Raw genomic sequence first — 72,089 nt, forward strand, 5'->3', positions numbered from 1 at the left:
CTGCCCACACTATGCGTTGGCTAACTATTTGACCCACAATTGCAAACACATTTCACTGACATTGCTTGAACACCGGCAGTAGCATTACTTGGAGTTATCTTAGGGATGTTACATTCCAATAACTTGTCACCCGGGGCAGGCCCCAACAGTAAAATAAAGCCCAAATCAAATAGTTCATCCTTAGCAGCCAAGATTATATTATGCACCAACCTTGAGTGTACTTTCAGGCAAATCGTAGTTAAAACTTTGTCATTCATGAATTCAATTTGCTCGATATCCGCTGATCCTATGTCCTCAAGTTTTTTGACATCAGAAAAAATTTCGAGCACACCATGCCTATTCAACAAATATTGCGGATGAGGAGCGGGCCTGCAACCCAAAATAACCGTGTTTGCATGAACATCTTGTTTACCATTCGCCACTGGTTTTTTAGAAAGTTGCTTATGGCAATGTTGAGTTGTTTCAACTAGGGCTGTAATTTTCACTTGTTGTTTTGGGAGCAAGGCCTTTAGTAATTTAGCAATCTCATTCCCCCTCCCCTCAAAAGGGTCTGTACTCGCTGGAACTGATGCGACAGATCCAGGGACCACAGACGGAAGGCAATCACGGCGATCCTCATTTGCCATGACTACAAGAGGGCTTTGTTTCAACGCTGATTTAGGCAAGCATTTCACCACATTCGGGCCTTTCTCAATCAATTGTGGGGCTCCCAAGATTGACCCTTTATCACTAAACGACACCACTTTAGATGTTGTGTTGGGAGCACCTATCAAGTGAAGCTGGACAAATCTCACCATGTACGCATCCACCTCTTTTCTAATTTCCTCTCGCCTTTTTTTTTTCTTCCAAAGGCAAAGAGATGACCTTAGGAGCCATCGTTCATGGCCTCGATAAGATTATCCAAGGGAGCATATTGCTTCATAACAGAATTTTTTAATAGCCCCAGCTTCATCTTTTTTAACTGATTTAACTCCACATATTTTTTCTTCACATTAGCAGCCGAGGCTGCAGAGGAGCTTTTAGTTGGGGTTGTTAGAGCCTTAATGAACTGTTTAGTCGCCCCAGTGGACATATTTTTCTTACCTTTTAGATTTAGATTTAGCAAAAATGGTATAAATTTGTCTTTCCATTAACTTAGGTGAATGTGGAGAAATTACACCCTCATCATTGCCCGAGGCCAGAGGATCAAGAATAACATTCGGGAAGAATGGAAGTGCGGGGACCTCTTCTATCAAGGGACATGACCAGTCAGGAAGCCTAAAAGGAATCCCAGCTATAGGGAGGAAGCTCTATCCATGAGATGTCCTCTGCTTGTAGACACTGCAATTGTCTGGAGACCCACACTCTCCTTGTTCTCCACAGCTCTGGGTTTGGCTTGCCAAGCAATGATATTAGACATTTGCAGGCTCTGAGCCGAGATTTTATCATTAAGTGATTCAAATAGCTTCATTAAAGTGTTCATGGTGGTATTCATTGCATCAAAGGCCAAGTGCACCATTCTAGTATCCCTAGAGGCAGGCGACCCATCTTCTCTCTGCGTAATATGCCTCGGGGTCGGATTGAAAAAAGACGAAGATTTATTAGATCTTGGCGGACTGACATCCGGAAACATATTAGGCGAAAAGGATAATTTTTCTGAGATGGTTTGTGCTGAATAATCAGTATTCATTGAAACTAAATCGATCACTGCTACATCCGCAGGTGTTATCCTAAAGCTCCTACTAGCAGCAGAATCCACCATGATAGCCGAAGCCCCTCTTACCACCATGCTATCTGTAAGGGAGCAGATGGAGCCTGGTTTTTGATTTATTGGCTCCTTCCCCTCTTCCCCAAAATGCGCTGGCCCGAGTTTCACAGTACCTGCAGTTGGGGGCGGGTTATCAATCACTCTTTCAATGTTTACAGGAAAAATATCGAATATCAGCGGTGCCCAGCCCCTTTATGGCTTGAGGAGCACCATTAAAACCTGCATCCTGACCACCATTTGGGGGCGAGCAATTTTTAGATTCAAAAAAGCTTTTGTAGGACGTTGTACGTTTCTTTTCTATCATTACACAGGACTCGGGATCTGTGGGTTGTGAAGGCATTCCCGTGCGTAATGTATAGTAAGGAGGTTTCATTGGAAAACAAAAAGGGGAAACTCACTCAACACTAGAGAATTCCCGTTACAGACAGCCCACGCCCACTCGGGCCAATCACCGGAGGCGCACCGCGCGACACCGCACAACGCCAGGGCGAAGCGGCAAAGCGGTGCTTCACCTGTGCTTCCTCCTGGTGCACGCGTGTTGGTGCACGCGGCTGCCTTGTTTTGTAGCGTCACAGCAAGGGGGCGTGGCTTCACAATTAAAGTAGCTGAAAGAAGTGAATATGAAGTATATATGAGTATGGAATGAGTACTATATACATAGTATTATGTCCAAAAGTCAAGCAAGAGTTTAAATGTCCATAAAAGTCAGCAAGTCCAATGATTTCCAACGAGCAGGGGGTCCGGCACAAGCGGTGCTTCACCGGTGCTTCCTCCTGGTGTGCGCACGCTGGTGCACGCGGCTGCCTTGTTTTGTAGCATCACAGCAAGGGGTCGTGGCTTCATAATTAAAGTAGCAGCAGCAAGAGAGAGAGTCAGCAAGTCCAATGATTTCCAACGAGCAGGGGGTCCGGCACAAGCGGTGCTTCACCGGTGCTTCCTTCTGGTGCGTGCCAGGCATGGATATTTCATACTGCAACATACACAAAACTCCTACTGCAGGAGCTAAAGGAAACACAGAAAGTAAAAGGACCCATTGTCTGGACAAGCCAGATGATTAAGCCATTTGAGGAGCTTAAAAAAGTGATCAGCAAGGCCCCAGTTCTAGCCACACCAGATTATAAAAAACTATTATTTTGTTATTACACTCCAATGGCCAGATGATGACATAAGCCACTGTCGTATTAAAGTAGTCTCCTAGACTCAGTCATGTAGGGACATTTCCCATGTGAGCAGGCACTGGCAGACACTCTGTTCACAATCCAAAAATCATCCAATATAACCATTACATCACCGTTGTGGAGCATAGAGTTTTTGCCATCTTTAAAAAGTCAAAATCCACGGGGGCGGTGTTACGCGCGCTACAAGATGGCAGCAGCCTGAGAGTCCTCCTGCATAGGCTCCTATATATGGTGTAAATCCTGCGGTCCTGACGTTTGCTGGGCTGAAGTAAAGACACTGCTGGGGGTCGGATCGCTTGCAGAGTGGGGATTTATTGTCGCCTGCCATCGCGGACCTGTGGATGCTGTGCAGTGGACGGTTTGCATCATAGGCACCGCGGCTGTTTGCTGAGAGGGCTTCCCCTGCCCCGCCGCGGTTTGCCTGCCTTCCTGGCCCTTCTTCCAAGGCAATGGTTTGTTTTTCGGCTTGCCTCTCGTCGCATCCTTGGATCCTGGGCTGACTTTTGCTGGACGATTGGAGCTTGGGCCCCGCTAGTGGCGCTGGGGACCGTGAGTCCTGACCATGCCTGGAGGAGTGGCCACCTCTTCGGTGGAGCGGCGCGGGCGGTCCCGCCTTTGCCGTACACCATCATTCGCCCGGGTGGAGCCGCGTCCGCATTCTGTTTGGCCCCTGGCACGGCTGAGACCCTGTGTAGCTCCCCTTCCCCACCCGACCCTGCTGGTTTAGCATCCTGGTGTGTGGTGAGTCGGGTGGTGGTCTGGGGCATTTCTATTTTTGGATGGGGGTGGACAGACCGGGATTGCTGCACCTGGGTGATCCTGCTGTGGTCTCTGTGGGTCTCCCCCCCCTTCCTCCTCCTATGATTGTCACTTGGTGGCTTTGAGCTGGAGGGGCATAGCGTGTGGGGCTCTGCATGTCACTGTCCTACAGACTTTCTGGTTTGATCTTGTAAGTTGAAGCTCTGAGCGGCCTGCTTTGGTTACCTACAGCCTCGCTCCTCCTCTCCCCCCTCCCCCTTTTCTCCCATTGACAACAGGTGGATTGTGCATTGGATCACCGGACTGCAACGAGTGGGACATATTATTGTGTTTTTCCTTGTGGGCCAGCACCCCTCATGTTTGGTCCTGGAGACTCCATGGATGTGATTGGCGGTGTGAGCGTTGAGTGAGGGTGGCTCACCTGACTCCAATTAATCTTTATCTGGAATCTGCTGGTTCTGGTGCAGTCTCTTTGGTGGCCTTATAGTGGGCTATTTGATTGGTGGCTGCCTACTCCACTGCTCTTCCCGTCTAGCCTGGTGAGTGCTCTCTCAAGGGGGGTGTGTTAGAATGCCACGCTTGGTTGCACATTATTGCCCTCCTCCTGGGCGCTGTGTGGGGCATTTCTTCATCCTGTGGGCCAGCCTGTCCATGGCTCGGATCTACCCTTGGTGCCCGAAATGGGCAACCAGAAGAAGCAGGCAAGGATGGACCAGTATGCCAGGTCGGACTCTTCGCAACAGGAGCCCGAAGTGGGCTCTTCTCAATTGGACCTTATGGCCCTTAACCAGACTTTGTTAGCGCTTAAAGGCAGCACAGACAGTCTAGGTGCAAAAATTGATGCACTAACTTGCAAACGGTGAAAAGAGTAGTGGTTAAGAACGACGATTTGGAGTGCAGATCCAGAAGGAACAATATTAGGATCACAGGGGTCGCCGAGTCCACCCCCATCGATAACATGGAGGAATTTGTGGAGAAACTGCTCCGTGAGGTCCTTGACAACCCTCCTGTTACAAGCATGTTCATGGTGGAGCGGGCCCACTGCTCCCTGGCGGCGGAACATCCCCCGGGGGCACCGGAGAGAGCCATCATAGCCTGTATATTCAACTATCGGGACCGGGATATCTTGCTTCGTGTTGCCAGGGAGAAAAAGTCCCTCCGGTGGGTTTCTGCTACAATTAGACTTTTTCCGGATTTCAGTCAACAAGTGCAGGATATGAGGAAGCCCTTCTTGGCGGTGAAAAATACTTTGCATAAGAAGGATATCCGCTATTCTATGATGTATCCCGCAAAGCTAAGAGTCGTCTATCAGGGGAAGACATTATTCTTTATAACTCCGGAATCGGCGGAGCGATTTGCCTCGGAACTCCCGGATGCGAGGTCCTCCCCTCAACAGTCATCCTAATCTGTTGCCGGCTGGAGACGTCCTTTAAGTGCTTATGCCCCACTTACGGGGCCCCTGGTGAACCTTGGGGCCTTTCTGTGCAGTTCTTGGTTCCTGTTATACACAGAGTTATATCCGATGTGGTTGTTCCATATGGTAAAAGAGCCTCTGCTTTTCGGAGGCACAGTGGCCGCCGGCGCCCCCATGCCCAGCAGCACCTAAGTTTTGTGAGGTTGTATGTTAATTTGTAGGGGGTTGGGGAGTGGGGCTTGCTGGCTGGTAGGTTGGGGTTTCTGGTGTGGGTGGGGGGTGGAGAGGGTTTCTGTTAGGTTTTTCTATTGTTGGGGGCTGTGTTCTTTGGCTCCCAGTTCAAGGGGGATGGGGTTGGGCTTTCCCTTCTGAGCCATGTATGCCCTTTTTTGCGTCAAGTTTTCCAAAAATCTCTGCAGTCCTTTATTGGGGGTTCTCCTCTTGTCACAGGCTTGTCCAATTGCTTTTTGATTTGCACATACAGTGACCACCTTACTGGGTCCTCGCACACTGGCCAATTCTGAGATAGTTCTACTTACATGGAATATTCAGGGTTTCACCAATGCTAAACAGACTTGTCTCATTTCTAACTTTGTCTGGAATCATCATGTTAATGTCCTTTGCATACAGGAGACTCATATAGGTAGGGATCACAAACCCCCGGCCTTGTCTGGGTGCGGTGTACATAGATATGGTTCCTCCTACTCGTCTCATTCCCGGGGGGTGGCAATATACATTCACCGAACCTTGGAATTCAAACTGCACAAACAGGTATCGGATGACGAGGGTTCATTTATTATTGTGGCTGGTGACATCGCCGCCTGGCCTGTAATATTTGATAGTATGCATGGCCCTAATTATGACCTTCCCGAGTTTTTCCTGTCTTGCGAGGAACACCTCCAGACATTCCCGCGGTACGATGTGGTTTGGGTGGGAGATTTTAACCTAGCACTTTCGGCCACGCTAGACAGATCGACACCAGCTCCTAGACCACTTACCCGGGCTGCTCAAACATGGAATTCCATAGCCTCAGACTACTCTCTTGTCGATATTTGGCGTTGGCATCATCCAAACGCCCGAGAATATACATTTTATTTGGGTGTACATGGGAGTTCCTCTAGAATTGACTATATTTTTCTGTCCTCAGAGCGATTGCCCGTGTGGAACAGGAAATTGAAAATATGGAGCTTCTTCTGGGGGTGTCCGACTCTCCCACGCATCATGCTGACCTGTCGGCCAAGAAACGAGAAATTCGTTCATTAATGGACGGCGACAAGAGGTTCCTGGGAGACCCAGTGTTGGCTGTGAGATATGTGGAGGGTGATCGTCCAAGTAGGACCCTTGCCTGGGCCATAAGGAAGTAGAATCGTCTGGAACATATACTGGAAGTGGAGTCCCCCACAGGGGAGTCTGTCAGAGACGTGGTGGGGATAAACGGGGTATTTCACCAGTTCCACGGGGAGCTGTATTCCGCTCTTGTGGGGCTGGTCACAATGTCATTGCTCAATATCTTGATAGGGTGGCCCTGGGCTGGCTTGACTCAGAGGTCGGGGCACTTCTTAATGTTCCCCCTACTGTGGAGGAACTCTGTGGTATAATTCAGTCACTCCCGAATGGCAAGCCCCCCGGTACGGACGGGATCACGGCTGAGTTGTATAAGTTTTCCCTGATTTACTAATCCCACATTTATGTAACATGTTCAAGGAGGGAGCCTCCTCTGGGGTATTGCCGGAATCCACTAGGACGGCCTTGATCACGATACTGCTTAAGCCCAACAAGGACTCTAGGAAGTGCTCATCTTATCGCCTCTTGTCTTTGATAAACGCGGTAATAAAATCTTAGCGAAGCTACTTGCGGACCGGCTCCTTCCTCACATGCCTGCTCTGATTCTCCCAGACCAAGCAGGATTTATTCCTGGCCGGTCGACACAAAATTATTTGCGTAGGCTGTTTACATTAATTCATAACGTAAACCCGGACGTCCCTATCACCGCGGTGGCCTTGGACGCGGAGATGGCATTTGATTCGGTGGAGTGGCCTTTTCTGTTCGAAGTCCTCCAGCGTACCGGCGTGGGTAACGCGTTTCTTCATTGGACCAAGCTTCTGTACTCGGCCCCTCGCGCTCTGGTATACACGAACGGAGTTCAGTCCTCTCCTATTTACCCTACTCAGGGAACTAGGCAGGGCTGTCCCTTCTCCCCTCTCTAGTTCTCCCTGGCTATCGAGCCGGTGGCCTGTGCCCTGAGGGAGTTCCACTCTCACCGGGGTGTGACTATCTGTTCTCATGTTTCTATTGTCTCCCTCTATGTGGATAACATGCTGTTATACTTAAAATACCCTCGGCTTAATTTACCACCAGTGATGGAGGAGATATCTGCATTCGGGGCTATCTCTGGCCTACAAATAAACTGGTCTAAATCCGAAGTTCTTCCAATTACGCCTAGGGTCTCCGCACAGGATGTCGGTGTATCCTTTGCATGGTGTCCGTGGGGAATCCTTTACCTAGGCATAAAAGTGTCCACTTCTCCTACTAGCTTATTCGAGAACTACATCACGGCCCTGCAACTATTGGAACACAAGGTAGACTTCCTTTGTCTCAAACGGCCCGCATCTCTTTGTTTAAAATGGTTATCTTGCCGAACGTTCCAATATGGCCCCCTACTTCCTTCTGGAAATGTGTAAGCGTTCTGATGTCCAAACTGATCTTGGCAGGGAAACGTCCTTGCATATCTTTATCCACATTGTGCTGCCGTACACCCGGGGGGGGGGCTTGAGGTCCCTAATCTCTTTCTTTATTATCTTATCGCTCAGCTCCAATACTCGACTTGGTGGTGGTCCCCCTCGGATGATTGTCCTCACTCCCATCTCGAGAGGGCCATCACGCAGACTAACGACTTACGGGGCCTTCTTTGGGCTGTCTGGGAGCGCCATGTAAAGGCAGAGGTCCAACCCCTGGAGAATACGTTGAGGGCCTGGGATCAACTGGTGAAGTGGGCGGTTTGGGTCTGTGGTATTCTCCGCTGTTGGCCATATATAAGGTCCGTGGGATCCCCCTCATATTCGAACATATATTAATTCAGCATTTCAGACCTTGGGTATCTCCACGTTGGGGAATGTTGCACCACATGGTAAATTCATAACTTGGGAGGAACTTAAGTCCAGGGGCGTCTGGTCTCCGCTCACTATGCTGTTCTACTTTCGCCTTCACGAGGTGTTGAGGTCGAGATGGCCGGATTTACCCTTGGCGCTGGTTGTCTCCCCAATTTTGGAATATGTTACAAACTCGGCGTCCTCTAGAATGGCGGTTTCATCTTTGTATGGTATGGCTAGATTGTTGGTGTCCCCCTCTTCGTCCCAATATAGGACTAAATGGGAACGCTACTTAACACGATCTCTGACGGAGACACAATGGGGCATTGTACTGGGTCAGTCCAAATGAATCTCCATTAAATGCAGATTTCACCTGATTCATTATAAGTTTCTATATCAGCTGTATCACTCCCCTTTGTCTTTGCACAAAATATTCCCACTCAGGTCTTCAAACTGTAAAAGATGTCAGCAGTCCATGGCTGACTTCTTCCATGTGGCTTGGCTTTGTCCTCTTATTCAACCCTTTTGGAGGGCCGTTGCGGACGCTATGGGAAAGATGATTGAAGATCTGATCCCATTCACTCCTGAAACTTGGCTGCTGGCTTTGGTGGATCTTCGATCTAACAGTGATAAGCGATTGGTGAGCATGGCCTCCATGGTCGCCAGGTCTTTGGTGGCCCGTGCCTGGGGAGCAGCTGTGGCTCCTACTCTACACCATTGGGTGAACTCCATGTCATTATGTGAACGTAGAGAGTCACAGTACAATCAGTCACTCCCGCCTGGTGGCAGACCCAGGGACTATTGGGGTGCCTTTAGGAGCTACCTAATGGATGGACAGTGCGGCGGGTGGGTTTCACCATCCCAAGGTGCTCCGGAAACTAATCTGACAATGCTTTGAAGGTGCCTGGCCATTGAATTGGGATGCTCCCCTCGCCCTAGTGTGGACTGGCCTAGAGGTTACCGCCTCTATTGTAACAATGAACTATGGGTTCTCTTTTTGTTGGAACTTTTGCTGTGACCTGGACATGCTGACGCGTTATTATGGTATATATGTGGGGCTCGGATGGGGGAGGAGGGTGGGTAGGGGGGGTGGGTTATGTCCTGGATACTGGGACGTTCTTGTGTTGTTTGATATGTAATTTACATTTAATAAAAACAGTTTTAAAAAAAAAAAGTCAAAATCCACTCTCACCACCCAACAAGCATCAGGGTATGAAGCTTTTCTGACAAACTCCTCCATTCCATTGTCAGGTGCCACACTGTTAATCCTGCAACATTTATTGCAGAACCACCATAACGAAATGACAGAGTACATGTTTGTGCCACATACGAAGACACCACTGATGACACTACCCGTGTTAAGGGAGATGCAATTGAAGAAGGTTCGTCAATGATTGATCAGAACACAGGAATAAGGCACACGATTGCAGCAGTAGTCAGCCACGAATAAGGAGAGTACCATGTGTTAACAAAAGTGTCACTTCCCTCACACTGCTCTGTACAGGCAGCAGAAATGGTAGCACAGATAACAGGATCAGAACTATGGCAAGGGTGTTTCACTAATACGTAATCAGATTCAGTCTAAATCGCAACCACAGTACACTCAGGCCTGTCAGATGGCACAGAGAGGGTTTAAGAAAATCAGACGGTACACCCGTGCGGCATGCTGCACGACTCTACAGGCTAAAAGATGCACTAGCGCTCCCCACAGCAGTGTGTGGGAATGACAGGTCGTTTGGGCCCCCCTCGTACATTCTGCACGATATGCACCACTTGCTCACGCATTAGCGGGGGACGCCTCCATTGCCCTTATGCTAACATGAGCATAATTGGGGCTATTGCGGGATACACTTGGCTTCCATTTTGTGTGCCCTCGACTCCATCTTTGGACTAGGCCTCACTCCGAAAATACGAAAAGGCTTCTCTCCCCTCTGTAGCACCGCACACAGAGCGCTCATGGCCCCCACCTTTTTCTCCACAGTCTGAAAGCCTCACAAATCCCTTTCTTACGGATGTGTCGGGGATAATTGAAACAAATAATAAAATGTATCATCTCACTCTTCCTCTGTGATCACTGTCCTGTGTGTGACCCAGCTCGAACCATGCCTTGTAGCTCATCCATTTCCACAAACCTGCTCGTACTCCCTTGCCCCCGCTGTTGGAAAATGACTGCCAATGTAACCCTGTGCCCTCCTAAGGTATTCTCCTGATGTACCAGAAGTGTGACCCTGCGGTGCAGCCCACCCCAGAGTGCCCCCACTAAATCCAAACCTCTGTCACAGTATATTGTCCCCTAAAACTAACATATGTCATTATACTCCCCACTCGCCTTGATGCGCTAAGACCCGCCCAGTCGCCCAGGTTATCACAGAGAACAAGCCCCCTAAGCCCTGTACCCCATAAAAGTCCCAATGAAAGATAATGTAATCACGTGTATGCTATTTATAGGTTTTCAAGACTTACTCAATGGTATACTAATGATTGTTGTTTATGATATGTCTAGTTGTAGTTTCTCATGCCAGCTTAGTTAGTGTCAACTGTACCTCGCCTTGACCTAACCCTCACCCCTCTCGGACAAAGGCAGCTGGACCTCGTGATGCTCACCCTCCCGCCAACCGGGCAGCCTATCCAGAGAAAGCAGCACCTAAAGCAACATATGTAACACTTGTTTATAGGCACATTATAAATGCCATATCATATCATATCATAACATCGCTCCCTAACCGATCCTGTACTAATGTAATACCCTATGTTAATGATGTCATCGATGATGCTGTTTTGCTTTATATTTCCATGTAACTGTATTGTTTGCCTGAGCGCTCTCGAGGCAGCAGAGTTCTCTGGTTGCCAACTTTATATAAAAACTCATTAATCTTGCAACCAGTTCTCCTAGTCTCATTCCCTACTGGGATGTGTTATATTTTATAAATTTGCATTGGTAAGTCGGGGAGTGAGCCTTTACATTTGGTGACCCTGACGTGATCCAGAAGGGTGTGCCGAGAGAGGCCCCCGTGCCATGCAGCGAGATCCGGGACACCCCCAGCAAAACCATTGCCTCCGCGGTTGACCAGTGTGCGCACAAACAGAACGGTTCCAAGGGTCCCCGCCATCTTTGCAAATACCCGACTGCTCGCCGAGGCGGGTCCCGGCTTGGTTGGGGTTCGGCCCCGATTGTGGATAGACCGTGAACGGAGGCTCGCGGACCACCCCGAACATGTGAGTACTGGTTGTGAGATTTAGAAATAAGGTGCAAAATTGCAAAATAGTTGGTGTAAAGATAATGATGAGAGAATAGGGGAAAATGAGATTTGGGGCGTTAGGGACTGTGTGAGTGAAACTGTTAGGCTTTTCTTATCTATCCTTTATATGGCCATTAGGTTGGTGTGGCCAAAGAGATAAAAAGGAATACGGGATTCTAGCTTTGAAGGGGGTAGAAGGCAGCGCTGTGTAGCATTGTCTCGACCAGTGCAGGGTATAAGTGGAGATAAAAGAAAAGAAAACATAGGAGTCTCCTGTATTTAGTAGGCTCGGAGTAGTCATTTAGATTATTCTTTTTCCGTGTGAGCAGAATTCTTAAAGGAGGTAGTGTAAAGGGGCTCAGAGGTGGGGAGTGAATGAGAAAATAAGAATAAGAAACAAGAGACTAGAATAAATCTAAAGGGGTGATTTGCATTAGAAGGTAGTACATGTTACATGTTCAATGTATTGAAGTTTATTATGTTCATCTGTCAATGAAGTATTTGTGTGTTTATGTTAATATATAAAATAAGCATTGAGGAAGAGTGTTTTAGAGTTCCTGAAATAAGGTGTAAGTAAAAAAAGGTTATTGACATTTAACTTGGTGCGGGTCAAAAGGTATTGAAGAGAGTACTCGAAAAGGAGTTTTGTTGTTTACATTCTGTCAAATACCCGGTATAAGAGTTAAAAAAAAAAAAAAGAATTGGGTTATGACATCATGGGTGGGAATACACCATTAGCAGATAATTGTCAACACCTCCCTTTGTACAGAGAAAAAGTACAGAAGTACCATGAACAATGGCTCACAGAAATAAAAGGAGAGGGCTTGTCCCAAATATGGCCAGTAGGAAGGTCCTTTGAGAAAACAGTGTTAGATATTGTAGCAACCCATTTGTTAGCAAAATATCAAGGTAAGCAATTGCAAAACAGACGTGAGCTACTAGATTTATGGAGAATGTTTGAAGAAACAGCCCCGAGCAGTGATGCAAATAAGGAAGTGTCCTCGGAAGGGCCTACAGCCCCGACGGGGGGAGAAGGAGTAACCGCAGAAGAGTGTACAGTAAAAACAGGGGGAAATGACCTCACTAGGATTTACCCATTATTAACAAGGCCCACAGCAGGATAAAGTGATCCCGGGTATGTGCCTACGCCGAGTGCCCCGATAACCCCAGCTGCCACGGCACCGCCACCTTATGGCCCAAGAGGGCTATACGTGCCTACTAACGCCCCTCCGGTGGACATAGCACGGCTTACCTGGGATTTAGAAAGACAACTTGCTAATACTCAAATGGAAATAACACGGCTAAGAGCACTGTGTGATAGGGGACAAATGTTGCCTAGGGGAGGAGAGGTACCACCTTGTGTAGCCAGTGACCTGATGCCTCCACCCAGCATAGCAGTGGGGTCTACACCATCTCTGCTGACACAGGGGAATGTGCCTAAGGGACCAGAACATGAGTGGCAATCAGGAGAGTTTTTCTTCCATTTAAATGACAAGCCAATAAGAATAATGTGAGCAGAAGCCGCAGACGACCAACAAGGAGAGGGACAAGGGGAGAGAGAATCAGATGGGGAGATAGATGAACTATGGAGTGATATGGATGAGTATGAAGAGGGGGTATCAGCAGCAGGATACTCGCTTCCCTTACGGGAGGACCCAGAGGATGGGGAGGGCTCCCGAGATGGGAAGGGAGACTGAGACAAAGAGTGGGAAACATGTCTTTAAGTAAAGCAAAGAAGGTAACGGTAAGTAAAAAAGGAAGTAAGGGCAAACTACAGATGCCTCTGATACACAAGGGAGCGGGGAGGCCCCACTACATACCATGGGCACAGATGGATAAAAACAACTTGTTGAAACTACTCCCTCCACTTTCGGGTGGGGCGGGGAAATGGGTACACACATTTGAAAAGCACACAGCAGGGGTGCCTTTGGTGATAGGGGATGTAAAATGTTTATTAGTGTCCGCAGTTGTAGTCCAAGCATATGGGGTGTGGATGAAGGCCGGTTTCCCAGGAGTAACACTAAACTGTGACCGCCATGATGGGTCATTGTTCAACAATGTGAGGGCGTAGGTGTGGGACGCATTGCAGAAAACATTCCCGGACACCCCAGACTTACATTTAGTAATGCAATGCACTATGAGAGAGGAGGATGAGGCTGCGCAATTCATCCTTCGTGTGCAGCAATTGTGGAGATCAGAAACGGGTACGGCGTGGGACCAATCCACCTCCCTTTTTTTTTTTTTATTAAGTGGGGACTCCCGAAAGAGCTGAAAAATTGGAGCCTCATGGAAGGCGGTTCCCGCTCTCAGGAAAAAAATGTGGAAATGCAGGGATTGTCTGGGACTATTTTAAAAGTTCCTTACACAAAATATCTAGACATAACAGTGGGGGGAAAGACAGTCCGAGCACCCCTACTATATCTTGAAGTCTCGCCAATAAATTTGTTAGGACGGGAACTCCTGAGCAAATTGAATATGACCATCTCCTTCACAGAACAAGGGATAGTGTGCTCCACTCTAGGGGTATGCCCAGTAAGAGCTATGTTGATGATAAGTACTATGACAAACGAAATTGCAGTAAGGGGAGTGCCCATATATATAGACATGTTCATTTATTGAATACAAGTACTTGCTAGAGTGGTGCCCGAGATAACACGCAAAGAATGGAGAGTGCCATCCTATTTTGTTTTCCGCCCCATTGTAAACTCAGATATTGTGCCAGGTACAATAATAACTATTGATTTGGAAGGGGTACAGGTTTCAAGCAAAGGTATTGCAGTAATAGGACTGGACACACATGGATGCAAATGGAGAACAGTGCTGCTCATAGACCCAAATATAGCTTTGCGTGATTTGACTGATGAGGAATTGTTCACTGACAGTGATACTGATGGGGAAATTATAATGGAAATACGTATACCTTGTGACATAATGATCCAGCACAGAGAAATACACAACCCTTTCATGGCTAGCGTTAGTGCACCACCCACTATATTAGATGATGATATGGGAAAAGTACTGCCAGGACTATGGACAACAGGCCCACATGATGTAGGGTTTCTGCAAGTGGTCACGCCAATAAAAAATTTATTGAAACCCGGTGCAATCCCACCTAGAGTGAAACAATACCCATTATCAACAGAAGCAGAGGAAGGAATAAAATAAACTATAAATGCATTATTACCACAAGGTATAATAGTGCCATCAAATTCACCCTGAAATACAGTGATTTACCCAATCAAAAACGCAAGGGATGGGGGTTAGAGGATGATACAGCACATCCGCCCACTTAATGACATCATACAGAAGGAATTTCCTCTAGTGCCTAACCCAGCGTCCATTGTGTGCAGCATCCCAAAGGAGGCCACATGTTTCACAGTCGTAGATTTGAAAAATGCCTTCTTCTCAGTAACACTCGACCCCAGTTGCCAGTATCTCACAGCATTTATATTGGGGGGCATTAGAAATGAACATTGTAGATTACCATAAGGGTACTCTGAGAGCCCCAGCATCTTCAATGGGATTTTGCATGAAGACCTTGGTAATTTGGATGTAGAGAGCATGATAGTCCAGTACGTGGATGATCTATTCATCTGCAGTAAAAGTGAAGAACAGTGCAGAGCTGATTCGATTTCATTGCTAAATTTACTGGCCGTGAAAGGATACAAGGTGGACACAGGTAAACTGCAATGCTGCCTAGCAGAAGTGCTATACTTAGGGCAGTTGATTTCAAAATATGGTAAAAGAATTATACCAGACAGAGCAGCAGCAATACCTCACACAATAATACCCAAGACAGTGAAGGACATGCAGAAATTTCTTGGCATATGTAATTATTGCCGTGCATGGATTCTAGATTATGCGGCCTACACACGCCCCTTGTTGCAAGGACTAAAGGAGGCACAAAAGACTAGCGCCCTAATAAAATGGACCCAGGAAATGAAGACACAATATTTTAAATTAAAAGATCTCATCACACACGCCCCAGTTTTAGCGAACAGCAATTATGACCGGTAGTTCTACCTCTTTTCACACAGCAATGGAATATTGATGACAGCAGTTCTAACACAGAAAACTTCACTAGGCCACAAGCCATTGGCCTACTACAGTGGCACATTACATTCAGTGAGGCAGGGCCACTTTGCGTGCGAACAAGCTCTCGCAGCAGCGGTCTTCGCTATAGAGTAAAGTGCCACAACTGTAATGGATGCTCAGTGACACTGTATGCAGAACATGCACTCTTTGCCATTCTGGAGAGATCAAAATCAACACTCACCCCACAAAGAGCAGCAGCTTACGAGGTCATAATATCTAGCCCAAACAACCATGTAGTTAGATGTAAAAGTGTGAACCCTGCTACATTCATTACAGAGCCATGTACTGTAGAAGATATGCAAGAACATGATTATGCCACATATGAGGGGGAGGGAGATGATATCCCAAAAGCAAGCGAAAACGCCCTTGAAGAGGAGGAAATATACTTAGTGGATGGGTCAGCATCAATTGACAGTGAGACAGGAGAAAAGCATGTAGGTGCAGCAGTAGTAAGAATAGAAGGTGATTACGAAGTTATGGTGCAGAAACGCCTCCCATCACATTACTCAGCACAAGCAGCGGAATTGATTGCACTAATTGAAGCATTACATACAGCCAAAGGATGTGCAGTAACAATATATTCAGACTCAGCATACGTGACAATGACGGTACATTCAGGGTTGTCACGATGGCGAAGAAGAGGGTTTAGGGGGGCAGATGGCTCGCCGGTACAGCATGCAGCACTATTGAATGATTTTACTGAGGCACGAGCAGAACCATCAGTGGTAGCGTTGGTAAAGTGCCAGGCACACACCAACAACACGGACACGATCTCACTTGTGAACGCGGCAGTGAACGCTGCCGCAAAAGAAGCAGCATACTTTGATGTCCCCCAACCACTAGAATGCATCGTAAAAACACTCAGTTCACAAGTTCAGGAAGAAGGATACAACTGCACACCCATTCTTCAAGTGATAGAATTACAAAGAAGAACACAAATTATGGGGAAGAAGAGGATGCAAACAACCCCCCCAGAGACTTAATATGGCAACAGGAAATGACAGGAAAAGTAGTGATGCCAGTAGAATTGTTACAAATAGCATTTCAACAACTACATTACCCGACACATGTAACAACGCAACACATTGCAGCAGACATTCAGGAGGAGTGGTTTGTCCCCAATTTACAGGAGCACTTATCAAAATCAACAATAGAATGTACAACATGCCAAACATACAATTCAGGTATGACACTGAGGACATTACGAAGAACACTGCCACGCCCTGTGGGCCTTTCAGGGAGCTCCATATTGACTATGCAGATATGGAAGAAAGAGGTAACGGGGCAAGGTATCTCATTGTAATAGTTTGTCTCTTCTCACGGTGGGTGGAAGCTGGACCATGCCCCCACCCTGACGCAAAGTGCGCAGCAAAGTTTTTGATTCAAGAGGTTTTCTCTAGGTGGGGTATATGCGATGTGATCAGGTCAGATAACAGCACCCATTTTGTAAATGACCTCTTCAAGGAGGTGACAATGTTGTTAAGGGTAAGCTTACGGGATGGTGGAAAAAAATCAATGGCCTGCTTAAAAGTACACTGTCCAAGCTATGCAACACACTTAAAAAGAACTGGGTGTATTGCTTTCCCCCCGCACTGTTCCAACTCAGAATGCAACCAAGCAAGGATCATCATTTGAGCCTACACGAAATAGTGACGGAACGGCGTACACACATGTCACTATCCCCAGTAAGGAGAGCATCAGATGCTCATAGAGTTGGCACAGTGCTAGGGGATGAATTTAAGGAGTACCTTACCCAGTTGACACGTGCAGTGTGAAGTATAGCAAAGCAAATAGCACCCCCATTCACACAGGATAATGAAACAGACACAACAACGCCAGCACAAGACAGCCCCACAGGACAGTTAAGGCCAGGAGAAAATGTGTATGTGCGCAGTTTTGTGCAGAGATGGAACTCCCCATGATTTCACGGCCCTTATGAGGTAATATATTGCACACACACTGCAGTAAAAGTGAAGGGGTTGAAGTACTGGGTGCATCTCTCAGATGTGAGAAGGGCACACAATAGTACAACACCCCAGAGTGAACAACAGCAGAGCCAAGACATTGCAACTGGCTAAAATAGAGTAAAGAAACATGAAATACAAAATGAAAGGATTGAAAAGAGCATGAAAAAAAGAAAATATGCTAAAATGAACAATGTATATAAAAATATGGTAAAGAAGTGTACAGTATACATCTCTCGCTCTCTCTCTCTTTCTGTCGCTTGCTATTCCTTCATGTTTTTCTCTCAGCTTACCTTTTCTGAGCATCTTTCTGCACTCTAATACAAGTTAAATAAATACAAGTAGAAAAATGAATGTCAGAAAAATTAGGTGATTACTTACTAAAAAGTTTTTTGATTGGATAAAATAAGATAAAGATTGTGAGTAGAAATTTGTAAATAATAATGTGCCATTTTTATGGGAAAGAAAATATGTACATAAATATATAGGTTTTTTTTGGTGTACTTAACCCTTTTATATCACCCCTTCAGGTGGAAATATGACGGAGAGGAGGGCCCTCACTAACAACGACTCCAATTTAGATAGTGATAGGGTAGATAGTAAAGTGAATAGATACTGTAATTACGAGTGTGGTCCATATTTTACCACAATAGTGTTTTCTGTAATGCTATTTTTTGCCTTGGTATGTACTGGAGTGTGTCTTTCATCATTGGGGATGTGAAAGAGGGGGGGAGTGGGGTAAACCTAATACGAGAAGCATCACGCCTTATATGGACTGGAGGTAAGGCAATTTGGTCACATAATGCCTCCCTAAATGATAATCTTACAACATTATATAAAAACCGAACTGTCAAAACCCCTGTCCTTACATACGCTGCTATGGGTTTTGATAATGAAGATGAAATTAATGGATACGATGGTGATTATACCCTGTTCAGTACACCTGATCTGACATATACAAATGCACTTACAACCACAGAACCTACCTCATATGGCACTGATATGCACTTTAGCCCCAAAGCTTCAACCACATAAGATCCTTTGGTACCACAGCCTTGGCAAAATGATAATGAACAAAGTGATGCAACATGGGCAGACATTTTGCCTATGAAGAGGCCGATTCATGGAATTAATGTGCAGTGAAATTTTCAGCGCAAGCGTGCAAAAGCGTGCGAATCGCAGTGCAAGTGCGAAAATCGCAGCGAAACCCGCGCACAGTGATTCATGGAAGTCCATGCGCGTGTAAATCCCTGGATGTGCGCTAAAATTCTACGTGGCGCACGCTGACGCACACGTCTCCAAACAGCATTCTCTAAGCGCACAGCAAAAGCACACATAGCGCAACGCACACAACAAAAGTAGGCGGAACAGGGGGCGTAACACGCTGTATGGGGAACAACGTGTGAAAATGTGGGAGTCACGGGGGAAGTACAGGAGGCAAATGCGCAGAATGCCCACACGCACGTCTACAACACGTATTCATGGAATCGAACGGGGCTAATGCGTGCACCAAAAAAGACACGCTAATCCGGAAACACGTACGCCAGCAGGAAGCAGGCGTACGTGGACCTGCGCAGCATAAAAGTGCACGCAAACAACAAACAAGCTCAGACGCCAAGATGAATATACCATTCCTAGCAGCAGTGGTTGTGGGATACCGCAGGAGGAGGAGGAGGATAGTCAGGCCCAGAATTTTTACACCCAGAACCAGCCTTTTTGGGATGCCTGATAACCAGGTGTATGGGAGGTACAGGTTTCCACCTCACATAATACTCGACCTGGTGAGTGAGTGGGAGGATGACTTCACATCACCCATCCTGTGCTCCCAAGCACTCAGCCCCCTGGAGAAGGTCCTCAATGTACTGCACTTCTTGGCCACTGGATCATTTCAGCGGACAAGTGCTATAGTGGGGGGGTGTGTATTGCTCGCCCAGAGTGCACGGACAGTCATTAATCACCAGTGCAATTACGGAGCCAATACTTTAAACGCAGGTAGACGCAATAACTTGCAACCACACACACTCTTAGAAAATAATGAGCACTTATACGGCTATTTATTCAAAGCTTGGAAGCAACAAGTGATGACATAGAAATAAATTACAGAAGAAATAGAGAGTTCAAAAGAAAATACATCACAGTGGGCGTAACTGGATCCCTCATCTCGCCAGAAGTGGCTGGAAGACCCCAATGACAGCCAGGCCGAGAGCACAACAGTCCACAGGTATGCCGGACGAAAGCGTCCTCCCTCCGGCTGAGGTCTCACCTGACCGCTAAGGGGTTCTGCATATATGCACTCCTCAAAAAGGGGTGGCAATTTCTCGAACCTTCTGGCAACGCACTTGCGCATTGATGAGCAGCCGTTGGTTGCCAGCTGGGTCAACCGACAGTAACCTCAAGGAGCAAAGCGCTTCCCTCCTCTAAAAACAAGCACCACGGAAAACAGCCCCGTAACTCATAACAAGACATAACAAAACTAGCTTTCCCAGCAGAAATGTCCTTGACTGCATACCAGGTTTGTAAAGCATGTTTTCTTCAGCATCGTGAATCTAGCTCTCAGCAAAATGAGTACAGCTTTTCACTGCGGTATGAAGTAAATATCCATCATGGCTCTGAGTGCTCCCAGAATACACTGCGCACCAGTGCAATGTTTTAGCTTAAGCATAACAGGGTGTCACAGGCCACGCAGTCACGCTGCCTACACCAGGTGTTGGCCACCATGACTGCACGCCCATCAGTCTGCAGGCACATATACCTGCCGAGAACACTTGCAAAAAGGCAGGCTGCCGTCCAGGATTTCTATGGGGTGGCACAATTCCCCAAAGTGCTAGGTGCCATTGATTGCACCCATGTGGCTCTACGTCCCCCAAGGCATCTGAGCACATCTATAGAAACCGCAAGCACTGGCATTCCATCAACGTGCAGGTAGTATGTGATGCCAAGGGAATCATCACCTCAGTATATGCCAACTATCCAGGGTCCACCCACGACAGTTTCATTTACAGAATGTCAACAATAAAACCAGGACCTAGAAGCTGGGCGGCATGGCGATACATGGCTGCTTGATGAGTATAAATGCCACTGCACATGCATGCATGTCAGATACTGAGTAATGTCACAACCCCACTAATGATACCCATTACCACCTCGCCAGGGGACAGTGCCTACCCTCTGAGCACCCACATGATGACGCTAATTCGGAACCCCACCACGCCACCCGAGGTAAGATACAACACAGCCCATATTGCAACCCGGGGCATAGTGGAGCGCACATTCGGAGTGCTCAAGTCACGCTTTCGCTAACTTGAATGCTCTGGTGGGCAGCTGTTATATGCTCTCCCAGTAGTGTGCAGGATCATAGTGGCAGCATGTGTCCTGCACAACGTTGCAACACGCCGGGGCCTGCTGGTGGACATGGTGGCGGCCCCACATCCCCAACCACATGCACGCCCGCTGCGCATGGGAGGGGAAGGGCACGTGGTGAGTCAGCCCGTTCACAGCTGGTGGCTAATTACTTCACATAAAATCACACCCCTGTGGAGTGCACACAGCCCTGGTACACACTAGCTGACAATCGATGATGACATAAGGGACACTCAACTGTCACAACCATACCAGCCTGAGATTGGTCACCTGGAAGTGTTATATTGTGTGTATCCCTACCTACCCAAACACCACCAATGCTGTGTCATCAAAAGACATACATCTATGCTGCTAAATTCATTACCCCTTGCTAAATACAACATGAGAACAGCGCCATGTCACCCAACTCCTGCCCAGCTCCACCACGAAACACACCATGGCATGTCATGCAATGTGAAAGCAAACAAAGCAAAGCACAAGACCTGCCACAAGTGTCACAAAGTACACTGTCCCTAATGGAAACTGCCCACACACAATATGCTCCCAGTAATCTATAACTAACAGCACACATTACCAAATACTTACCACCAACACAATGCTGCAACACACCATGGAAAAATGCAAAAACATGACAGTACTAAGTTCAAGTAGTGGTAGTCTTACAACCTGAATACGCCAGCACATCGACCCCTTACAACTGTAGAGTGTTGCTGCCACGCAAATGTCTCAGTGTACTGCATACAACATGAACTGCATCTGCAAAGTAGACGGCCTTGTGAAGACATGAGGAAGGTTCCTGCAGATTAGAAGGAAGACATGGATGCACAAGCACATATCAATACACCATGCAGTGTACAATACAACAACAATATCCACTAGGGATGTCTACACAGTATTGACTACAGACTGCCCACACAGCTCATGGGAGCCCAACGGCACTGTGTAATTCACTGTCACTTGGTCACACACTTTGCAAGCCCATGGAAACGGGAAGCAGGAGGGGTGTGTGTCTCACGAACCCAAGCATCTAACCCAAACTCAGGACAAGCCTGCATGTGCCCAGCCGGAATACAGTGGATGCCCACGGGAGCCACACAAGGCAACACACTGTAAAAAAAAAAAATCAAAAATCAAAAATGCCCATGTGGGGGCCAGGGAGGTGGGGGAGGCCACCCAGGAGGTTCAAGGACAGGGTGCACACCAACACCCACCTGCAAAAAAAAAAACTCCTTGGGCTCATGGCCTGCACGGCTATGCCATTGTGGGAGAACTGCTGTCGCTCTGCTCATCCTCTGCTGTTGCATCAGGAGGCGGTGGCACTATGGGAGGCAGCCCACGCAAAGCCCTGGTATGGTCCTCCATGGCAGCAAGCATACAGGTCTGGAAGGTCTGATTCTGGAGGATTAAAGTGCAGACATCCTCATGCAGCACATCACGGGTTGCCTGCATTTCTGCACGCATGGCCTCGCTTGATGCCTGGATCTCCTCATGTGTTGCATGCAGCTCAGCTGAGAGCGAACGTGTGAGCTCCTCCAGCTGCTGTTCTGTCCTTAAATTACTGGAAGCCTCAAGTTCAACCAGAGTCTGCCTGAGGTTATGTAGTTCTACCCTCAGGGCTTCCCTGTGGCCCTGGGACTCTATTGATATGTATTCACGCAGAGTCTCCAGTGCCGCCCGTCTGTCTCTGTTGGACGCCAACATGTCTTCCCAGTGTGATTGGCAAATGGAGTCTGTTGCCTGCTGTTGTTGCTCCATCTGCCTTTCAGGGGGGATAATGGAAGTGGCCACCCTCTCCATTGCCTGAGCCATCATTTCTACTGATGCTGCCTGTTGGGTTGCCATACCATACATGGAGTTTTCCCATACAGTATTGCCTGGTGGCGCACGGCCACCAAGTCGACGGGCACCACACCTGTTTGGGGCAAGGCGATCTGCACCTTTCTGTGCTGGCACTGCCTGAGGCTGCAGGACTGCATTCCCCCTCTGATCTGCTGGCCCAGGAACAGCATCAGATGCTATGGAGTGTGACCCTGCATCCGTAACCGCGAAAGGCAGACCTACCAACACTGACATCCCCATAGAGGGTTCTACCCCTGGTCCAGGTGGGTTGGACAGAACAGAATCCCTGCCAGAAACACTTATCTGCAACGGCACATAAGTCTCATCATCCGACTCAGCACCTGAATAGAGGTCTGGGGAGGTGCACCCAGAGACACCCTGGACAGTATGGTCTGCAGTAACATTGGGTTTTTACCCACCACCACACCACGTCCCCCACTGGTGCCCGGTCGTGCCTGAGATTCCTCCTGGGTCTGCACCATCTCCTGAACCTCAACAGCACCAAGTGCATCATCACCTGCAAAAACATGAAAGACAACAAACGGAAACAGGCATGAGCACCATAGCACACACATAGGCCGTGACAAGCCAGAGATCCAGTACATGATTTACACATGTCCCACATGACTATAAACCTGCCATGCATGCACTGTCAAAGAGTTGGAAGTGGAGTCAAAAAGGCAGACACTGGGGAGGGCAAGATGGAAAAGCAACACATTTTCAGCATGTTGGGTAGCACTGGCATCACACATCAGGTTGTGAGTGGCATGTCCAATACACATACATGACACATGCCACCACACAGATGTCATGTAGCATAGCCACGGTAAATTACAAAACTACAGCAATATGTCAGTGAATGAGTACTGTCACACATCCATGTCACATCGACATGATGCGAAGATTGGTGCTGAATAGTGTTGCAAAATATGCATGTGCCACACACTGAAACACATCCAGTGGCCAATAACACAGTCATTGTGGGCTGATAAGTGGTTGTGTCACCGGTTCTATGTGATTTCTTCAACTGACTTTTCATCGCAGGGTTTTTTGCCGCAGATTTTTTTTCTAAAAAATCATCGATTTTTTTTCAAACTCCCCATCCATTTAATTATTTTAATATTACCCTAGACACACACCAAATTTATTTAATTTTTAACCCCAAAAAAATAGATGTTTTTTTTTAAAAAAAAATATCGCGCCAAAAAACCCCGCGATCAAAGGCCCGTCGATGAAATGACGGTATACCTTGTCACCTGGGTACCCTGTGGAGCTGCCCCTGACCGAGCGGCCTGGCTGGTGGAGGACACATCCATGCCACATTCGGGAGTCAAACGTCCAGCAGGGGTGGCCACCATGACAACTGCACCCCAGCCGGAGAAGGACATGCAGGCAGCAAGAGCCAGGGCGCAGGCACAGGCACAGCAGCAGCAACATGGTGGGAGCAATGATGGCTCGGGGCATTCAAAATCGGAGGGGCAGGCATCGGCCATAGGGCAGGAGGACCCCCGATTTCAAGTGCCTTCCGTGTGGCAGCGGTTGGGCCACGCCTTAGATGCAGAGTGGCAGCGGGCGGAAAAGGCACGGCTCACAATGGTCAGGGCGGAGAACTCCATGTGGAGGGCCCTGAGGCGGGCCGAGTGCCTCGAGGCAATTCGCAGGGAGTTGGAGGTGAACATGTCGTCGTCCCTGCGAACCCTTGTGGCCATTGAAGAGGACAGCCTCCAGGACATTGAGCGAGAGTTCGATGATGCCCTGGCCCGGGACATCAAAAAGTGAGCCGTCGGACTAGCCCGCTGCCATTGTAAATAGTTAGATAGTGTTAGGTTTCCTTTCTGTTTTTGTTTATTTTGAGCCGCTTGAACAATGCACCACATTTTTGTATGTAGTTCATTATTAGGTAGGGTTTTTTGTAGGTTTCATTTCATTTGTTGGGCTCATGGACCCTGGATTGGTGATTTGTATATAGTTGAACAGTGGATGTTTGTTGTTTATATTTTAATTTCACCATGGTGCAATGGATTTCATATATATTTTTTCCCTTGGAATTGCTTTGTTGGACTGACACTTTGGACAAATTTTCATTTGGATTTCTTTGGATTCTCATTTAATATTTTTTATTTTTTTCCAGACATGCTGCATTTTATTTCTTATTCCCATTATTGATTTTTTTCCCATTACATTCATGTTGTGTTCAATACATTTTTTTCTTCATACTTCGATGTGTGGTATTATCTCATTGGTTTCATGCATGTCATGATATGGGTTTTCACATTCACTTGCACCCATTGTGTGTGTGTGACGGACATGTGTTCATGTACATACTTGCCATTCGGGTTGTATATGTAATGGCCATTTCTCTATGGGTGGATGCAATACTTGGTTGGGTCTTTGGGCTGGGGTGGCGTGGGGTGTGGTGTGGGTGGCCATGAGGCCCATGATTGAGGATCGTCATGACGTGGGTGCATGGGGACATGTGTGGGACATGAGTGGGGGCCTGCTGGCAGGTGCCCCTGACTGCTGGGGGGTGGGGGTGCTGGGGGACATGAGTGGGGGACTGCTGGCAGGTGCCCCTTACTGCTGGGGGGTGGGGCTTCTGGGGGATATGTGTGGGACATGAGTGGGGGCCTGCTGGCCGGTGCCCCTGACTGCTGGGGGGTGGGTGTGCTGGGGGACATGAGTGGGGGCCTGTTGGCAGGTGCCCCTGACTGCTGGGGGGTGGGGGTGCTGGGGGACATGAGTGGGGGCCTGCTGGCAGGTGCCCCTGACTGCTGGGGGGTGGGGGTGCTGGGGGACATGTGTGGGACATGAGTGGGGGCCTGCTGGCAGGTGCCCCTGACTGCTGGGGGTGGGGGTGCTGGGGGACATGTGTGGGACATGAGTGGGGGCCTGCTGGCAGGTGCCCCTGACTGCTGGGGGGTGGTGGTGCTGGGGACATGATTGGGGGCCTTCTGGCAGGTGCCCCTGACTGTTGGGGGGTGGGGGTGCTGGGGGACATGAGTGGGGGCCTGCTGGCAGGTGCCCCTGACTGCTGGGGGGTGGGGGTGCTGGGGGACATATGTGGGACATGAGTGGGGGCCTGCTGGCAGGTGCCCCTGACTGCTGGGGGGTGGGGGTGCTGGGGGACATGAGTGGGGGCCTGCTGGCAGGTACCCGTGACTGCTGGTGGGTGGGGGTGCTGGGGGACATGTGTGGGGCATGAGTGGGGGCCTGCTGGCAGGTGCCCCTGACTGCTGGGGGCTGGGGGTGCTGGGGGACATGAGTGGGGGCCTGCTGGCAGGTGCCCCTGACTGCTGGGGGGTGGGGGTGCTGGGGGACATGTGTGGGACATGAGTGGGGGCCTGCTGGCAGGTGCCCCTGATTGCTGGGGGTGGGGGTGCTGGGGGACATGTGTGGGACATGAGTGGGGGCCTGCTGGCAGGTGCCCCTGACTGCTGGGGGGTGGTGGTGCTGGAGACATGAGTGGGGGCCTTCTGGCAGGTACCCCTGACTGTTGGGGGGTGGGGGTGCTGGGAGACATGAGTGGGGGCCTGCTGGCAGGTGCCCCTGACTGCTGGGGGGTGGGGGTGCTGGGGGACATGTGTGGGACATGAGTGGGGGCCTGCTGGCAGGTGCCCCGACTGCTGGGGGGTGGGGGTGCTAGGGTACATGTGTGGGGGCCTGCCTCAGGTGCCCATGACTGCTGGGGGGTGGTGATGCTGGGGTACATGTGTGGGACATGAGTGGGGGCCTGCTGGCAGGTGCCCCTGACTGCTGGGGGCTGGGGGTGCTGGGGGACATAAGTGGGGGCCTGCTGGCAGGTGCCCCTGACTGCTGGGGGGTGGGGAGGTGGGGGACATGTGTGGGGGTCGTCTGGCAGGTGCCTCTGACTGCTGGGGGATGGGGGTGCTGGGGGACATGAGTGGGGGCCTGCTGAAAGGTACCCCTAACTGCTGGGGGGTGGGGATGCGGGGGGACATGTGTGGGACATGAGTGGGGGCCTGCTGGCAGGTGCCCCTGACTGCTGGGGGGTGGGGGTGCTGGGGGACATGAGTGGTGGCCTGCTGGCAGGTGCCCCTGACTGCTGGGGGTGGGGGCGCTGGGGGACATGAGTGGGGGCCTGCTGGCAGGTGGCCCTGTCTGCTGGGGGATGGGGGTGCTGGGGGACATGAGTTGGTGATCACTAGTGCAAGGTGACATGTGGCTTGGCTGAGGGGCATGCCCATGGTGGATGGGCTGCCTGCGGGACATGACCAGGGGTGCAGGGTAGTCCCCTGTGGTGTGGGCTGCCTGCAGGGGCTGTGGAGGGTGTAGAGGGAACACCTGGGAGGCCCCACACTGCCAATTCATGTGTAGGAATCCCTGCGCACCCCCGAAATTCACGTACCCCGCTCTGACAGCAAAATCACGTGTGAAACTTCACGCGAAGCCCAGTTATTCACTACCCCACTCGCACAGGGCCTATCGCGTGTGAAACTTCCCACGAACCTCAGGAATACACGTACCCCACTCGCACAGGGCATTTCACGTGTGAACATTCCTGCGCACCCCCGAAATACATCTACCCCGCTCCAATCGTGTGTGAAACTTCCCGCGCACCCCAGGAATACACGTACCCCACTCGCACAGGGCCTATCACGTGTGAAACTTCCCACGCACCCCAGGAATACACGTACCCGACTCGCACAGGGCCTATCGCATGTGAAACTTCCCGCGCACCCCAGGAATACACATACCCCACTCGCACAGGGCCCATCGCGTGTGAAACTTCCCACGCACCCCAGGAATACACGTACCCCACTCGCACAGGGCATTTCGCATGTGAAACTTCCCGTGAATCCCTGTTATACACGTACCCCGCTCCAATCGTGTGTGACACTCCCCGTGCAGAGTGGTACGTGTATTCGGAGGGGTGCGCAGGGAGTTTTACAGCCGTTTTCGTGGTTGGTGGCATGTGCGCCATGTACGGGATTTGTGCGCTGTGCATGGCGCACAGGGAGGGGGTGGGGGCGTAACTGGCACTGCTGCAGGGTCGCTGCGCCACTCTGCACCACGGCTGCTTTTGGAAGCTAAAATCCATGAATACGCTGTGCGCGGAAATGGATTTTAGCACAAGCGGCTGGCGCAGAAATTCGCATGCGCACACTATGCGCCAGCCACGTGCGCCACTTGTGCGCTGAATTCTATGAATTACCCTCAAAGTATCAAAGTGTAAAAATGTTATATAATGGTTAAGGGGGGAGCAGGAGGAGGAAAAGGGGGGCAGGAGGGAAGAGTTATGATGCATACCATGGTCTGGGATTAGATGAGATTGAAGACCCCCGCCACCCTGATCAATCCAACAAATGGTACTCAGACATGAGCGCCACAGCCAAACAAGCATCGAACAAGAGCTGTTACATTTGCTCTCTCATTCCTCATGCCTTGGCGCACCCAAAGTCCTTATACCCCAAGAAGTGCCCTTGTCGGATGCACAGTGTTTGGTTCATCTAGTATTGTGTAGATTCGAAGCACCTACCAGTCACACACAGTTACAATAGAAATGCTGCAAAACGAAAAAACCTGCATGAGTGAGCCACAAGGAGTGATCTGCATCAAGGAGCCATTTTTTGTTATCCAAGGGACACAGTTCACTGAAAACAAGTTGCATGACGAGACAATCACATGCAAACCAGAGGCATTGCGAGGTCTAACAGAAGAGAACTTTCAATGGGTCAAAGAGACATGCACTCCGGTCTGGTCACAGCACATCGCAAAACCCACATGGGTCACAGCTCTTGAGAAACCCATCAAAACACAGAAAGAAATTGAACACAAACTTTGTTTTCAAGTCACAGGGAAGGTACAGATGGCCTCGAACAGACAATGCAACAAAACGAACATCATCCCAGATATGAAAAAGGACACTCATGGACAGCAAGGACAAAGGACAACAACACTCATTGATATGTATTGGGTGTGTGGCAAGCAAGCATACCTGCATATCCCACCGTCATGGAGGGCTACCTGTGCCAAGGCCACACTGCATTCAGCATTAATGGTGATTCCAGAGAGCCATATCCAAGGGAGAAAAAATGTGGCTGACATGTCGGCAGCACCCCAGCCAGCAACAACAGAGTTTTCCGCATACGACATTCTGTCTGAAAACGAACTACAAGACAGGATGTCCCACAAAAGAAGGTCATCCAACTATATCTCCAGCAAATCATCAGAACTTCTGGCTGAGATTCCGGACAAATATAAACTCTTCAACTCTGCCGAAACATTTTTTGCGTCCCTCCTAGTGCCGGGACTTCAGGCGTGAACAAACACCAAATGGCTGCAGATAGTGCGCTGGGAGCTGATCCAATTGGCCAACGACACCGAAGAAGGATTCAACGTGATCAAGGTGGAACTCTGCACCCTGCAGTTAATGACAATGCAGAAACACTACTTCCTGGATCTCCTCACAGCAATGGATGGCAGTGTTTGCTGAAAAATGATAAGTGCCTGCTGCACATTCATACCTTCTGAAGATGCAGACAATGGGACGCTTTCCCACGCCATCTCAGCAGTGCATAGTTTGGAGGAAAGAATGTGGAAGGAAGGAGGAATAGAGCCATGCAACTATTTTGACGGCATCTTCAATTGGATACCATCCTGGTTCAGCGTGATGATGAACATTTTTGTCCCACTTATCATGTTCCTTTTGCTATTTTTCTGTGTGTGCCAGATGGCAATTCGATGTTGTGCAAAATCAATGCCTAGTTCTGCAATGATGATGGTAACAATGGGCAAATCTACAACGGTGAAAAATATGAAAGATGCATAGGTCCAAACTGGGGAGTCAGTTCCCTCTAAGTATCACATGATTGCAGTATATCGCCATTCTAGGGATAGGGTGGATAATCTGTTTCACACCACAATCAAAGAGCCACGAGAATTACAGTGGTATAGAGAGGTGTGGGAGGACCTGGATGGGGATGGGGGAATATACATAACATGTACACCTGATGAATATGCCAGAAGTGGTCAGAGCTTATGAAGTGTGTGTAGGGCTTGGATACCGATCAAAGGGACATCTGTTTGAGACGAAGCAGTACAAGAAGCCAAGTACTATCGGAATGAAAATAATCGTAAAGATGAGTTTGTTACTTTAGATATAACGAAAGAGGGGAATGTGTGGGAGTGATGGGTCATTTGGGCCCCCCTCGTACATTCTACACGATACAGACCACTTGCTCACGCATTAGCGGGGGATGCCTCCATTGCCCTTATGCTAACATTAGCATAAATGGGTGTATTGCGGGATACACTTGGCTTCCATTTTGTGTGCCCTTTGACTCCATCTTTGGACTAGGCCTCACTCCGATAATACGAAAAGGCTTCTCTGCCCTTTGCAGCACCGCACACAGCGCGCTCATGGCCCCCACCTTTTTCTCCACTGTCTGAAAGCCTCACAAATCCCTTTCTCACGGATGTGTCGGGGATAATTGAAACAAATAATAAAATGTATCATCTCACTCTCCCTCTGTGATCACTGTCCTGTGTATGAACTGGCTCGAACCAGGCATTGTAGCTCATCCATCTCCACAAACCTGCTCCTACTCCCTTGCCACCGCTGTTGGAAAATGACTGCCAATGTAACCCTGTGCCCTCCTAAGGTATTCTCTTGATATACCAGAAATGTGACCCTGCTGTGCAGCCCACCCCAGAGTGTCCCCACTAAATCCAGACCTCTGTCACAGTATATTGTGCCCTAAAACTAACATAGGTCATTATACTCCCCACTCGCCTTAATGTGCTAAAACCCGCCCAGTTGCCCAGGTTATCACAGAGGACAATCCCCCTAAGCCCTTTACCCCATAAAAGTCCCAATGAAAGATGATGTAATCAGGTCTATGCAATTTATAGGTTTTCAAGATTTACTCAACGGTATACTAATGATTGTTGTTTATTATATGTCTAGTGGTAGTTTCTCATGCCAGCTTATTTAGTGTCAACTCTACCTCGCTGTAACCTAACTCTTACCCCTCCCAGACACAGGCAGCTGGACCTTCTGACGCTCACCCTCCCGCCAACTGGGCAGTGTATCCAGAGAAAGCAGCGCCTAAAGCAACATATGTAACATCGCTCCCCAACCAATCCTGTGCTAATGTATTACCCTATGTTAATGATGTCATCGATGATGCTGTTTTGCCTCATATTTCCATGTAACTGTATTGTGTGCCAGAGGGCTCTCGAGGCAGCAGAGTTATCTGGATGCCAACTTTATATAAAAACTCATTAATCTTGCAACCTGTTCTCCTAGTCTCATTCCCTACTGGGATGTGTCATATTTTATAAATTTGCATTGGTAAGTCGGGGTGTGAGCCTTTACATTAGTCACAATAGTGAAATGCGTAGCTCACACCAATAATGCAGACCCAATTCAATATGGTAACTGCAGAGTACATTCGGCAACAAAGGGAGCACCTTATTTAGAAGACTATGAGGTTACAGTATACTCTTGAACTGTAGGCACAGGCTCCCGAGCAGGAAAAATAATTATGGACAAAAAGAGGATGCTCTGTATCACCTGCGGACCTCATATGGAGGCAAACTATTTCAGGAAACCCATTATGCCCCAAGAGCTGCTCACTGTCGCCCTTGAACAGTTGCACTTTCCCTCACACACATCCAAGGAAAACATTGGCACTGATTTGCAGCAGGAGTGGTTTATTCTGAACCTCCAAGAGCTCATTAGTGATTTCATAAAAAACTGTATTACCTACCAAATGTACACTACAGGTCGCACTCGACTACATGGACATAGTTAACAGGTGCAGTTCTGTTACCTAACTGTTATGGTATTCCCATTCTCCCAATGGATTGAAGCTGGTCCATCCTGATGCTAAATCAGCAGCCAAATTTCTAGTGCATGCAATATTCCCCGTATGGGGAATATGTGATGTCATCAGATCAGATAATGGCACTCACTTTTTCAATGAAATCTGTTCTCTATCTATAAATGTCAAAAGTTGTTTGTGGGTTAGTGGCACGAAGTGGTGTTCCTTATACAATTGCGCACTGTTTCACCAATCTGCACCAAATATTGCATGGTTACCTGTTAGAAACCTCCAGACATTACTGGCTACATGCCATTTGGACACCTCACCCCATTCCCCAGCAAAAGTTAAAATGTGTTTGTGCTTTTGTGGTCTGCCAACAAAGAAATAAACTATGTTCACAGGGAAGGGGAACAAAAAATGGATGAGAGGAGAATGGACCTGAGAGGCAAAGGTGAAGGCAGGTAGCATTCCAGGGGTTTCCAAATTTTTGCTGCATCCGGTTGAAATGATTTTTCCAGAGGATTTTTACAATATGGTGGCTGCTGACAAAGCTGTAAACCATGTTCACCAGGAAGAGAAACAAAAAATGTTGTTTCTGCACAAGCTTTACAATGCCGTAAACCATGTTCACAGAGAAGGAAAAGAAAACATGTTTCTCAACCGGTCCCAACACGAGGAACAAACCTCACCACATTTCAAGGCCCTAGGATGCACGATTTCGGAGATATTTGCACTGCAATGCACGGCAATGAACTGGACCACAACAGAGTAAGGCAGAACAGCAACCTATAAGATCATTAATTTTCAACAATTAATGAGAGTGTTATCATGCCTGTCTACAGAACCCGTTCAGAGAATGGGTACTTTGGCTGGTTGGGTATAACACAAAAATTGGGTTCCATTTACCGCTCACCTGCCAATGGGATAGTGGAGGGAATTAATGTTTTATTGAAGCAAAAACTGTCTCTCCTCTTTGCCACGTGCCCTTTTCATGCTGAGCAATAAACCAGGGTCTGATCATCATCTCACCCGTGTGAAATGATCTCAGGCACAAGGCCCCACATACCTCTCACATGTGCACGCACAGCCTCTGATGCACACACCTCTGTTGCAATTTTGGGAGAAGAATTCCAGGAGCACCTTAGGGAATTAACAAAATATGTCAGATTTATATCTTACCAGGCTGGGCCCCATCACAAAAGTCATGACACCCCAGTAGACGAGTCATTGCAAGCACCACAAGAGTCATCACAGTGTTAGCAATTGAAACTCTTTCAAGGACATAGCATCTTCATTCACAACTTCGCTCGCAAGTTAAGAGATCCTAAATTCATTGGGCCTTACACAGTGAGCTACCCTACTCCCACAGCCGTCAAAGTATCTGGACCCAAGACATGGATTCATCTCAGTGCTGTCTCAGTGCTGTCCGGAACAACAATAGTACCATCACCCCTCTCCAACAGCAGGATTAAGAAGAGGAGGGGAATGACAACTGGAGTACCTGTTTAATTTGTATACGTCCCTTTGGGTGACTAGACATTCCAGCACATGACCGGGGTGAAAACAAATGAACTTAGGCAGTATATGCCTTACTTTGTTCTTATTTTTTGTATCTTCTGTTTCCTCATGTTATATTTTATGTGCTGTGTCCCTCGGAAGGGTGGGTCGCAAAACTTACTAACATTGAACATACACTTACAGATGTTATTGCTTCTGTGGCTAGAGTTAAGAGGGATATTCTAACTATATGCATCACCATGCTGAAGAAAACATGTGGTATCACCACATGCAGGCAGCGGGGAGAGGGAAATTGAGTGACCCTTGCTTTGCTTGCGCAATGATCCCTTATGCAACATCCACACCTAGATTATTCTTGCATCAAGAGATGCCACCAGAGATAGCAAGTTGGTTAGTTCACCTAGCCTTAATTAGGGTATGAGGAACAATGCAGGGACACAAGGTCCAAGCACAGTCGGTAGAAGTTAATGCAACAGTGTGTGATGACAATTATGTAGAACTGCTGACAAGGTATATAGGATTCAGTGGTCTTATATATACGGGTAAAAAGAAGAGCACAGGTGCAAATGACTGACTTTCAGGAGAAGCAAGTGAAGAAAGGTGCATTGATTTTCACAACATAGTCTGCATCACATTGCATCAATTGTGCAGGGCTGAGTCACTCTTCTAGTAAGGTGGAAATCGAGGCTGCCAATCAAAGGCACCGTTTTTTATTACCACAATGGGTCGAAGGGCTGGAGGAATGTTTGGACTACCCCACGGTGTGGTCCTAAAAAATAAATGAAACTCGTTCAAAAATATGGACCAATTATATGAACAACCCATAAAGGATAAATCAGCATGAACCTCTGATACAAATTATTAAACATACATGTTTTTTCAGATGGCTATGCTGTAAACTCCCTGGTGGTACCTGCTGTCATCCTTACTGCCATCTGCAAGCATCCCATGATCAAGCCTATGTACCTATTGCACCATCGGGTCCAACATTCTCTGCCAGTGACTCATCAATGCCGAAGTGATTATTAACTTAGTCAAGTGACAAGCTAAATGCAATACCACAAGATTACAGACTCTTTAATCAAGCTGAAATGTTTTTTGCCTCAATATTTACTCCTGGGTTGCAAGCAGGATCAAGTGGCTGCATTCAATTGTCCAATGATACAGAGAATGGATTAAAGGTGGTTAATGAAGAGAGCTTAGAGCTATAACGATAATGACTTTGAAGAAACGCTGTGCCTTAGACCTTATGATTGCCATGTAGGGGGGTCTGTGCGAAAATAAGCACTTGCTGAACTTACACACCCTCCAATGGCGGGGAATATAGAAGCATCATACAAGCAATAAATGCACTGCACACTCTGTGCTCAACCATGGAGAAATAAGGTGGGTTGCAGAACGACAATTGGTTTAATTCAATCTGTACATAGGTACCCTCATGGATGAGTAACCTCCTTAAAGTATTACTTCCTTTTATCATCTTTCTATTGGTTCTTCTTTGCAGTTGTCACCTAGTTTTGGGATGCTGTAAGCTAATGATGGCTAAAATTAAGCAAATGTTGGCCCATGATGTTAAACCCTATTGATGACACTCCTCTTCTGAAACATACACACACCCAGACTGAGAAATTGACTTGCAAGGACAAGCCTTGCATGATGTAAAGCATGTCACCCAATTGGTCCAACAGGAACATTGTTTCATTGCCCTAATGACACTGAGAACTATTTTGAAACATATGTTGACCCTACTGGGGATGGAGGTTGTTGATTTTTACCTTGCATTCCCGAAGAATACAAAATGAATTTCAGAAATGTTATGGAAGTGTGGCTACCGAAGACCCCTTTTGATTAGATGAAAGACAAAGATATTATAGTTGATATATCAACTAGAGGGGGAATGATAATATGTGGGTGCAACATCCTAGACATAAGAGAACATTTAGGCTAAGGGACTGCTATTAAAAAGAGTGTTTTACCACTATTAGTGAGTTAGGCCTTGTTTCTGCATCACTATAGAGAGTCCATGGACTGCCAAATGTGTGGCAGAGTGAGCTATAAGCACATTTATTAACCATTGTATTAAGAGGTAGGCTTCTGAGCATTCAGCCATTTCAGTTTAGTTTCTTTGTCATGTTGAATTAAGTTTCACTTCTGCCGAATCCAAGAGAGCCTTTGTGCTGCAATGTACATGGCTGGATGGCCTAGGAGCACAAATAGTAGCTATTATTCTAAGTGTTAGGCATCTGTTACACTTTCTCATGAAATCTTTCTAAACTGAGTCAAGCACACTATGCAATCTTGGTTTTCATCCTTGTCATAGCCAGACAAGTATGCAATAGTAAGGACGACAAGCTTTAATCTGGGAGAGCTGCATGTGCAGACAGTAGCATGAAATGCCAAGATATGTGGTCTCATGGAGGAGAACGGTCTTGTATTTAGTTCATTCCTGGGGATAGCAGATTTCGCTCTTTTTACTGATTGGGCATGATTAGGTCATCAGTGGGCGGATGCACATCTAAAATGTAACGTGTTGTTGTACTAACCAGTCAGAATAGAGCAATGTGCTAACCAATTAGAATAGGACAATGTCTGCTGACTTAATTTTATAAAGGGAAGGGCCAATAGAATGTTTAGAATATAGTTACAAATAATGTTTAGATTGCACATATATTCATTCTAATCTTTTGTTTTTTGTCTTTAAATACTACTGTCTGATGATTATTTTGCATTTGCGATAAAGTTGTGCTTTCTACAATTCAGGCCCTCTGCGCCTAGAAGACCACTTATTCTGACACCTACATTTTAGCAGTCATCTCCGTGCAAGTTTGTAGCTGTATTATATTGCATCGTATTGAGCTTATAAAGTGCTTTCACTAAAGTGCTGCACAAATTAAATCAGATAAAAAGAAATAACAATTCATGAAGCCTTACAACTAAGAAAATTACAGTCAGAGAGATGTTGTTTTAGGCGAGAATGGAAAAGAGATAGACAAGCTAAATTACTCATGGACAGGAGTATCTACTTGCAGTGTTTAGAACCCCAAAGAGAGAAAGATCAGAAATTAGGTTCAGGAACTACAAGAATAAATTGAGACTGAGATATAACTATGCTGTCCACTTCTGGATAGATAATAAAGAAGCTAGGAGAGTTGAGTGGGGAGACTGGAAACATACGGAGAACTAAAAGAAATTGGTCATCGTCATCATAAAAATTATGAGTAAAAAAAGAAATAATAGCAGAGAGTGAAATAGTATAAACAGAAAAACACAAGATGGCCAAGGATAAAACCCTGAAGAGGAAGCACAGGGGAAACTTGAACAAGCTGAGAGAGCATGTAAATATAATCAAAGAAATGGGAGCAAAGCCAGTGAAGTACAGAATCAGAAAACCCCAATTAAGAAAAGTTAGAAAGATGAACAGTATGATTGACATTGATATCAAAAGCTGCAGAAAGATCAAGCAATACATGAAATCTCAAATAACACAAGAAGAGAGAAGTGACTATATTAATGAATTTGTATCCCAATAAAACTGGGGAACCTATAGACACCAGAGTGCATTGCCCTGCATTGTGAAGCCTGAGGTAGACGAACGGGGACGGCCACTGGACACATGAACCCATCCACCCAACAAAGCAGTTACACAGTAGCTGGAACACAAGAGGACGCCACGGGCGGAGGCCTAGGCCTGGACACAGACCTGGCAGGAGTCCATACTCTTAGACAAGGCCTAACAGGAAACAACTCTGACCTAAAAGCTAGCACCATCCTGGTCCATTGCTAGAGGCTATGTCCCCACCCAAAAAGAAAAGCAACTCCACAGTCATGAAATCTTTTGCAGCAGCCAAACCGCGTGAACAGACGCAGAACACTAACAAGGCTTGCTCTGTTCAGGCAACTACAGATGAAACCAACACAGACAAACAGGTGCTGGAGGCCATTGCCAGGCTGCGCTCCTTCATAGTTACCAAAATAGAGGAAGTCAAGGCAGATATGCAACTGATGCGGCAGGACATGTGCAACCTCATGGAGCATGTAACGGCCACAAAGGCTGGGTAACTAGAAACCACAGAAGCACTGAAAGACATTCAGACCAGAGTGCAGCAACTGGAGGGAGAAACAAAGTCTTGGAAGAGAGGGCGGAGAACGCTGAAAGGAGGTCTAGAATCAACAGTGTGCACCTCCTAGGCGTACCTGAAGGGATGGAAGGCCCCAATCCCACAAACTTTGTGGAAACCTTACTGCAGCAGGAGATTAGTGCTGGCCGACTGTCACAGGGCTTTGTGGTGGAGAGGGACCACAGAACCCAACAAAAAAGGCCACCACCGGGATCACACCCCCGGGCCAATGATCGCGAGTATCTTGAATTTTCAAGTTAGAGAAATCGTTTTGTGCTACTCGCAAGAAGAAGGGCAAATATGAAGAGACAATGCCAAAATCGCAATTTACCCAGACTACACCCTTGCGGTACAGCGAGCAAGCAACTCCTTTGTCCCGATCTAAGCCAGGTCATTGCAGCTAAACCTCAAATACATGCTGATGTACCCGTCAAAGCTCAAAGTGCTAAACAAAGGGGAGAGCTGTCTTCTTGGAGACCCCGGCAGCGGCTACCATGTAGCTGGAACACAACGACATGGCGGCAGGAGAAGAAGCTGTGACATAGTCCGAGACATGGAGGCAAGAGGGAGAACGTCTGATGACTGCGGCGCCTTGGTAGGCTACTTGTGGTGAAATGCTTCTATGGACACATACATTTGCTGTAGTCAAGACACTGATCTTATGATGGATGGGGTGCGGCTATACTACATGGCCTGAGCCAACAGGTGCACCCCCACGAAAGGACTAGGGTGAGCCTGTTGCTGACCGGACACAGCCTACACACGAAGACCCGGATGGGCCAAAATGGAGCAGGGGCACCTGAGTGTTGCCTGTTCGGTTCAACTGCTGGGTGCAGTTGGTTAAGTTTGGTTTGTTGTTCTTTGAATTGTTATAAGGTCTTCACAGTAACTGAGGCAATGGGAAGGAGGGCACTCGACTGGGGGAACGCAGGAGGTGGGGACGGGTGCAGAAGGGGTTGACGATCTGGTGAAAACAAAGAGTGGGTGAGGAGCGTAATTGGGTTACACTAGGTAGCAATGGCAGCTGACATAAAACTGCTGACATGGAATGTCAGAGGGATGGGCACCTATATGCGCAGGACGAGGATTAAATCCTTCCTGAATAGGAAGAAAGTCTCCATCGCATTGCTGCAGGAAACCCACCTCACTGCTGAATGCAACAGCAAAGTGGTAGGACATGGGGGAGGGCAGGACCTTGGATAAACATACTCTAAGTATGCACAAGGTGTATACACGTGGATAAACAACACTGTGGCTTTCCGACTATTAAAAAAGGAGGCAGACGCAGAGGGGAGATACCTAATACTCAGTGAAGCATTGAACAGCTAGAGATCTGCAGAGTTAACTCCAACCTTCTCAACTGCGAGACCCCAGCGTACCTGACCAAGTTGAGCACGACGTTAGCTCCTTACCGAGACTGCTTTTTCATCTGCAGGGAGACTATAACTATGTTCGCGGCCTCACTCTTGAGAAGTCTAGCCCCAGCCGATGCAAGGGCGAAGTCGACTCCATCGTCACTGAATTAAGTGATAGGGAACCTGGACCTGGCGGAGGTGTGGAGGGAGTTACACCCAGAGAGCAAGGAATTTTCTTATTTCTCATCACCCCATGAGCTATATACCAGAATAGATTACCTATTAATAGATGGAACACACCTGCCCCAAGTAGAATCAGCATTATACCTGGGCAGATCAATACCAGATCACTCACCATTACTCATGGAATGGAAGATGGGGGGGCCCTAGGCCACCCATACCGCTGTGCCGCATGCCAATGGATGCCCTGATGGACTGTGCCTTCAGGGAGGGGCTCTGGAATAGAATAGCAGAGTACAAGGTTAACAATATGGGGAGTGTAGAGGGCTGGGATACAATCTGGGAAACACTGAAAGTTGTGGTTAGAGGGGAAGTCATTGCCAGCGCTGGGGGCATTAGAAAGTCGCTGAGAAATTAACTAGAGGCAGGCAAGGGGAGGATCAAGCAGATGGAGGCTTGCGCCCAGAAAACCAGAGAGGCGGAATTAGAACTATCAGCAGCCAGGGATGACTGCCAAAGTACCTGGGCTAGACTAGCAAAGTTCGATTATATTGCAAAAACCACTAGGGCACACTCGGAGGGTGATAAACCAAGTAGGCTGCTGTTGTGGCTGTGCAAGGGGGAAAACCCGAAATATCTGATCACAGAAATTAAAGTTGAAACAGGTTCGATGCACACATTGCAGTCAGCAATTAATTACGCGTTTAAAAATGTGTACTCCCAATTGTACCGCCACAACACGTTAATACCCCAGGGCGATATACTGGACATGTTAGAAGAGATATGCCTGCCTTCACTACACAGTACCCAATGGGAAATATTAGATGGGGAGTTAACGGTCGAGGACAAGCGATGCGATTAAATCGTTAGCTAATAGCAAGACCCCTGAGAGTGATGGGTTGGCCCCGAGTTCTATAAGGCGTCCAGCTCGGAGTTAGCCCCAATCATGAAGTATTTTAGGAGTCATACAAAACAAGGGTGTTGCGTAGGATCATGAGGGAGACATTAGTGGTCCCGATAGCTAAACCGGGGAAACCTGCAGATGAGTGAATCTCGTACAGGCCGTTAGCAATGCTGAATTATGATATCAAAATATTGACGACCATACTGGCCAAACGACTGTCAATGGTCATAGGGACCATAGTACATGGGGACCAGAACGGTTTCATACCAGGCCGAAAAACAGCAATAAACCTGCGATAGCTGCAACATATTATTGCGCAAACAACAGACTCGCAGGAACAATATGCGGTCATCTCCTTGGAAGCCATAAAAGCGTTCGACTCTATATATTGGGAATGGCTAATCACTGTTTTGATACAATTTGGGTTGGGCAAACACTTCATTGGGTGGATTAAAATACTTTATGAGGCACTCGTGACCAGGGTGAAGATTGGAAGAACAGTGTCAGTATTGTGGGACATCCAAAGGGGCGCCAGACAAGGCTATCCACTGTCGCAAATGCTCTATGTCTTGGGTTTAGAGCCGATAGCTATACACATCAGGAAACATTTTTTTGACTCAGGCATCAGAGTGGGAGGAGTGTACCATGTCGTGTCTTTATATCCAGATGATGTACTTCTGTACTTAAGTAACCCACACCTCAATGTACCAGTGATCTTAGAGGTGCTGGAGAACTTCGCGCAAGTATCAGGGATCTCCTTCAGCACAGAGAAATTGTGCATATTCCCATTAGCGGGGCTCTCAAGGAAAAAGGAGGAGGATCTCCCGAAGGTTGGGCTCCTGTGGAAGCTGCATTTGTTCAGATACTTAGGGGTGAATGTCTGGCACACACCTGAACAGATGCACAGGGTCAACACTGTATTGGCAGTGAAGGGGATCAGGAAGTCTATGAAGTTTTGGTCTAAATTGCCGCTATCAGTGATGGGCACGGTTGCCATCATTAAAATGATAGTCCTGCCGTGGTTCCTATACTTCTTCCTCAATGTTCTCTACTATGTACCGGCCTCTTTCTTTTGTCTATTGGAAAAGTTGCTGAGGGAGCTGCTGTGGGGTCCTGCCAGACACAGGCTATCTCTGAACATACTTATGCTACCATACAAGGTGGGTGGGTCCAATTACCAGATCTAGAGAAATATTTTCTGGCAGCACAACTCAGCTTCGTGGCCAAGTGGCTCGCGGATAAGACCACCTCAGAAACAAAGCTGATAAAACAGCTAGTAGCGCCTGCACACCTCAAAGAAACGCTGTGGGTCCCGCTGAGGTGCTTGTGTGAGGCCCCTGTGATCATACAGCTGGGTAGGAGGATTTCGGGCAGGGCCCTGAAACTGGTGGGACGTGAACACCCTTACTCACCTGAGACCCCGATCTCTGCTGATGTCTGTGTAGTTAAAGCGGACCTGGCAAGGGTAAGGCAATGGGAAGGGTACAGTATTTACACTTGGGTGGACGCATATGAGGAGGGCGTCTTCAGGGAATTTGAATCCATGGGGGAGAAAGAGGAACTACCCAACGACCAGTTTCTATGGTACCGAAAGATTAGGAACGTGGCAAAGAGGAAATGGAAAGAATGGCCAGAGGAGCCAGAAAGCAGAACCAGTACTAATGCTACTTCACAACCTGGGGGATGGGTGGACACCAGTGTCCAGACTTTATAGCCAGCTCATAGATAGAGCCAACCCTAAAAGTGATATGTTGAAGCAGTGGTCGGAGACAGACCTGGGAATCAGTATAACTGAGAAGGAATGGGAGAGGATCCGAGTGTATCTCGTGGAAGTGTCAAGAAATGCCCGATTTAGATTGATCCAACTAAATGTCCTGTGTAGGATCTATAGGACACCGAGTAGAATAGCCAAATTTTGCAGCAATACAAACCCACTGTGTCCGTGGTGTGGGTCGGAAGGAGCGGGAATGTTGCATATGTTCTGGGGGTGTCTGAATATACAGCACCTCTGGGCCAAGATAGAACAAGCTTGCAGATAGGCGGGGGTAGCACAGTACGAATGGACACCGAAAGAATGCCTCCTGGGGGCCTACTCAAGAACAAGCACATTTAGGCAAGTAATTAAATTCATGGACATGGTATGCTTGCTGGCCAAAAGGGGAAAACGGCAGGGGCCCACAATATGCCAGATGGCACAGTGCGCACTAATCTGGGACATATTTCATCCATCAGATGATAAATCCCCATGAATGAACCAAGCCCACTCCCGGGATGGCTAGAACTCGTTAAGAGCTGGGTCATTAAAATGAGGTAATCCAGACTGACACCCCCTGGCCCCCAAAGCCCCCAGCAACACCCTAAGCACCAGTGCTTCCCTGGACACAAAGATGGGTGCCCCCATGAGCAAATCTGGAAGTGAAGACTGTTGTTGTTAGAAGGTTACTTGTTGTTGTTAACCTGTTTTATGTACATAAATGACAGCGGTGAAAAATTGAGCAGCAAACTGTTAATGTGCATTATAAATGCCCATAAAAACATTTGAAAATTAAAATAGTCATGAGCTAGTGCCACACAGCAAACTTGTCTAGTGAAAAGGATGAACTCCTGTATGATGTATAGGGAGAAGTGCTGTTCAAGATAGAAAGAAACATGATCATAAATGTACAATCATTTAATGAGGTTGGAAATAAAAGGAAGAAGGAAAATAGGAGAAAAGTTAGTAGTAGAGAAAGAGTCAATTGAATTTTGATAGGAAGGATGGGTAGCATGTTTAAATCCAGAAGGAAAGGTATCTGTAAATAGATAATGCAGAGAAGGATCAGATAAGATAACAGTGAAGGATACACGTTAGAAATAATAAAGGAAGGTAATGGATCAGAAAGAGAAGCAGACGTTTGAGCCTTGGCCAAATACCTGCCAGTATCAGAATCAGAGAGAAGAGAAATGGTTAACAGAGATGCAGAAGCCACAGGGAGAAAAGAGGGATTAAACTCTATGTTAGAGCCAGGTACCAGGAATAATGGATAAGTGAGATTGTGGTATTGAAGGAGGTATCGAAATCCATTAGAGAAAGATAAGAAGAAAGGTGGGATCAGGAGAAGGTGGTTACATAATTTGATTAAGTCGCTGAAATAGGTAAGAAAGTATGTAGAGAAAGTGTAAGAAAAATATCATCTAAATATTGTTGTTTAGCCAGAGGTAAGTAGGTGCCGTTGGAAGAATTAAGTGAGGATAGAACAACAAGACCAACTGGGCAGTTGGCCTTCTTCCATCGCTGTAAAGCATGGCGAAGAGAAGAGTGAAGAGAGTGGCGTACAGATGTAAGCTGAGGCAGAGGGCGGTTCCTTGAAGGAGAGAAAGGTTTAGCTGGAGTTTCAAGCGTTGAGTGAAGACTAGAGGTAAAAAGAGAAGGTGTGGCGTCAGCTAATAGTGTGCCCAAATCATCAAGCAGAGGAAGAGAAGAGGTAAGAGTAGAGCGAAAAGAAGTTATGTCAAAAGTGCGTATGTCACGGTGATAGAAAGTGGAGGTAGATGAACCCGGCACAAGTGAATTTGGGGAGGAAAAAGAAAAAGAAAAATAACAAATGATCAGAATAGTTAGGAAAGGCAGAAACTACAGCAGGGGCGGTGGAAGAAAAGATAAGTTAGTTCTATGGGATTGTTTGATTTTGATTATATCTGTGATAGGGTGAAATTTAATCACAGAAATTGGGACATGTGCATCGCAATTCAGTGCAGGCACACTGCTGAGCTCGTCACATAGTTCGTGATTTACATTTTATTTTGTTAAATTCAGAACCATGCAGCCGTGTGTTGTCATCAAAGTAAACCCCTGCATTATGTTCCTGCACACGCTGGTGAAGACCATTTTCTTTCACGTTTCCCAGGGTTCAAGAGCTAAGGAAAAGGAATTTCCTCTCAGAAACAGATCGGGGTGTCTCAGAACTAACTCAGCATATAAGCACTATAAAAGCAGTTGTTGATCAGCATGAATTAAATAGTCATACTTTTCCTTGATAAAACTGTCAATCCATCAGAGTTCAGAATGCATTCTCAAGATATCATGTAGTGAAGAGTTGGCTAAGTGGCATGCCACCAGTCCGCATTGGATGTAGATGTTTTTCTTCGGATAATGCATGGATATGTCTTCATTTATCAGCATCCCTAAAATTATGCTGAGGGGATGTCTTTGCGCTGGACCTGAACACAGTGCATGGAAATCCAGGGGGTCCTGTGTTTTGACACATGTCTACAGTTGGTTCAGCTTGCAATAAATGGCTTGCACCTATTACGTCAGTGGTCTTCAAACTGGGGGGGCTAGCCACCAGAGGGGGGTTCGAAGGATGTCCTAGGGGGCAGGAGGCACTTTCAAAATGGATTACGGTGACTGCTTTTAATCGAAAATATAAGTGCTTATTGCACCGTCGGTGCTCCGCAACAATAGTGTACTCAAAGGCGGGGCTCGGGAACATTTACTCAAGGGGGCGTTGTTCAGAATAAAAGCGTTTGAATACCACTTATTTACGTGAATGTTGGCATCCCCACTTATTCCTATGGAATTCACCTCCTTTGAACTGGAGAAAAAGCAAGTGGATAACATTGGAATCCATCGCTTCCCCGCCTGCATGCACATCTGTATGGTGGAGAGGACAGGGCTGAGATCGTCAAAACGTATGAGTCGTATATCGCTGCGTCTTACAAATACGTGAAAAATATATGCATGACTTTTATGCCTGCTCTGTACAAAGGTCTTTAGCAGAGTGGTGAGCGTGTGCTTAGCTGATTATGTAAAATGTGCACGTTTCAGGTCCTATGACAGTGGTTTATCTGTTTGTACTGCTAAATGTGCAAGCAACTATAAAAAAGCTTGAAAAAAAATGTGATGTATTTGTCAGGCTCTCCATGGACTATTTTAAATGAAATACATTTGTCAAAGAACTGTACTAGCCTTCCTTCACCAATCCGACAAATGCGCTTTCATATTAAAGGCAACTGCAAATGTTTTTTCTCCATTTTATGTTATTTAAAATTACCTACTTTACAATGAAATTGCAGTAAATGTAACTGTTTGTGTTCTTTGTGATGTTTTCTCTTCAAAGGATACCAATTTGTGCAGCATAAGCGTGCCTTTCAGCTGCGCACTCAACCATATCAATTTAAAAGTGTTGTCAAAAGCCAGCAGGTGGCTCGGAATAGAACGTAACTCAGTGACTCATAACAGCATACATATTACACATTTCAAACTAGGAAGACAAATGTGAGTTTAGGAAAAAGGCGTTTGGTTTATTGTGCTTTCTCCTACCCTGTATTCAAGAGCCAGCTTAATTCACCTCTACTGACCCTTCCTGCAAATGGAAAGTACCCCAAGGCACAGAAAGAGCCCTGCACATTAACAGTGATGTCATGGGAGAGCCGAGGCCATGGACTGCTCTACATTTTCACCGATAACTTTACGACTATGCTAGTAACTAATTGTACCTTGAAGAGTTGATCAAGAGTTGCTAGAAATGTGGAAACACGGTTAAACCTGCAGCATTTCATTGTATTACAGAACGGGTAAATGATACTCATTTGCGCCCATTGACTGACTTGATTGGCCACTTACTCAAGAGGAAGTGGGGGTACATTTCAGTAGAAAATGATGCTCTGATGTATAGTACGATGTGAATGGATGTATCATATTACCGGTAGCAAGGCAGTAATAGCCACATATTAAATTCACCAACGTTTGGGATGAATCCAGAACAAAGAAATGGCCTGATTTCCTCATTCTTTTTGTATGCAGAGTAATACACATCAAAAACACTACAAAACAGTGGAACTGTAGGATTAATGAGCCTGAACACAACTTAAAGCGAGGCATTGCCTTCAAGACAGTTGAACAAAAATGTCGGTCCAATTTACAAAAAACTGTATAACGAGTGCCTGTCATACAAGTTGGTGACCTAAAGCCCTCCTGCCAACTTGCCGTTATAATTCAGGATCTGATATCCACAGCAGCTCCTTAAAGGCTATACTAGTGACCTTGGTGAGGTGCTGGCTAATATGTCCCATGAGCAAACTTCAACAGCATCCCATTCACTTTGCATAAATTGATTGGGTAGCAATAAAAAAAAAGATGTGTTCCTTTATTGACATAAGAATACACAAAAGCACAGTTTGTGTCAGAGGCGACTTCAGTGACTGCAGTACGAAGAGTGGCTTGACACGAAACCCAAGTTGAGAGGTTCTTTCCTCTACTGTCTCCAGACTGTTGCGACATGAGCAGTGAGGTACACTGCAGGAAAAAGCTGCATAGAAAGCGAGGGCTAGTGAGGGCTAGCAGAGAAGCGAAGAAGCGGGAGGAAATAACGAGGGGGGGGCCGACTGCACCCCCCCCCCCTCAGTCCACAAGTCTTGAATTCTTGCTGCCCTGCGGTCCGAGCAGAGACGGCAAGAGACTGTAAGGTACTGTGAGCCCCAAGTGTTACTCAGAGTTCTGACTGTCAGCTGTTGTACACGGCTGTTGTACACAGTCTATATCAAGGGTGTTGTGACTAGGGGTCAGGGCAAACCAGGGCTGAGTGGCTGAGGGGGTTGTTGGAGCTTTTGCCCACTCGCTGCACTCACTGCCATCGGAAGGATTATTATAAGGATTGCTGGACGAGATTACTGTTGGTTCTGTTGAGGCTATGAGGGCAGCTGGGGAGGCAGAGAGATTGTTGATATCATGGCTACAACATCTCCTATGGAGGGAAGCCCCAAGTCTGTCCCCTAGGCTGTGCCCCAAGCTTCCTGACTTTCACCCCCCACACACAAAGAAACTACTCTGGTTGCCGGCCAGGATGTGAGGGTTCCTCCGACTGGCATTACGACGGACAGATTTGACAACAAGAAGTCCAAAATTAGGACAACACCAGTGGTGCCCCTCAAGCCTAAGCCTAAGCGAGTGCCTAGTAAGGTTAGCCCAGGAGGTGGGGGGACGAAACACCAGTGATACCTGTGACACCTGTGTTAACCCTATAGGCACAGTGAGCCCACCATGCCCGTTCATGATTAAAGTGTCCATAAATGCGAGCATGGCCTCATATATGGACAATATGGACAACATAAATAAAAACGCCAGTCAATTTGATTCCTCCACTCACTTGCTCACACAGCCCTCTGAGTTGAAAGTGGTGATGGCGGATCTGGACACCCTGGGACATACTGACTGTCACAAGGCACACAAAACGGAAGGGGGAAGGGCAGCTGTAATAGTCCCACCGCAGCTTGTGGCGCATGAAACAAAGCTCCTGCAGCGACCCATCAAGCCCAACTGTTAACCCCTGCCTGAAAGAGAACGAAAAGACCATCAAATACGGATTATTGACTACATCAGCAATATCAGCTACACCAGGGGGTCACAACCGTGCGGCAAATACAAATGCAAATCATCCTCCGATTGAGCACAGCATTGAAGTTAGTAAGGTGCCAGTACATAGGGACTCTAGCTGTAGAATATCGGAATGATATTGCTGTCCTTACACAACAGGAAGTGGAAAGGAGTCCTACCAATTCTGAAAGTCATCTATCAGGGGGGAAACCTAAGCAAAAACTTTGTGAAATTTTTGTTTACCCCAAACTGCATGTGAAACCCGTTTTCACAAAACCACCAACATAGCCAAGAAATCTCTAAATTCTAAGGCTACTCTTGATAAAGAATACTTATCAAAGAAAATCCTGATAAAGAAATTTAAGAACTAAACAATGGTAGTGAAACATAAAACAAATGGAAGCCGGTCGTTCATAAAAAAACATGACTTTCCCAAAAATAGTACTATCCACAAACAATCGGGAAAACACTAACTTGAACTCAAAAAATGACAGGGGGGATCCAACCGCCACAAACAACATCTGCCCTAAACCATCATGAATCAGCTGATTGAAGTCTCTGATTGAGGACGAGCCGGGGAAAACGGACTCAATAGATCTCCTAGATCTATTGACATACTAACTATCGAGTTCTGAATGGGAAGGCGATAACACATCGTACAATGAACTCCAACACTCGGATGTCAAGAGAGATGGCACTAAGGATCAAGAAATGGATGTGACCAGAATCCCTAGAAGCCCAGACTTTCAGAATGTAACCTCTATTGAAGTTGAGCGAATAGGAACTACATTACCAACTAACTCCAAAGATCATAGAAATCCAGAGCTGGCAGGATGACAACATATTATCACTTAAGAAGAGGCCCTGCATCCATCTGAATTCTGAAAGGATTCATGCAACCCCGGAAGAGGATGACACACAGAAGGATGATAAAACAGCACATTGTTCCAGAAAATGTGGACTTGAAAGATCAAATAATATACCTAGCTTGGAAACTTTGGAAGCGGAAGACAATTTTAACACAGGTTTATAAAAAACAACGAAAGTTAAGAGGGAAAAGATGGTAAGGGAGCTTATAAAACCAATTCAGCCACATAAAACAGCTCATTCTAAGGACCGTGCACACACCTAAGGATAGGTATCCCAGATATCACAAAGGTAACCATAGAATTTCGCCACTAAAAATATACAAAGTAAGGAGAAGTTCTAGAGAGGACAATTGTAATAAAAAACTTGGGTGAACAACTGACGTTCAGAACAATGATCAGACTAGAGACATAAGAAGAGAAAAAAACAAAAATTTGATCCAACTTGATGGGTTAATGCTAGAAAGAATGATCCTGACAAATGATGGCATCATCTTGAATAGGGCAAACGTGATCCGTTTGTTTCAGCATGTACCTAGCTTGAGATTATTAACATCAAATGACCTGGAGATCATTGAATTTGTGGAAGAAAAAAGGACAGACAGAGTAATTATTTACTGTGCGACGCCAATAATAAAACAATTACTTAAAGATGAGGCAATATGTCTGATGCCTTTGGGTTTTGATTTAACAGAACCAGGGGTCCTGAGAACTGAGGTTAAAACTCCTCCTAGACAGAAACAGGAAAAATACCAGCAAAATAGATCCGATAAAGGCAAAGACCAGGATAGCTCTTCAATAAATTACAAAGACAAGGATTGGAAAAAGGACGATGACTTGCAAAAAGCAAATGATAAAGACTCTCATAGAAAACCAAAGGGACACGAAGGAATGGAAGAAAATTGGAAGTGGCTAACCGGCCTACTGGCGGATAAGATCAAACCTCAATAATTCAAATGCACTCCGGATGATAAACCCAGGAAGCTAGTAAGCTGGAATAACAGGGGTTTTGCTGATCTTTTTTCTAATCAAGATCTAACCAATGGTCTGTTTGATATTATTTTTCTCCAAGAGACATGGCTGAGGGAGCCGCCAGTCCTAGACGGCTACACAATATACTTAAATCCGGCCATGAAAGGTTCAAGAGGTCGGCCAATGTCTGGTCTGTTGATAGCAATTAAGAAGGATCTCCATTTCAAAATCTTGGAACAGATAAATCCGAACCCATTTATTCAAATGCTTGCGGGTAGGATTCAAATTTGAATTTGTATTGGAACCCAGTAAGTGATGTGACAAACAATTTCCCCGAACAGGTGGCTGACCTTATTGACAAATCAAGAGCAAAATGGAAAGATCCATGGATCATACTGTGTGGGGATCTCAATTGTACTTGTCTAGACAACTAAGGGCAAGCAATTGAAGTGAGTTCGGTATCATCAAGTGAGACCCAAAAGCGAGGACAATAAAGGATAAAGAGCTATCCAAGAGACAAAATAATCTTGAATGGCTCTCCAAAGGGAGACATCCTGGGTAAACCAACAAGACAAGGGTGGTTTGGGGGTCAAACCCTCGACTATGTTTGCACTTCAAGAAATATGATTGAGGCAGTCAAGTCGCTGAAGGTCCACGATAATACCTTAAGTGACCACAACTTGGTCATTCTGACCTATGTTTCCTCAAATAGGAAACCAGGTGATGCCTAGAACTATAAACTGGCCATCACTCCAGGAAGAAATAGACTGAAGATCGACACCAGGGTAATCCCCGGCCTGACGGAAGGTCTTTGTTGATCTCGGGGGAGAGCAGAGAATCGATTATCCAGGCCTCTTCAGGACATTTATGATAACAAGTGGTTGGGGTAACAGACCGAACATTAACCATTTACAAGTTTTTGATCCACAAGTGGCCTTACAAAAGAAATTGATGTGCAAAGAAATCCAATTTTAGAGAAATAGATGTACAATTGGGTACAAGGCAGAAATACAAAAATTGAGGCAATATTACCGCAATTGGCAACAATTCCACAATAAAAACCTTCTGAGGAAAGATGCAGAAGTAAATTTACAGCTGATCCACACAAAAAGAGATATGGTCAACAATAAATGGTCTCGATACACCACAGGAGCCACTGTTGCTTAGCCCTATACCAGAGGAAAACTGGTTGACGTACTCTGGTATGTTCTTTGACCCAGGAACATCGGAAATTACTTTACCCCTGTTTAACAACAAATCGTGGAAACATCCAGGTATTGACCATACTGACATTCTAATATTCATCAAAAAGGGCAGTAACTCGAGTGCTACTGGGCCAGATGGTAGGAGCAACATCATTTTGAAACAGGCCCCAGCCAAATGGTCTGTCTTTTTGCTCAAGTTGTTTGAACATATCATGACATCAACAAAAGTCCCCGCTACCTGGAAAAGATCAATAATCATCCCTATCTACTAAAAAGGGGCAGGGGATGACCCCAGCAATCATCGACCTATTGCATTATTGGATGTAGCGGGAAGATTTTTGCGACTTTGATCTTGCTAAATTTGTTGAAATCGACAGAGGCTTCCGGTCACCAGAAACAATTCTGTTTTTTTGGATACTCCATTTGGCTAGATGACTCAAAGATTCCGCCTTACCAAAATATCAGGAACAGGCTACAGATGAAAAAAATAAATATTATGTGTAAGGTACAGGGCAGAACAGTACTAAAAAGAGCATGGAACACATCTTTAGATCAGGAACTAGCGAACTTGAAAAAGGTGAGGTAAAATAATGTTGCTACAATTTATAAGAATATGCAAAAACACTCAGACTAGGAATTTAGTATATCCTATAAAGTTATTTTAATTCTGCACCCCAATAAAACCACTGCAGGTTTCTGAAAAAATTGTATGGATCTGAGAAAGAAGCAGGGACTACTCTTGTCCTCGGATGTGGTTACACATATGTCTTCCATTCACACGCAGTACCACTTGTAGGAACACTTCAAAGCTCAATTTGTCCTTCAATGCCTCTCTGTATCCCTGATCATGTAACATTGATATTCCCCCACTGTGTTGTGCAGAGGCAGCTGAAGGAGAAGGAATACATAACCATGATGCCTTATTCGACTCACCTTAGTACATAGCCCTAGTTGGTATCAGATCATATTGTGATTCAGATATTATCACACATTCAAGATTATCTGCTGTACCGTTTTGCTTGTTGTGATGGATGCAGTTGTGGCTGTGATGTTCAATACTCTTCATCTTTATCTGTAGAGGATTTCTTTGAAATAACTATTTCATTGAAATAACAAGCGGCAATAGCATATCTTTCTTTGGCAAATAAAGCAGCTAGCACATATATTCAACAATGCCTATATCTCCAAGAACAGCGAATAAGGTGAAAGTACATAGAGAAAAAGGCAAAGAGAAGAGGAAAAAGAAAGACAAATACAAGAGAAGAAAAGGAGATAACAGGAGGGCATTTCTAGTTAGAGTTCCACAAAGATGTCCTCATGGTTCCTTGCAATTTGATGAACATTTTCTCAATAACTGTTACAGCTGTTATATCCCGATGCCACCTCACCACCATTGCTTTATGTCTGCACTTCCAGTATCTCGACATTTCTCTTAAAGCAATGGTAATCTCCCTCCGTATACACACTTTCTGATATATGTCTAAAATAACTAGATTCAGTACCATAAAATAACCAATTCACTATCTAAATGTGCCATCCTGCCACCAATCATATTAAACCACTCCCCATCCCCACTTGTGAGCAATTCCAAAACATATGCACTAATGATCCACAACCCCTCATGCAGTGCCAGAAAAGGTCACTCTCTAACACTCCCTTCTGGTATTTAATACATTTTGGTCACAATCTACGTTTGATAGGGGAGCCGTGGGGCGGGGTGGCTGTGCCAGACCTGGAAGGCGGGACACGCAGCAGGCTGGCGCAAGGAAGGCACTGACACGCTGGCTCTGGTGATAGAGTAGAGAATGCCTTTTGCAGGTTAGTACCCTAAACAATCTCATCATGTTAAACCACATTATCTCAGATACCTTGGATAAAAAACACACAAAACTTTATGTTTGTTACATTGACTATTCTAAGGCATTTGATAGTGTCTATAGAAATAAACTCTGGAAAAAAACTGATGGATAGACATCTCTGTCCCACAACTCCCCACTTCTTGAAAGAAATGTATAGAGATACCACTGTTGTCATTAACCTAGGTAAAGGGGATAGAATTTCCTCGGCTATAAGTACCAACATAGGCCTTAAACAAGGATGTGTGACCTCACTGGTGCTATATAACCTCTATGTGTCAGATCTCTGGGATAGATATGTCGCCATAAATAACTTCCCACCAAAAGTTGGAGGTAGGTCTATTAGTGGACTTATGTACGCAGACGACACTATATTATTGGATAAAACACTGGTGGGGTTACAAAGGATGTTAGATGTGCTATACCAAAATTCCAATAAAAATAACCTAAAGATAAATATAAGGAAAACTAAGATAATGGTATTTGGAACGCCCAAAAGGAAGTGGGATAAAACTGCCTTTCGCTGGCACATAAGCTCTGAAACAATGGAGGTGGTGGACATATACCCATACTTGGGTATTCCAATCATGAATCTCCCTCCTAAAGATTTCCACTTTGAAATGGTGGAATCTAAAGTTATTAAGAAATGCGACATTATAAGAAAATATATGTCCAGTAGGGGTGGACATTCAATAAAAGTTGTATTACCCCTGGTGCACTATATACCCTAGAATCAGTTTAGGGAAAGTATATGAAAGATCTTGGAAACCTTGAAGGGAAATTGTGGAAACCATTGTTGGGGCTACCAGGGGCCACTCTGATGGAGGCTATTATGTGCGAATTAGGGCTAATTTTGCTTGAAACCCTGTGGAAAATTTGGTGCTGTAAATTGTTCATAAAGATAGCGATGTGGGAAGGGGAGGAAGTCAGCCTTATAAGTCTCATTGGGAAGAACATGAATGAGAAAAATAAATTGAACACCTTTATGACAAGTTTAAAAGATATAGCGCTTTCTCTTCTTGATGAATTAAGCATTAAATTCCCCCCTGTGAAAGAGGAAGTTAATTTGACGTTCAAAAAGAAAGCAGTAGTCTGGGATCTGTGTAAGACATATCTTTACAGCAAGAAACAATATAGTATGTTTGCTCTACAAGGGCTGAAACCTGCACCACCAAGATGCTACCTATTAAAAACTGGTAACAGAAAGTTGGTGAGATTTATTATGCTCCTTTGTTTCAACATTTTACCATGTAAAAAGTACACAGGTGCTTGGACGGGGATACCCTGGGAGGCGATGCTGTGTAGACAATGCAATAAGGAGGTGGAATCCATTAGACACATACTTACAGGTTGTGAAAAATTGCAAGAATGGTATCACAAAGGCTATGGTGGGTTTATAAGTGACCCAAGAATGATAACAAGTGACCAGTTTTGGTTGATAATATATGGGGCCGAAATCATAGTATATGTTGGGGCTGCCTTTTATATATGGGAGAGAGCAACTTCTTAAATTCTTTTTTACATTTTTATCTAATATCCACAAGTAGACATGTTTTTGTGCTTTAGTAATTACCCATGGAATAAGGTGTACTCCGGCTGAATTGTGATATGAAATATTATGTGATCTTCTTTTAGGTGATTAATGGGGATGATTCCTACAAGAGTTTTATGATTGTATCTTAATGATGTATTCTACTGTAATAATTTTATTGTAATGATGTATTCCTACCTTTTATAAGGAGATTGCTGTCTATGTAATATCTTGTACTGATATGATATGTTATAGTGTGTAAGGTTTTAATTAGCCAATTGCACTTTAAACTAATTTAAAAAAAGTCAAATAAATTGCAGTCTTTCTCCCTCACCTTTATTTCCTCGTTCACGTGGTCCATGTCACGTGGACATCACATCCCTCCCCAACTTGGACAAATAGACAATCAAACAAAACAAATCAACATATGAACTTTTCAAACATTGTGTGTCAGGGCACCAGTCCTGTGCGTTTCAACTCATGCATGTCTATGGTCACCGTTCAGCATGTATCCCTGGAGTCGATCTGGAGGTTACCAGCTGTCTCTGGAATGAGTATCGTTATCCTCGCTCCCTGTGTGGCGTGGCTGATCCGTGCTGGCTCGCTCCATTGTCCGCAGGTTCAGGGCTCTCCTGGGTTACTGTTTCGTTCTGTTCTCTCACTGGTGGTGTATGCTCAGGCGATGGGGAGCGGGCCCTCACAGGGGTTCTGTCTTCTTGGGATTCCTCCCACAGGGTGTGTGGCGTCTGCTTGAAGTGGGACACATTCCGGGTGACTTTTTACAGGCACTCGCATGGCCATGTCCTCGCATGGCAATGGCTAGCCCATGCTCTTGGTGGGTGATGGTCCAGGGGAGAGACTCATACGGGAAGGCCATCTTCCCCCTTGGCATTCGGTTCTTCATCAATGCTGTGTCTCCTACTCAGAGGTCGTTGGGTGTGGCTCTTCCTGACCTGTCTTCCCTTGCATTGTGCTCTTGTCTTCTGCATTCCATTTGTTCCAAGTCCACTTGTGGGGGTTGCCACGAGTGGTGGAGTGACAATCCCGCCTGGATGGGTACCCTGAACATCAAGACTGCGGGGTGGGCCTGGGTGGCCGAGTGAGGGGTTTCTCGATAAAATTGAAGGAACCGGTATAGTTCGGGTAGCCATGGTTGTCTCTTGTCTTTCGCAATCCTCACTGACTTGTTGATAGGTACCCTAAATCTTTCTGCATCACCATTGCGGTCAGCACGGTGTGATGTGGTGGTGGCAGATCCCCATGTTGTAGATGAAGCGTTTAAACTCTTTGCTTGTGAACGGCAGGCCGTTGTCGCTCTTTATCGATGATGGTATGCCTTGGACAGTGAACATCTTCTCCAGCGCTGTTGTGACTGAGGCTGCATTTGTTGAATTGACTGGCTCGACTTCCGGGTATCTAGTGTTCTCATCTATGGCTACCAGGAGGTAGGCCTTGTTGGCGATTGTGCAGAAGTTGATGCTTACTGCGTCCCAGCGGCACTCTCTTCTTGGGGGACAGGCCATAGACTCTGGTGGCCCAGGCGGCTGGGTAGGTAGGCATGCTGTGCAGATTTCAACTAGTTTGATGACCTTCCTCTGTATCTGCGGCATCCACACTCGTGATTTGAGGAAGGCCTATGTCTTTACGATTCCCTAGTGGCCCTCGTGCATGAGTTGGAGTGCTCTCTCATGGAGGTTGGTGGGCATTACTATGCAATGTCCCTTGAGCATGAGGCCTTCGAGAGACATGGACAGTTAATGGCGTATACCAAACAGGGCGTGTATCATCTCCTGCGCTTGGGTTGTCCTCTGGGCAACAGCAGTGAGGAATGTTTTCCACTCGCCTGGTTAGTATCACCTTCTTGGCCATTTGGAGGCAGGGGTCTCTGTCTGTTTCCTCCACCATTTTCATCAACTTTCATTGTTTTGGGTGTTGCACAGGCTATGATCTGGCATATGTGCTCCTCTGTTTCCTTGGCTGCTTCACGTTCTGTGGCTGTGGCTGGTTGTGGGTGTTGCAATAGGAGGTCTGCAGGTTTGTCGGGCCAGTATTTTACTTCAAGGTCGAATTGCTGTAACTGGAGCATCTAGAGTAATCCTCACTGGGGGGTGCGGTGCTGATCCTTTGAATATCGGGACTAAAGGTTTATGGTCCGTCAGTACTTTCACGGGGTGTCCTAGAATGTAAATGTGGTGGTGCCATATGATGACTAGGGCCTCTTTTTCTATATGTGTGTAGTTTCTTTCAGTCAGTGTGAGAGCTCTGCTGGTGAATGCGATGGGGACAACTGTTCGATCTCGGTCTGTCTGGGTGAGAACAGCTCTGAGGACAACAGGGCTGGCATCCACCAGTAACTCTGTCTTGCACGACGTGTCGAAGAATGCCATGGTGATAGTCTTTGATCTTCTGGAAAGTATTTTCCTGGGTCGCTCCCCATTCCCATGTTGCCTTTGCCTTTGTGTGCTCTCGAAGGGGAGTGGCAATGGTGGCCAGATCGGAGATGAATCAACCGCAGTATGTTGCCATATGTAGGAAGCTACGGAATCCGTTTGCCGTGGTGGGAGTTTGAGCATTTTATATGTCTTCTACCTTTCCCGGGTCCGGTGATACCCCTTTCTCGTTAAAGACATAACCAAGGAAGCTCAGTGTGGATTTGCCAAATTCACATTTCTCTTCTTGTAGTGTAAGCGCTGACTCTTTTAGTCACTGTAGTGTGGCTGCTAGTCAGCTGTTGTGCTCATTTTCAGTCTTGCCATAGACCAGGATGTCATCGCTCACATTAGTGACTCCTGGGAGGTCTTGAAACACTTTGCGTATTTCGTTTTGGAAAACTTCTGGTGCCAAAAAAGATTCCAAAATTGAGCCGCCGATATCTTCTCAGCCCGAGATGTGATGAGAACGTGTGATGTACCTTGAGACCTTTGCCAGACGGATTTGGTGGTACCCTGATCTTAGGTCCAGTTTGCTGAAGACAGTGGTGCCTGTCAAGTCCATGATCTGTTCGTCCACCATCGGTGTTATGTGTCTTTCCCGGCCTATTGCCACGTTGGGCAGGTGCATATCGATACATATTCGAACCGCTTGGAGCTATTTGGGTTTTGCCATCACCACCATGAAGCCACCCAGGGTTCAGGCCCAGTGGTCTTCTTGACAATCTGGAGGTCCTCAAGTTTGTTCAGCTCCGCTTCTGCTGCTGCCCTCATATGGAACAGGACTCTTCGGTGTCAAACTGCTCTTGGTTCTACCGTGGGGTCAATGTGGAGCTTTATTGTCCTCCCTTTTAGGCATCCGATGCCTTGAAATAGCTTCATGTGTTTGGCTAGAGGGTGATCAATTTCTTTGGACTGAATTGCAAAGGTGAACAGTTTTAGTTCTAACCTTTCAGCGGTTGGGCAGCTGAGTAATGTCTCAATTCCTGCTTCGAATGCATAGAATTGAGTCCTGCAGCTCTTTTCATTGTGTGTGAGAGTGGTTTTGAAGTGCAGCATGATTGGGAGGGGCTTCTTTCATCGATACACGAATAGCTGTACAGGCTTTCACTGCAGGGGTGGTCTGGGGTCGAGTTTTTCGAACCTGTGGAGGGCATGACATTCATCGTGGCTTCCGTGTCAATCATCATCGTCACTGGGATGTCTCTGACGGTGACTGTTCAACTGCGATGTGATCTGCTGTCGTTTGTCTGCCTGCCATGGACCGGTTTGACCGCTGATATCATGTGTGCCTTTTCTCACCTGGAGTTGCGGTATCGGTTGGTGCAATTTGGGTACTGTCCCTGCCTGACTGGTCGTCATCACCGTTGCTCTTGTCTGTGTCTTCTCCCTCAATTGCTTGGGCCCGTCCTTTCTAGTTGTCTCGGGTCTGTTCAGGCTGTCTCCGCTGGCGGCGGCCACGTTGCCTTGGGCGGAATGTTTGTGCGTTCCTGTACTTTGTGTCTCTCCTCCAGTCTTGAGCTCTCCTCTGGGGTGAGTGGTCTTTTGTTCTCTGGGAGTTTAGGCATACCGACGCGTAATGGTTGACCTTCCCACACTTGTAGCACATGGTGCCGTATGCTGGGCAGGGTTCTCCTTTGTGTTGCTGTCCGCCCCAACACAGGCATTCTCTGGGCTTGCTTGTTGCCTGCCCTTGTTGAGGTCTGTTATGCCATAGGGCATTGATGGTGGTCATTCTGTTGCGTAGCGTATCCGCATCTGGCGGCAGGCGACTGGTCATTTGCTCCATTTCTGCAACGTGTCTAACGGGAGATTCGTCTCTGACAGGCTGGATCTCTGAAGCTTTTCGGAGGAGAGGCCATGTATGACCTGTTCCCTCACTGCAAATTCGTCATCCGGGAAGTTGCCGCCGATGGCTATCTCACGCAGCCGGCGATGGAAGTATCCTATGCTCTCCTGTGGGCGTTGTCTGGCCTGGCTCATTTTGAACCGCTCGAAGTCTGGGCTGACCTGGGGCTTGAATTTCCTTGTGAGGACGGCCTTCGCTGTGTCGTAGTCGTCTTCTGTGACCCAATTCGGGAGTGCGTTGAATAGCCTAAGCTCCATGGTGCCAAGGTTAAGCATAGAGAATGTCCTTTTCGTTTTGTCAATAATACTGTTGCACGCTTTGGGTCTCAGTTCAAATTGCTGGATCAAGAGCTCCCAGCTGCGCCCTGCACGGGGCCCAAAAGTCTGAAAAGGCTGTATAAAGGTTCCTTTCGTGGTGTCTAACCACATGCTGGTGTTGGGGTTCTGGTCCTGTTTCCTTGGCAGCATTGGCATGGGGTCATCTGCCATGGTGTGTGGTTCACAGAAGGGCACGTGCACTTGGTAAGCATCCCTGTCCCCTCAGATGTGCCCTGGCTGTCGCTGCTCAGCAGCCTTGCTGGGTAGGTGTTCTGCCAATAGCTGTGGCTCTGGCCTGGCAAGTGATGGGTGCAGCACCAGCTGCCGTGTTGTTTGGTGGTTTCCAGCGGTGGGGCCACCGTATGAGTGGCAGGTGCTGTAGGGTGATTGGTGGCTGAGAGGGCCTGGGGCCAAATGCATTGTCCTGGGCCTTGAGTTGCTTGTGGTATGGAGCCTTGGGCTTCCTGGCACGTGGTGTGCCTACTGCCGATGGGGCCGTAGAAGGTGTGCTGTCTGGGGCCTTGGGTCACAGGCTGGGTGTTCCAACATGTTGCTGGTGTGCAGGCAGTGGGGGATGTCGCTTCTATGGGAGCACGGTGCATGCAGCGCACTTACTTGCTTTTTTTTCTCTCTGGTGTTCCTCTGATGGCCAGGCACCGTGTGGAGAAGGACGCAAATCTGTGGCGAGGCAGCGGGTCCTGGGGTGCCTGGGGCACGGTGTCCGGTCAGTGTGACTTGCCGGTGCAGGTGGGGGCTGCAGCGGGGGGTTTCTGCTATCCCACCTTTGTCGCCAGTGTGATGACGGAGCCGTGGGGCGGTGTGGCCATGGCGGGACACGCAGCAGGCTGGCATGGAAGGAAGGCAATGACACGCTGGCTCTGGTGATAAATCCGGGAATACCTTCCACAGGCTTTCTACTTCACCTTTATTTCCTCTCCCACGTGGTCCATGTCACGTGGACATCACACTACAGTTGCATCCATCACACACATACGTTCCTCAAGCGCTGGCCTATATTCATATACATTCGTAACGACTGCTCTCTCTCAATTATAAAGGAAGGCTTTTCTTCCCATTCACCTTGCATCGTGCAATGCTCTGCTTCAGCTTGCTTTCCACCATTTCCACTGGCCACCTGCATGTTTTCTTTTAATTATGACTCTGTCTGATGAACTGTCCAAAAGGCGAATCTGGAAAACCTGGATTGTACAATAAAGGACAATCAGTGGAGTCAGTGGAGCTGGAACAATGTTTCGAATCGGGGTGATGTTCAATGATGTCATGTCACCACATGCATAGGGGTGTGAACAATCTTGATGCTAGTGAGCCAGCAGGTGTAGCAAATATGCCAACTCCCTTCAGCGGAATTGTCTGGTGTGGGCTTGCCTCCAATGTATTTTTGAAGAAATGTGACCAAGTAGTGCATTGGAAGCACATTTTCCAAATATAAAATTAATATATGATGTGCCTGGTGTTGTGCCCTTTTCTTAGAGCAGGTACACCACTGAAATTGTCTCTTAAGAGCTCCTTCGGGTTGCTGTAAAATGCTATTACAAAAAAAAAAACTGCTACAGTTACTTATTGGTCAGGCTTGTTCTGCCTATTTCGATTCATTACAAAGCAGGTCGGAGACAGATCAGTAATTCACTTCAAGAATGCATAAACTACATGTGCACATGCACACAGCAGACATCTGCAACCCTCTGACACTATTTTCTCAATACAATTCCATAAATTTCACATGTTTTTTGTTTGCACAGAAAATATTGATACGTGCATTTGCAGAGAAAATGCACATTGCATGCTTGCAGGTCTGTTTCTGATAATATTCAAAGTTACTAGGTGCAATGCCCTGCATATTTACATAAAGATCTGAATTGTTGTAAAGAACGGATGCAAATGTTTCATTCTTGAGGTTAACGCTAATGCAATAGAGTAGAGAGTTAAGGGACTCTCTTTGTGCAGCAATGGCAGTAAATGTCCTCATAAGTGAAATGGCAGTGCACAAAATGGAATTGTAAGCAAACCTGTGTCTGTCCATCAAGTGGTGCTGGTCAATGGCATGATCTCAGTGTTACGCAATAGAGCATCTCCTAAGCGCAGAGACTTGGCATGTGATATTAAACAAAAAGCATTATTGGATGCTTATCCAGCATAGTGGGAGAATCATATGTTTCTTTACCATATCAGTGTTCACCCTGCTGGCTCATGAGGATCAGAAGGAGATCATATGTAATGTTACTTAAATTCTTGGACTGTATGCTGTAAAAACAATTTAAAAGTGACAGTGAATGGGGGATACTACAAATGGACTGCAGAGTGTTATATCCTGACAGCATGGCCTGTACAACTGTAATGCCCTATGTAGAGCATTACAGCTATGCTAAACAGTGTCAGTACTATCTGACTAAAAGTAAAGCCATTTTGAAGAGACATACAATTTCAATCTCTTTAAAAAGTATACAAGTCCTGAAGAAAAGTACCATATTGTTCCATTAATTCGATAGCAGCGTGGCAGAGAAGTGTGGCCCTGCTGTATTAAGGACCCGCCCGTTTAATGGATAAATAGAAGGTTCATTCAGCTGTGATTCAAACCCAAGAACAACATTTTGAACATATATTCATGCAGCAGACTCTTTAACTCACAAAACAAACTCACCATGATTAGAATCTTGGATCTACAGGTTAGGCCTAGATCCCCAGAGTAGGAGCATTAACTGAATAAGAAATGCGTTGCACAAGGCGGGTGACTGCAGAATATGGACAGTCTTAGTAACATTTAACACTTGCCTAACATGTGACTGGCAATGCTTGAGCCCTTTTGGATAATGAAAGTTCGGTCCTCTATGCCTTTAAGGAGATTTTTCAATAGGCTGGTGTCTTTGACATTCGGATAGGTCCGACACACTTTCATTGCATTTCAGTCATGTGAGATGGAGAGGCTATGAACGGTGCCTGATTGAGCCCACTATGCAGGATGTCACCTAAAGCAATTCAGGAGATCATTATATCTGCTCATGAAGAGGGAGAGATGAATTAAATCATTGTTTCTTTTCAGTCCTTTGACTCTCCTCTGAGAAAGACAAGAATTGTCAGTATGATGATGTTAACAGTATAGCAACACCTCTGAGAAGTGTATGTACTGTCTCAATGAAAAACTATATTAGTCCTACTGCAAAATACTGGCACTGTTCCCTTAAAAGTATATATTTACTAGCAAAAAGGACCGTACTCCTCACAGGTTCTATAGACAGACATGGTAACACTCTCATCAATTGTTGCAAATCAATGATCCTGTAGGTCGCTGCTTCGAGTCGCTTATCGCTTGATGTGCTTTGCACTCTAAAGTAAACTGCACTGAGATTGGGCATGTGTGGCTGGCTAACATAGTTCGGAACAAATATGAAGGGGAGGTGAGAGTTGGCATGCTGCAGCATACAGGGAGCTTCTGTGTGCTCTCCCAACCTGTTGTGGCACGGTGCAGTGCGGTGCAAATATCTCAGAAATGGTGCATCCTAGGTCCTTAAAACATGGGTTTTGGGTCACATCCCATATGGAACTTTGAGTTTTGTTCCTTGCGTTGAGACACTTAAAATGAGCTTTCTCCGGTACTTCTATGTGTGAAATGGAAAGTGGTTGGGTGTCCAAATGTCATGTAGCCAGTAATGTTCAGAGGGTATCTAACAGGTAATTATGTAAAAGGTGGTGCAAATTGGTGGAACAGTGTGGAATTGTATAAGGAACAAAATAACAAATCTTCTGCTTTATAGAGATTTCGGTATCGGGTAATATTATCCCCATAAATAATGTCGCCATACATATAGTCGACGTGAAACGGCATAGGCAACATTATTTATGGGGATAATTTATGGGGTAAATGGGAGCAAATAAACAGCGCCATTTTGTATGGCAACATTTTTGCAAGGATATTATCACATGGAACCGAGATTTCTGAATTGTTTTCATAGTAACATTTATTAAAAGCATGTTAGTCTGCTTAGTAACAGTTCTGTACTATTAGAATAATACGGTGCCTGCTAGAAAATATGGGGACCCTTTGTTAGTAATATAGCTGCCCACCTTTGTACTGCAGTTAGTTGTAGTAGTGGTAGCTACTGACAGTGCCTACCAAAAACAAATATACATTCCAGAGTGTTACTGGAGGGATTCTTAAGACTGCATGCCCAGTCCATCTTTACACTCTGTCAAACGCCAAACAACTATCAGCATTCTTTTACATAATTGAACGGACTGCCACTACGCCATTGTGTGTCACTTGTGTGTGCTACATTTGGGAGCCAATGTGTCCTAGTTTGTTGACTTAGCTCACAGTGCAGCTGACAATTTGGACCAATGTAACTGGCACAGTGAGATTTAAAATGCATCATCTGCCACTTAATCTCGATAAATGCACAACTAAAAGAAACTTTTTTAGTTTTGGCTAGAGCGCCACCTATAAGCCAAAACAAAAGCTAGGAGGGAGAGGGAATCTGAGGAAGTACACACAGCTTGTAGGTGTTGATTGGTTATTTACCCACCTATTGACTGCCCATGGTCATGCTTATTCCTATGGCCATTATTTCTGCCCAGTACCTTCCCCTCTCCAACCAAAACACATTCCCCTGAGATCTCTTTGAGCTCTCTTTATCAAACAGTAACATCAAACCATTGCGTGACAGTATTCTGTCTAAGCTGTCTGCTTAGAGTTATTGGGCCTCATTACAAGTACTCAGGTCCGGAATTAACACTGCCGGTAAAACCATAACGGCACCGTTTCCATGTCTGCCCAATCATGACCCGCGGCCCCGGTAATAGCACCACCCTAAACCGCCACCGCGGAAATAGGGGTCCCGTTAAGTCCGTCTGCACGGAAACCCCTCTGTTACCGTCAACACGAAACACTGTGAGCATCACAACTAGCGCGGACACGGAAATACCGGCAAAAAAATGGCGTAAATACCGTGATCACGGTGGCGGAACCGCCGCCACCGCGAACATGGCGTTATACACTGCCTGCTGAACTGAATCAGGGCACATGTGCACCAAATCAGCCCAGCTGGACCTAGCAGGCCACTGGGAGCCTACAAAAGGGCCATACCCAGCCCAACACAACACAGAACCATGCAGGCAGCAGGTCTAGTAGCACTGGGACTGGGCCTACTCAACCAACAGGCAGCACTGCACATGGTGGCAGTAATGGCGCAGAGGAGGAGGCGTAGGCGGAGGATGCGCAGGCGGCAACCAGCCAACCCTGCAGCTATGGCAAACCCCATTGCCCAGCCAGCCCGACCCCGCCGCCAGCCAGCAATACCACGCATCAGGGCCTCACCCTGGAACCTCACCCCAGGACAGATCCACACACTATACCGGCTGAACCATGCAACAATCCTGCACATCACTGCCATGATTGAGGACAACATCAGCAGCCTAATTGACACCCCCACTGCCACCCCCCCCCTCTTGAAGGTTGTCTCAGTACTGCATTTCCTTGGCACTGGCACTTATCAACACACAGTTGGTGAGCTGCACGGCATATCACAACCCTATTTCTCCAAAATCCTGGTACAGGTACTGGATGCCCTGTTGCGCCATGTGTCGGAACACATAGCCCTACCCCGCACCCTCCCCAAGGTCATTGCCACCAAGTTGGCCTTCTATGCCATAGCAGGCATGCCAAATTGCATAGGCGCAGTTGACTGCACCCACGTTGAGCTGACAGTACCACGTGCAATTGAGGCGGTGTTCCGCAATAGGAAACAGTATCACTCTTTGAATGTCCAGATGGTTTGTGATGCCATGCAACTGATTACACACTGCTGCGCACGTTTCCCAGGCTCATCACATGACTCAATGGTACTGCGGAATTCCACGTTGCCACGGTACATGGAACGCTATGCCGGACAAAGCACATGGCTATTGGGTGAGTACAGCTGACGATGCTACAACCCTGTCGAAGTGGTGTGTGTGTGTCCAGGCCAATGAGCATTGTGAGTGTGCCGCTGTGACCGCACATGCATCACCCCCCTTCCATCTACCAAATACACAGCGGATGCCAAACATCATGAAGGAAGACATGACAGGGCACCACAATGTGCCCGTGCACACGCTGGCACAGCCAATCCCGTCACTGTCCTATGAACCCTGTGCCACTGCAGACACCCACCCTCAATTGAAACACTGCCTCAAAAGGCACGAGAGGCGTGTAAATGAGACGACGTGTATTTACTACTTCCGTACAGTGGAGTCACTCTGCCATGTGTGGACAGCACTGCACCGTGACATGCACACAATCAAATGTCACCCGCAGGGCACAGTAAACATGCAGGTTAATGTGTAGGCCCATATCCAGTCAGCGACATACATCGTGATGTCCAAAACATACCTCCATACACTGCATGGTACATATGCATGAATGAATGATGATACAAGAATGCACAGCAGCAGATGAGGACATGATGCCACAAACACTGACATGTTCCCCCATCTACATCCCATGCAGGTGATGCGGGATATGCACTCACGCCATGGATGATGACACGTGTACGGAGACCAAGGAACAGGCATGAAGAGGCATACAATAGGGCACATATCCGCACACGTGGAATGATTGAGAGGACATTTGGACTGCTGAAGGCCCGTTTCCGCTGTCTGAGCAGATCTGGCGGATCACTGCTGTAAAGCCCAGTGAAGACGGGTAAAATCACGCTCGTATGTGCCATGCTGCACAATATATGCCTGCGCAGGAACATCCCAATGCCACCAGACGCAGATGAGGAAGATGGGGATGGAGATGGGGATGGGGATGGAGATGGGGATGGGGATGGAGATGGGGATGGGATGGCACCGCCCCCCCTGGGGGTCCACATGATGGCCAGAGAGCACGGGATGCCCTGATTCGCATTTACTTTTGAGTCACAGCACATTCACAGAAATGCACGAACATGGTGACGACAATGAATTAATAGTTGCACTGCAAAATAAATGATCAATGTCCACACATGTATGTCTTGATTCGAAATGGTGATGTATTGATGTAATAACAACCGGGAAGGAGGTGCATTGGTTAGGGAAGCTGTACACCCGGGGCCACCCACCACCCAAACGTGCCCACCCCACCCAGACCCCATTGTTCAAACCCCCAAAACTACCTACCCCACCACCCAAACGTGCCCACCCCTCTCACACCCTTGTAGTCCACATGTGTCCTGCACTGCCCCACACACATGCCATCACTTCCGTGTGCGCTTCTGTGCCTGTGCAACCTTGCCCGAGGGACCCGTTAGCCTACTCGAGCGCCTCCTTGGACTGGCAGTAGTGGAGCTGGATGGGGTGGTTGTGTTTGATTGGGCAGAATCTGGGATTGAGGGCATCCGTGCCAGATTTGCCTGTTGGCCAACCAACATGGCCTCTACAAGCCTGGAGGTGTGGTCGTTGCCCTCCTGCACATGGCGTGCAAGGGTTACTATAGTGCTCGCAAAGCGTCCGATGGACCTCGACAGGCGACGCACTGAGGCGCTGTAGCTCTCCCTCTGCAGCCTGGATTCCTCTAGCTGCCTCTCCACCAGCTGGGTGAGGGTAGCCTGCTGGTCCTCCATCCGCTGCATGCGGGAATTCAGTTCGGCCATGGATGGGGTGGGCGACCTCATGGGACTCCCCAGTGATGTGGGGCTGAACCCCAGCTCATGGAAGGAGCCCAGGTCTTCCAATGTGGGCATCTCCCCCTGTGGCCCCGTTTCCGAGTGCTCTTGCGGGGCACTGTTATCACTGCAGGCCGCCCCCTCTGCAGTGCTGCTGCCTTCGGTGTTGTGTTGGGTGGCCATGATAGGTTGCCGTGGCACCTGTCTAGACTCAGCCAGTGTGGAGACGGTGGGGATGTCGGTGGTGGTGGTGGGCCGCACATCTGTAGTGGCTGGTAATGTGGCCAGAGGGGCAGAACTGCCGGCAGCATCCTCCTGTGTGGCGGCGGTGGCTTGTGTACTTGCCGGTGCAGATTGGCTGGCCTGTTGTGCAGTATCTCTGTCACTTGAAACGGCTGTGGGGACACAAAGGGCATGCAATTAGTGTTGTTGTGGTGGCAGATGGGTGCATCACATGCGTCATTAAGATTGTACATTGAATAGTGTTAGTCACATGCATCTGATTGCTGGTGTATGCATTCTGTGATATTGGTTGCCATACGGATCATGATGGGTCCTTTGGCCCACACATGCACTGCCTGGGGGGGTGGGTTGTTAATGGATCCTTTGGCCCACACATGCACTGCCTGGGGGGGGTGGGTTGTTAATGGGTCCTTTGGCCCACACATGCACTGCCTGGGGGGGGGGGGTTGTTAATGGGTCCTTTGGCCCAGTACTCACAACTGCATATTTACATGTGGCATTCATGTTTGGGCACTTACCGGCATCTGCAGGTGGGCTCACTCCTGCCTCAACCTCCCCGATCCCATGGATTCCCTCTAGGTGGAGGACGCTGCTGCAACACTCCTCCCATGCTTGCAGCCTCAGTGGGGAAGGGGGTCCTCCGCCTGTCCCACTGCTGCGTTGGCGGTGCGTGGAAATGAGGTTGCGTACCCTCAGCCTCAGGTTGTCCCACCGCTTGTGGCAGTCCTTCACGCTCCTCACTGCCAAGCCCACAGCGGTGCACTTGCGTGCAGCTTCGGCCCACACCTCCTTCCTCCGCTGCTGTGTGGCACGCCGTTGGTCGGCGCTGAACAGCATCTCTGCATTGTCCACAATGTGCTCCACCAAGACGGTTAGCTCCGCCTCGCTGAAGCGCTGTTTGCGCTGCCTCTGAGCATGAATCCTGGCAGACATGCTGGTGGTCCCTTTTGGCTTCTCAGAGTTAGGATTGTGCTTGTGCTGGCTCTGGATGGCAATGGATTGTGCTTTTATATGATGGCCGCCTCTCTGTTTCCTGTTTTGGTGATCATGGTATTTCGGGTTCCGTGTCCATGGCGGCGGAGGCGGAAACGGGTTTAGCGCCACTTGTGGCTGCGTTCTTTCCATTTCCGTGGGGTTTTCCGTGACGGCGGTAACAACATTTCCGAGTCCGTGTGGTGCACGCGACTGACAGCGTGTAATCGGACGGTTTTTCCGCAACCTTGCGGACACTGAAACGGTTTTACCGCTGTTACGGATTTTGCACGGTCCCGGACTGGCAGGTTGTAATGAAGCCCATTGTCTTATTGCAGCTGTAAAATGTACTTCTCGTTAATAGTATGTCTTAACCAAGTGTACTGTCAGCCCCTCGATGTCTATTGTTTCCTTTCACTGTTTAAAATAGGCACTAATAAAGCCAACAATTTTACCTGACTTTCTCTTACTACTCACTCATAACATGGGGCAGTATGTGATTTCATTTGACTATTACATAAGGCATATTCCACACCTTAAAATGTGCTAGTCCCGACATGCATTTTGGGTGCTATAACATGTTCTGATGTGTGATTGCTTATGAGTGACTTCAACCCAGTGTTACTCATTACACACAGTCATTATATTTTATTGAGTGAATGTATTCTTTACATCTTGCCATTTATTAAGTGGACATCACTTTGTTTCTCAATAAATAATCACAATCCAATGCAATATCAAACTGTTGTATTCATGCCTCACCTTTGCTACCTGAATATCTTTGGTAGTTATTGGACCAAACATTTAACGGACGATGGGTACTGTGAGATGAAATATAGCCCCTTAATGCTAGAAATCAAGAGGCCAGAGTCATTTTTCAATGCCCACTGAAGTATAAGGCCAGCAGAGAAATGGTGATGTCAGACATGAGGCCTATTGAAGCAAAGACAAACAGGCCTAAAATCTAAAGGAAAGAAAGTGGGCCTGATTCAAAAGTGCACATCTATGCACAATGCATTTCAGAAAGGAAAAGAAAGACATGTGACTGACAATGCCATTTTACTCAATCCATATAGAGTTGCACTTATACTTCAAGAGACAGCAGTGCATACATTATCTTCAATATAATACCAGATTGTGCTTCAGCCAGCCAAAGTGAAGCCACGCTCATTGCATTTACAAGAAATAAAAGAATTTCCTTTTCGCTTTTCCCTCATCCAAATGACAGTATGCTAAGAGAAATGCTCACTAGACTTTCAAAATTTGAACACGGTTTCCTCATGTAACTGCCCTATACATACGGACAATCCAGAAGTGATTCTCATGTATTTTGAAACTGTGAAATTAAAAAAGAAACTTAGTACTTATGGATAAGGCCCAGGTGCCTTATAAGATGTCATGTATAATTTGTTTGTGTGGAAGTTTAACAGGTCATTGCCTGCAGGGTACATGAGCCGGTCATTTCTCCAAACAAGACCCTTCCTCTGCTGCCCTGAAGACAATGGTCTGGTTGTCAGCTATCAATCAAAGCTATTACTTAAATATATAGAAAGAAGTACATTGCTTAGATCGAAACCACAGTGAAAAACAGATAAGGCCATGCCTGTTCTTACAGCAGAAGTGACCTTGAGGTCACAATTCTCATACAAGGTCCATTAGTGTTGCTATCAGGGCCTCATAGGCCTCGAAGAGGCATATGTTAAGATAAACATTAGCCAGCCTCTGCCTAGTCACATGTTTAAGGATAAATGAAACTTAGAGGAAGGGTGGGGAATAGAGTGAGTGAGGCCTAAGCACAGGGAGGTTTGGGCACCTCCCTCACATCCTGTCCACCCAGACACTCAGGCGCCAGAGGAGGGCTTCAGCACTGAAGCCCGCCAAAGATCAACGAACAAAGGGACCATACCTGGTTTGGCATGCAGAGACAAACACAAGAAGGACCTTTCCTAAAAGAAATGGATAAAAAAAGATGACCGGAATTCGTTTTTACAGATCGGTCTTGGGTGCCATATTGAAAAACATGGCTGACCCGATTTTTAGCTACCGTTGTTAGCGGTCAGGAAAAATCACAGTAGTTGATCTAAACCACTGCCACCAGCCATTTAAAGTAGGAAAAGGGTAACATTATACTGTTAGATGAGTGTTTTGACTCAGGGGAAGCTAGGCAACCTCTCCAGCACTCCATAGGAAGATAGTGTGTGTTGGGTCAGTAAATTTAAAGAGACTAGTAAAGTCAATTTAACATTACATGCTCTGGGAGACAATAGTCAGTCCCAGAGAAGGTATTTAAACCTTGAAAGTCTGAAAGACAACCCTGTGCCACTGCACTGAAGGTGCTGTGTGACACACAGAAAAATATGATGCCTATGGAGTTGTTTTAAAATTCCATAACCAATTAACACAAAAGTAAAACACACATCAAAATACATGAAAGAGTGGGAAAAAGGCTCACACTCTTTCCGGTAAAAAAACCAAATCCCAGAAATCCAGAAATGTTGCTGGGGGTCTCAAAAGGTAAGGGAAATTAGCACATATTGAGAATCCTCCCTAACAGGCGCCCAACACTGGAATATACTGCAGTCTGATTCTGAATCCAAAACAGAGGCTACAACCTAGAACCACAGTGAGGCAGACACCACTGCATATCACAGCAAAATGACCTACTAGTGACCTCAGGAATGAAAGCTACACAAAAGGGCACCTGCCCTTGGAATATAACAGAATCCAAAAATCAATAACAAGACATGCAGACCACAAACATTCCATGATACAAGAAGGACAAAGAAACAAGAATGGAAAACAGAAATAGCAAGGACATTGCCCCCCAGTGGAACTGGTGTCATGATCTCTGCTTCCAAAAGATCAGGACTTGCCCGACTCCCTTGGAAGCAGACCCATAACCCCGGTTCCGAGTGCCAGCCAGTCCCAATTGGGACCTTTTGGAGCCTGTCCTGGCGCCAGTGGCACCAGGCTCATAAAAATGCCCAGTCCCAGCGCTGGAAGCGCCGGGCTCATAATGCTTCGGTGGACTTACCTGCAGCAGACCATGCTGCTTACTTACCTGCCAGTTGAGCCCCTGATCCTCTTCTGTTTGGGACTACTTTTCCTGTTGGGTGGGGCAGGAGCCACTCCCTAGGTTCAGAACACTGGAACTCTTCTGGAAAGCAGGAACTCTTTTCTCACCTAGGCGAGGCTGTGGAAGGAGACACCTAAACACTACAGGAGGCTATTTAAACCACACCCGATGGATGAATCTTGCTTTGCGTTATTCTGCATTCTCTGCAGCAGAACGCTCATCGTGTCTTCTGCTTCTGATCCTGGGCCTAAGGGAACAAAGGCTTACCATCCTGGAATCAAGTCTTCAGCAGCACCTGTAAAGACAAAGAAAGAACAGGTTAGCACTACGGTCTTCAGTGGCAGTGCATCTCTTACCTGGTCCATCGGCTGTCACCAACGCCTCGCGCTGCATTCCGGCATCTGAAAGACAAAGGCTTACCTACTCTTCGCATGCTCCGGAGGTCTTCGCACTGCATTCCGGCATCTGAAAGACAAAAGCTTACCAGCTCTTCGCACGCTCCGGAGGCCTTCGGCGCTGCATCCCGCATCTGAAAGACAAAAGAAGGTGCGTTTAAAGACATTGGGCAACTTTATTACTCACGTGCCATTACTCCTTCCCACGCCGAATCCAGTGGGTATTCCAGCACCCTTCAGCTTCTCTAAAGCTCCGAACTTGTACCTGCAAGATAAAAGGGACAGTTAGTGCGCATCGTGAAGCAGGCTACAAGCGCTTACTTACGTGCTTCCAGGCGCTTCTATTCCTCACGCGGGTTCGATCCTCAACTCTCATCAGTCCGCCATCCGCCATCGCCGGAACCCTGCAAAACAAGAGATATCATTACAAAAGACTTTTAAGACATCTGAAGTGCCCAGAACTTACCGTTCGTGCAGTTAACGACGGACAGCAGTCCTCTGAGGTCAAGAGGCCTGCACCCTTATCCAGTGAAGAAACTGGTTACGGCACCCTGCCCCGAGGCAGATGGAGAGCTCGGCGTTCACTTACCTAAGGTGAGGGCGTTAACCTTTGGGGTTCTACAGGAGAAGAGAAAGGGAGGAGGAGAGAGGCACCCAATAACCCCAGTTCATTAATCCCATATTTTCTATCTGCAGACATCTTACTCTTCGAGTCAGACATACAGTGCACAGAGGTCCAGCCCAAAGAGCCAACCGTGTGTTACACATCACCTTTGAAGATACGGCATTCACCCAGTCAAGACCGGCGCCTCTGCGGGAATCAGGTGAGCGTTACAGAACGCAAAGCCTACCGCAAAACTCCCACCCAGGCGCTATGGAAACCTCGGATACCGACCAGCTAGCCCAGTTACTTGGGGAACTAAGAGCAGAAGTGCATGCAGCCCGTCAGGAAACGAATGCTCTAAGAAGGGAACTGATTATTTCCAAGGAGCGAACAGACGATCTCGCTAGACAATTGCTACAGTCACAAGCCGGACAAACTCCGTTACCCGCATCAGGGGCAAATCTTCCTTCAACATCCTCTACGAACCCAGTGCAGATCAACCTACCTGGGAATGTACCTCTGGCTCCGCCCGAACGATTTTCTGGTGACCCAAAGAGGTTTGCAGTATTTATTAATCAGTGCCGGTTGCACTTCTTATGCCGGCCAGCAGCCTTTCCAACTGATCAAGCTAAGGTAGCTTTCGTGCTTTCGTACCTTAGTGGCAATGCGGCAGACTGGTCGATCCCTCTAGTTAATCAAGATGATCCGGTTCTCCATGATTTTCAAGCTTTTCAGCTCAGTATGGAAAAACTGTTTGCAAGACATTCACAGGGGCAGGCCTTGGACAATGAGCTCCTTTCATTGCGACAGCGTAATCAAGACCTTTTGGCTTATATTGCGTCTTTCAACAGACTGATAGTGGAAACTCGATGGCCTGAGGACAAAAGGATTACGCTGTTTTATAGAGGTCTACGTGGAGAGCTCAAAGATGTGTTAGCCCAAGTAGTGAATCCCCCGCAAGACTGTTCGGACTATATTGACTTAGACGTTCAAATTGACCACAGACTGCAGAACAGGAAGGCCGATCGTACCAAGTTTGATGCTCGAGTATTTTCCAAACCACCAACTCCTACCAAAGGAGTAGACTCCGGGGAACCCATGCAAATAGGGGGCCTGAAAGGACCACTAACACAAAAGGAGCGGGAAAGGAGAAAACTCGGGGCACTTTCTTCGAGACTGTCCGGTGAAACCAGCCAAGAAGGCAGTAGGAGCTGCAGTTACCAGGTTCACAAACT

Source organism: Ambystoma mexicanum, chromosome 6q (assembly GCF_040938575.1).
Source record: "Ambystoma mexicanum isolate Mex_15411 chromosome 6q, UKY_AmexF1_1, whole genome shotgun sequence".
Classification (NCBI taxonomy): Eukaryota; Metazoa; Chordata; class Amphibia; order Caudata; family Ambystomatidae; genus Ambystoma; species Ambystoma mexicanum.